General features: G+C 35.3%; 2 protein-coding genes and 1 pseudogene across 2 annotated transcripts; 1 reads left to right on the top strand and 2 right to left on the bottom strand.

Moving 5' to 3' along the window:
- Positions 1–15,459: 15,459 nt before the first annotated feature.
- LOC149234789 (AT-hook motif nuclear-localized protein 16 pseudogene) lies at positions 15,460–16,418 on the bottom strand (annotated as a pseudogene).
- A 9,811-nt stretch (positions 16,419–26,229) lies between these two features.
- Positions 26,230–30,976, bottom strand: LOC149234790 (uncharacterized). Its single transcript, XM_089368382.1, has 6 exons — positions 29,582–30,976; positions 29,112–29,461; positions 28,593–28,709; positions 28,207–28,280; positions 26,579–28,044; positions 26,230–26,259 (listed from the first exon to the last, which is right to left on the bottom strand). Exons 1-6 carry the CDS (start codon positions 30,974–30,976, stop codon positions 26,230–26,232), a joined length of 3,432 nt encoding a protein of 1,143 aa, XP_089224508.1.
- Positions 30,977–31,226: 250 nt separating this feature from the next.
- LOC149234791 (uncharacterized) lies at positions 31,227–51,375 on the top strand. Its single transcript, XM_089368383.1, has 4 exons — positions 31,227–31,397; positions 31,474–31,641; positions 31,756–31,857; positions 51,346–51,375. Exons 1-4 carry the CDS (start codon positions 31,395–31,397, stop codon positions 51,373–51,375), a joined length of 303 nt encoding a protein of 100 aa, XP_089224509.1. The 5' UTR covers positions 31,227–31,394.
- The last annotated feature ends 20,714 nt before the right edge of the window (positions 51,376–72,089 follow it).

Here is a 72,089-nt window from a genome sequence, read left to right on the forward strand (position 1 = left end):
CTTACTAGTCTTATTATCATTTTATAACTCCAATTCTTAAAATGATTTGAAAATAAAAAATTTATTTATTCAAAAATAAATAAAAATGTATATTATTCAACCACCAAAAAAAATCAACGAAATAAACATGGAAAGATATCTCCATACCAATATATTGAAAATTCAATAATTTTTTAACACAATAAATAAACATTAAACCAACATACATTTCATTAATAATGAATGTAGTTCTGAGGGCAATGTGTCATGTCTACAACAAAACACGCAATGCTCAAGCTCGAGGTGTGGGCAGGACGGGCGTACACAGTTCCCCACATGCAAATCGTTTAAAATGAAAGACAAAACTTTAGACTGCAAATAACATACACCGAAATGTATAGCAGGCCCAATGGCCTTTGAGAGAGAAATCCATGGATCGGTGTGGAAATGAAAACATGTATAATTACAGACAAATTGTTTAGCCAGTGAAAGGATTGTCTAACAAGTGGGACGGTTTCCAAGAGAAAGGAGTTTTCAACAAGTGAAGAGACTCTTCAACATTTGATCGAGTTTATATATATTCTGTTTTCCTTTTTTGGTTAATTTTTCAAAATTGTTTTCTTAGTTGACAATACGACAGGACAAAGCCACACACAATAATCATAACATAAGGGCATGAACGAATTTCTAGTTTTCTTAAATTAAGAATATTATCAATAAAAATATTAAGAAATAATATAAAAAAGATAATTGAAAACGGTAATAATATTAAACGTATGTTAAATATTAATAAGAAAGAAAATGATAATAAATATGTATGGAAAACTGTAAAAATATTAAATGTATGTTAAATATTAATAAGAAAGAAAATGATAATAAATATGTATGGATGGAATACTAGAATAATTAGAATTTTGTTAGGATGATAATTATTACATTACATAAATTAATTTAGCTCTATTCAACTATGGATCTATCATGGGCCGAGAGGATTAAATCCATTCATTTGTAAACTTTTACTCAAATTATGCATTTCAAAAATAAGGCTTGCACCTCATCTTTTTAGGACCATGATAGATTGGGAGTTAGATAGATCTAGGTTGGTTTAGATTTCTAATTTTTTATTTTTATGTTGGCCAACATTAGCTAAAATTTAACTTTGAGCACACAAATACTTACACATGGGGTCATACTAGGTTGTAAAATGCCCGTGGGTGCAATTAAATGGTTGGTAAATGTTCATGGCACAAAAACATTTACCTTTGTCATGCATTCTTATTATTAAGATTAAAATATTATTAATTTATTTTATATTAATAATATTGTTAATTATATATTGTTGGTCTTCTCCAACATTTCATTTCCCTATGAGCCAGGTATAGTGAGTTGTAAGCTCACATAAGGATTTGTATTTGCCCAATTTCCATAGTCATCCTTAACCGAGTACTAACAATGTGCCACCCCTTCTTGTTGTTTAATGGAGATTTTATATGCACTTCTACAGAATTGCGTGAGTAATACAATACTCTATATAGCTTTAGTTGTCATATAGAATACTTTATATAGTCATAGTTGTATAGATATCGAGTTGTCATAGTTTTCCATTATACCATGTTAGACTTGGCTTTTCCAATGCTTCCTTTCCCATGGAGCTAGCTATAGTGAATTGTGATCTCACATAGGGATTTGTATATTCCTAATTGTCTTAGTTATCCTAAACCAAAGGTGGGTCTCCATCATTGCTATATAATGGAGATTTTCTATGAACTTTTATTTAATTTTGTTCATAATAGAATACTCTTACATAGTATGAGAGTGGGTGTTTCCTTCCATACTCAATTTGTTTTGGAGTCTACTAATAATTTTCCTCGAGCATTTCCTATCATTGTTAATCTCAATTTTTGTTTTTTCGATCTAAATGAAATTTCTATTTCAAGATGTGGTTTCCACTTGAATGCAGAAAAAATATCAATTCAATAGGTTATGTGGAAAAGTTCCATGTAGCATTATCATCACTAATAGGAGAAATGATAGGAACATCCTCAGTGGATGCACTAAAGGTTCCCTACACATTAGTCATCAGACAAGAAAAATCACCATTTTTTTCCTTTTTCAAGTTTCCAATTTTGGATTTTCCAACGTTAAATTTTTTATTTAAAAAGAAGAGAGAAAGGACATATTTTTTGACATGAATAAGGAATCACAATCAAACCCTAGGACACCCATTTTTCAATAGAATACTATTAGTATTAGGTCCTAATTACTGAGCAAAAATGGATATGCTCGATGAGGACTTGGGAAGACTCGATAGGGTACCATCGTTCCTATTAACCCTATAGTACAAACATCAAGAAAATCTATTAGATATGATCTTGTTGTTGCCTCACCACCTACATGCATCTATATTAAGAGTTGAGAGGTTTCGTTTGTTGTTGTAGGAATTCAAATTAAGGTACTACCGGAAAATTCTCCTACTGAACATGATAAACAAATTGATGACATGGTTTCCAACGTCATTCCAGATGACAGTTTTGTTGCACTCAACTTTAAGTTTGTAGAAGAAAAAACTTAAATATTTTGACCTCCTTCTAGGGATCATAGGGAATCACCTAAACATTAGCATTATTGTTCACGTAGTAGCCCTACATCTAGATTGTTGTAGAAGACACATGAAAAATTGAATCATGGACATGTGTAGACCATCAGGTTTGATTGTGGTTCGAACAATGGATTTTCATGGCATAATTTGAACATATTATTATTGTATTTTTATCATTGTATCTCAACTTCTTTCAAGTCATATAAAGTTTATCTTTTTAGTTATCATTTGTTAGTGTTTCCTTCATTGTGTTTAAAGGGGAGAGTTTACTGATGAAAAAGAGTGTTCATTACCATTCCTTTTTCAATTGTGTTTTAGGCGGGGCAGTTAGATAATGACATATATTTTTGTTTCCTTTTTTAATGTGATATGGTGGTGTTCATATTACTTCATGATTTTTTTGTACCATGTTTGAGTTATGTTATATATACTTACGAGACTCATAATCTATTTTTTGGTTAATGGTGTTGCTTCTATTTGAAGCCTTTTGTACTAGTTATTTACTAGTGCCTATTTCCTCTAAAGTTTTTCTTGGGAAGTTGATAGCATTTTCCACCCTTGTGCCTGTACAACATTTCTAATTCAAATATCAACTGACCTCATTGAGGTTTCATGGCAGTCATTTGTTAGGCCCCTATACTACTAGTGTAACCCCTTATTGTTATTAGTGCAACCCCCTTATTATATTGTTGTACCCATGTAGTCCCCATAGATGCCCATTATTCTTATTATTGTGCCCCATAGAAGCCCATTATTGTTATTATTGTTCCCCATAGAAGCCCAATAGTGTTATTATTGTTCCCTTACATTACTATTGTTATGTCGGCTTTGATTATATTATGACCCCTTAGACTCCTATATATAGAAATGAGGTCTTGTTATTTGTATCATCAAGGAATCATTCATTTGTGTAATGTAAAGTAGGTTGCCCCCTTGAAGAGGCTGAATTCTAAGGCATTGATCTATCTTTTCTCTCTTTTTGTGAGCTAGTTTCATAACATTTGGTATCAAAGCTTTGGATTCTAGGGTTTTGCTGCTCCAAATAGGTCATCATGGAATTTTCACTATAACTCTTTTTTCGTTTCTGAAACATTGAAGAAAAAGAGTTATAGTGAAAATTCTAGGATGACCTATTTGGAGTAGCAAAACCCTAGAAACCAAAGCTCTGATACCAAATGTTATGAAACCAGCTCACAAAAAGATAGAAAAGATAGATCAACGCCTTAGAATTTAGCCTCTTCGAGGGGGCAACCTCCTTTACAAGTTCGCTCTAATACCAAATGTTATGACTAATAACAATAAGGGGTTACACTAGTAGTGTAGGGGCCTAACATCATCTTTAAATTTTTGGTACTTCAAGATTTCATACTCCAAGATTTGAGCAATCCTTTTTTATTACCATTGAGTGGATTGTTATGGAATCCACGATTTTAGGTCCATGATTATTGGATCATTGGCATATTTCTCTCCTTTTTGGTGGGAATTTTTTCCTATATGTTTTTCTCCATTTCTCACTTATGAGAGGCTCTACACGGGTACCTTACTAGGCCTTGTTTTTCAGGACTCATTCTTTGTCTTATTTCTTATTTATTTACTCCCTATGTATTTCTTAAGGGGGGTGTTATAAAAGATACAACCAAATGGTAGAGGTAGTATACCATATTAGGAAACCACATAATAAGCTCTAGAAAATAGAAAAATTTTCTCTACAAAAGTGGATCTAGATCAAGAAAGCAATGCTTTCACCATCCAAGCCAATGAACCAATGACCAAAGGTTTTATTTGTAGATCGATGACCCAACCAATCCATTCATATATCCTCGAACATATCTAAGTTCACATAATGAGAAGTTGATCCATCATGTCTAGCACTAACACAACCTTATTTGAGAAAGTCTGAAACTAAATGATAAACAGTTCTATGTGTTGAATGTATTTATTTTACATGTTTGATTATCCTCATAACATTAGCATTGTGATCGATTTACCTATTTAGACAACTTCATGAGTGTTGTGTTTTCTATAGTTAGAAACCTCATTGTTTGTTGGTTGGTTGATGATGTTGATTATATTTGAAACCTTTTTGCTAGTTCTTTACTAGCGCTTATTTTCTCTAAAGAAACTTTTTGGAAGTTGATAGTGTTTGCTTCCCTTATCCCTCTATAACATTTCTACTTCATAGATTAACTAACCACATTGAGGTTTTAATACTTCAACATTTTGTATTTATTCATTAGAGTAGGCTTGTAATTTTGTGATTTATTGGATCATTATAAGATCTATAGTTTCAACTCCATGTTTATGTGAGCACTCACGTATTTCTCTCTTTTGGAGAGGATTTTTTTCCTACATGATTTTCTCTTTTTTTTCTCCTTATAAGAGTTTTTTCTTGGGCACCTTATCATGCGTTGTTGCTCATATATAATTTTTTCTTTATGCTTACTCAGTATGTTTCACTTAAAGGGTGGTGTTAGAGTTTGTCTTTTCCAATGCTCCATATCCTTATGAGCTAGCTATACTGAGATTTAGGCTCACATAGTAATTTGTATATTCCCTCTAGGTCTCCTCCATTGCTACATAATGGAGGTTTTCCATCTACTTTTACACAATTTTGTGAGTAATAGAGTACTCTACATTAACCATGGAAATGTACCACAATTTATGATGGGTATTCTTAACTTGTAAAATAGAATTTGTTCCAATATAATGGAAAAATATCATAGACGATGAATACCTAAACATCACTCATGTTCATATGAAATTATTTTAGTTAATAAATTTAATTAAAGAGATGGAAAGAGCTTAACTACATTAAAAATAGATTATTATTTTTATTTTTCACTACTCCTAAGAATATCTTAAAACATTATGTAGAGTTGAAATCCTTACAATAATGAAAATTTTATTTTATTTTAAAGTATTAATAGTATTATTATTATATTATTATATGACTTAAACATATATACATTTAAAATATATATATAATTTAGGATAATGAAAAAATATAAAAATTAACTAAATTATAATTTTATTTTAATATGTCATTAATATTATTATTATTTGAATTAAATTTATATATATCTAAAAATATATATATTTAAACTAACATATAACAAGATTCTTAACTATGAAGATTTATCTTTATTTTATTATTGAGATTCTCAACCAATAAATATCTATGCCCATTTTATGTTTTTAAATAAATTAACTTTTATGAACCAATGTTGTATGAAATGAGTTATACGAATCAAGCATCAAAACAATTTTTCCATAATACATCTCACATCGCTAATATTAAAATAATAATTTCTTATTGATCCAATATGCCCAAAAAATCATAACACAACTACACTTATTCATATTACCTTTCTTTTAATTAATCAATATAATTCGAAGGAAATAAATGACAAAGCTAGTTTGGAGACCAATCCAAACCTTTCATTAGTGACTACTATTAATAATATTCTAAAATACTCATTAGCCACTACAACTAATAATATTTTAAAATACTATATTGGGATAAATTCCAACCATCCACCTAATAATTATTAATAATTAAATTAAAATTCCCAAAATTTTATTCTGAAATAAACAAAGGCCTAGGTAATTCTTTTAATAACTAATAATAATAACAATTTAAGATAAAGTTAGAATTTAGTTAATTTTCACATTTTTTTCTATATATTTTTTATTTTCATAATCCAATATGTATTATAAAATAAGTGTTTTTATGCTTATAATAGATTAAGGTCTATTCACATTTATTAACTATTTAATTTAAATAATTATACTAATAATAATTGATAATTAAAAGTAAATTTTAGAAACCTTATTCTAAAATAAACATATATATATATATATATATATATATATATATATATATATATATATATATATATATATATAACATAAATAAAATATTCATAATCGTTTAATTTGATAAAAATTTATCACCATATATATTCATAAAGTTACAAATTACTACTTTAAAGATTATGTGTGCATAATGAGTCATTGATCACCTTCTGGTGGCTTGGGCTTGAGTTTGTGAGGAGGAAGGTGGAGGGGTGTATAGGACCATAGAGGAGCTCTCTTTACCCCTTCTATGAGCTCCATAACTCAAGTATAGTCTACGTCTAGCCATCAAGGACTAGGAAAAGAGTGATGGGTGAAGTAAGGGAGTGTGAAGAACACTATGAAGTATAGTAAATGAAAGATCTAGGTAAACCAAAAGTGTCCGGGGAATGGAACTATAAAAGCATGGATCACAATAATTAGGAATGAAAAGAGTGAAAATTGGGTTGGAGTGATGGAAGAAGATAACCTAAAGAGGGATATCAAACAAGTAGTAAAATATGTATAGATTTATAAAAGGGAGATGACCAATAGAAGTGCAAGAAAAGAATTGTATTTTTGGTATACTTGAAGATTAGCATGAGATTCAAACCCAAAAGAAATAGAACATGAAATTTACAACTAAAAATGAGAAATTCATAGTGAGTTGAATGAAAGCTAAGGTTACCTTGACTCTATAGCTTCCACTTTTGGCCCAGCAAACCTTGACTTAGTAGAGTTGAAACCATGAAACACCACTAAAAACTACATTAGAGGAAATTTCAACCTAAAAGTTGCCTCCTAAGGAAAAATAATAAATAAGAGTTATGGATTTTGGAGGGAAAAGAAGAAAACTACCTTTTTAATTGTATTTTCCTATCCTCTTATATTTTTACTCAAATTTCAAGTGTAGACACTTTTTGGATGTGAAATTAAATTCCACATTCAACGAGTACCCATTATTCATACTTTTGAGAAGACCCACATTGATAAAAATTATAGATACATTAGAAAAGCATGTTCAATTTTTTATCAATGTGGATCTTTTTAAAATTATGCATAATAGATACTTGTTGGATGTAAAATTGAATTTTATATTGAATGAATATCCACACTTGAAAATTGAGTAAACCCATAAGGATATAAGCCAAAAATACAATTAAAAAAAGTAGTTTTATTTTTTCTTTTTCCTCCAAAATATTTACATTTACCTCTTTTTAAATTTAAGGAATATTGATTGGTTTACATATTATGACATAGAAATTACGTGAAAATTTAATGGGAACTTTTAGGCTGAAATTTTCTCTAATGACAAACTCAAATTGTGCTCATTTGGGTGGACATCACTACTAGAGGAAACTCTACTAGACTCTACTACACTTAGATATCCCAAAACTTCCAAATATAGAACCATGCAAATATAAAACAAGATAGATGTAACAAACAACGAGTGAGGTTGCTTACAAGGATTCTCCCATGTCATAGCTTCCACAAGATATGAATTTAATTCAAATAGAGTTGTATCTTCGTAGAAATATTACTCTTCCTCATTCCATAATTCCATTAGTTTCCCATGGATTTCTATGCCATAATGATCAAATAGGTTTGTATGTCATCCCCTATGTAGGTGTACTTCTAGTGCATCTAACCAACATATTATAATCATGAAACATAGTTCACATGTCTTAACATGTCACTTCACCACCAAACTACAAACTACATGTAGTGCACAATCGAAAGTGTATGTAATCACTGTCATTAATGTGATACACTGTCATTCCTATACGCATGATGGTTGGCCGAAGTAAATTATAACTTTTATTTATTTGTGTGTTAAATGCAACATTTAAATCTTAAATACTAATTGATCATTCATTAGTTAACACATTTATAATTTAAACTTTCCATTTAATAATGACAATAATGATATTCTAGGCATATTTAATTTGGACCACACACATGCCTTCTAATAACCCAACCTCTTTCACCCAAATTTCAATATAAAGATGTCTATCATCATAGTAAAATTAAGGAAATGAATAAACATTCTTTTATTTTAACCAAGCAATGCAACTAAGAATTTACAATTCTCAAAATTTTGAATCATAAGACTCATTAAAGGTATTTTAGAATTGATGAATGTAATTATTCAATTGATACAGTATAATGTATAATGCTGACAAGTTAATAAAATGAAGAAGGCAAGAGAGAAGTTATGGCAGAAAAAATACATGTTGATTAGAAAGAAGGTTGGTTGTTGTTATAATATGTATGACTTTGATAAATTTAGTTGACTTTTAGTGTGCATGTATTTTGATGGAAAAATAATAACCCAGGATGATGCATAAATAATGGTAAAGTTTAATAGGAATAAAATGAGTTGAAATTAATAAATTAGAAATGATAAATTATTGTCATGATAGAAAGCACTGAAATGTTTTTAAAAATAAAATATTGGTATATTTCTAAAGTATTGAATTTTTTTTTTGCCAAAATTACTTCAACAAACGAAGATATGTTTTATGGAAAAATAACTAAGATATTTAGAATATAGTAGGAAGAATATGTTGGTTATGACAATCATAGAAGTAACAAGGATGTATTTAAGTTTTTGAGTGGAGAAATTTGAAAAAATGAGATATGATGTAGATGTTTTATGCAAAAATGATAATATATTGAAAATATATTAGAAATAGTTTTGAAATGAAAGTAGTGTGGGATATGACAAACATATAACTCACAACGTCTTCCAATGAAACAATTTATAACACAAATATAATAAAAAACATGTCAAAATATAGATACACGAAACCTGATGAATATATATTTTGTTGTGCCCAGAGAAAAAATATTTTAGAAGATTATTCCATTTAAAGAAAAGATGGTTGGAGTCTACATCCTGCTATACACTATAGAAGATGTAACTTATCCTTTTAAAAATTATGAGTATAAAAATACTAATAAGATTAGTAAAATAGATAGAAGATTTGAAATAGATAGAAGATTTGTTCATGTTTTGGTTGGTAATTCTGAATATTTTGGTTTTGAAGATGTAACTTATCCTTTTAAAAATTATGAGTATAAAAATACTAATAAGATTTCTAAAATAGATAGAAGATTTGTTCATGTTTTGGTTGGTAATTCTGAATATTTTGGTTTTATTGTAATTCATGTGTGTATACATATATGGTTAACATTAATATTTGTATGTGAAGCATAAGAGTTATCAATGAGTACATGATAGTGATTTTTTATGCGAAATACAATTATTGTTTGTGGCGGGTATGATAGAAAGCTCCGGGGATCCGCTAACGGGGCTTACGGAAACAACTATAGTAGTTCTTACACTACTACAGGGGATGGGATCAATTGAGAATATCATGAATATAAGGAACAGACCAGTTGAACCTGATGCAGTCCGTTCAAACCTCAAACACCAGTTAGTTCAGTTCCCAAATGCCCCAAGTTATCTAATCACCCTGTTCGCATCACAACCAGCTGTTCCCTATTCAACTCTGTACTGCTCACGGGTATCTATTCAACCTGTTCTCTCATCACCCAATTAGTGATCATCAACCCCAGATACTCTAATAGGTTATGCAGAAACCCCTTTTCACACTACCTTAACTAAGGTAGAGAAGCCTTCAAAAGGACTCGTCCATTCAAATAAAATAACGGCATAATACCAATTCTCTCGGCGGATGCTTAACATATAAATATATTTAAATTATTTCAAACAATTGACTTTAATAAAATCAACAAAGAGGTGTTTTCAAAATAATGCAGATTCTCCGTGTGTATGATTAATATATAAAAATATTGCAAACGATTGTGTTTTATGAAAGGGACGGTACATCATACGTTTTAAGGGAAGATGATAAATCGGTGTATTGAGCTATAACATTGGAATAAATATGTTAAATACAAGTATTTTAATATGTATTTATTTTAATTTTATTAATTTCAATGTAAATGTAATCATTAAAAAAGAAGGTGAATTTTATATTTAAATGTAAATTTGATAAATATGGTTTTATACAAAATATGATCGGAAACAAAAATTCCTTCATAAAATCATATTTTTTTTTAAATGTATTATTATTATTATTATTTTAGAAATACACGTTCTTTTTTAAACAAAATAAATTGAAATATACTTGATATATAGTTAAAATATAGTGTGGGAGTATGTTAGTTATAATATTTTATTATATGGAAGGTTATTTCAATCTTTCATAATTTTGTGAAATCATTATGATCTTTTGTTCTTTTACTATCACTTTCTAATTTCAATAAAAAATATATAACCAAAGAGAGTTTTGAAATTTCATTAATTTTTGAGGTCTCTATAATATGAGTGTGATCCTGGCTAATTATATACACATTAGTTTGTTAAAGCCCTTGTAAACTACTATGTCAGTGTTGTGAGTACTATTGACATAGTATCAAATTAAATGATGTGCTAATTAGGGTTTCAATTGATTTGGAGGATAAGAAAATTAAGGTTTCAAATGAATTAAATAAGCATGAGAAATTGTGGTTTGGTACGATTTTTGAACATTAAAGAACCTAGTTGAGTTGCTACTAAAAGATGTGTAAAAATAGGAGTTGATATTGTGAAGAGGCTAACTAATTTTGTAGAGGATTAAATGCACAAGTGTCATTTGGATAAGTTTTTGAAATAAAGGGCATGGAGTTGGAAAGAATCACTTTATCTTTAATGAAGAAACATGAAACTAGGGTTTTATTTAAATTTGATAAGTAGGTGGCATACCTAGAATTTGGAATGAGAAATTATTATTTAATATGTATTAAAGTATGAGCGAATTGGGTTTGGTAGTAGTATAGGATCTGTGATTAGTTTAGAGGATGGTGTTCATAGTGGCTATTATAACATTTCTTTTGGGAAAACATGTCTTAAATTTTTATAGACAAATTGATACATTGGGGTATAATTGTAAGAAGGGTTTATAAATTTGTGGTGTTCTAGATGATTTCCTCACTTTATAATTACTACTTTGTGTACAAGAGACTATGTACACTGTGTTTCATCAATATTGTCATGAAGAGTTTTGAAGGTGGTGTTATGGATGGTAACTCCATTCATTATATCATGATCAATATAACAAATGTTGCCATCATGATTTAGGTTTGAGCTAACCACCGCTTCACTAGCATACATTTTTGTCATCCTAATTACTCCTAGATGGTATGTCGTGATGTCATGGATATGTATATGGAGATAATTAAGGAATTATTTATGAAGGAATGAGGAAAATTGTAGCATTAGAGGAGGAAAAATTGAAAGAATAGGTGACACCCAGTTTCAAGAAAATCCAAATCCATCAAATTTTGATGTTTGTAGAGCATGACTGTGGCCCTTTCAAAGCATTCGAGAGCTTAGGATGGAGATTCTCACATGATATGATAATTTTTGTTGTATTATTTATGTTTTTCAATATTATGAATTCATGTCACATATCTATGAGCAATGATTTGGAACGTAAGTATAAACATATGTATTTTAATTGTTTTCTAGAATTCTTCTTATGAGTTGAAGTCATTGCTTAGCTAATTAAAGAGTGACTTTTTGATTTCAAAGGATTATGAAATATTGTTATTGACGTGAATCTTACATTTGTAAATTTGTGTATCACAAATTAAAATTTGGATAAACTATATAGTTGCTGAAAAATAAAATTTCACTATAGAGCTTTACTATATATAACTAGTTGAATTTGTGAAATTCATAGAATAAAATATAGTTATAATATTCATAATGATTTATAATATTTCATTGGATCCAAACTATATTCAATATGTTATTGTTATGAACACTAGTCCTTTATTTCTCAAAATTGTAGTAATTCCTTAATTTGAGTAATAAAGACAACTAAATAGAACATTCCAAGTTTATAATCTTTGATTCCTAAATTGTAATTTCAAAATCAAAAAATTAAACTGCATTTTCATGAATTTCAAATCATTTATAAATTTTTTACAGGTTTATGACATCTTTGAAATAGGTTTAATTAATGAACCTTAAAATATAAAACTATGTTGTCTCTAATATTTTGTGATAGTTAAACTTTATGTTTCTTAATTTGAAGATCGAATAACTTATCATTCACTATATATTTGTAAGGCATTAAATCTTTCTTTACATCTCCATTATAAATTTTACCTTGCATTAGGTACCATTGTAGCTACTACAACAATATTTTATAAACTTTAAGCATGATGTTCAAAACTTATGAAAATTCTACAATATTTCTACAGTATATTTTAAGAAATGGGAATTAGTTGTATTTCTTATGTAACCTTTCTAAATGATTTTGGATATTAATATTTTATTATTAAAATTTGATAATAATTAATGCATAATAGTCATATTAATTTTGAATGCATAATGCTCAACTAATTCCCCAACTTTGATTTTCTGGAAAAAAATTATGAATTTAAAAACATATTTCGTGATAGAAATTATCTCTTTCTAGATATATGAACTATAGTCTATTATTTTATAATTTTATTGACTTTTCATAAATATACAATAATTATTATTATTCATGCAACTTTTTCCTTTTTGGTTTACTAATAAAATTGTAAATAAACAAATTGGTAATAATTAGCCTATCATTACTTTTATAAAATTAGAGAAAATAATTTTCTATGCTTCCTTATACACTTACAAGATTACGAAATGTTGGTCTAATATGAATGTGGGATACACTTTATTTTCCTTATTTATACATCTAGTAAGTTAATCACACTATTAATGAGTAATAAATTATATATTTCAAACATCGTATATCAAACAAAAATGAAATTGAAAATTTATTACATCTATTGCAACCCATGTATATGTCAACCTTGTCTTTTAAACCATCCACTACAATCCACTACAAGACCTTCAAGTTTCATTCAAAGAGTTTCTATTAACTTATTATTGTACAAAGAAGACTAGCAATAATATTTTTCCTATGAAAAATTTAAATTGTGATTAGTGTCATTTTCTTTTGTAGTGATAGGTGTGAAGGTATGGATACCATGACATTATTCAATCTTAAATTTGGGAATATTTTATATGGTTCACTAGTGCTAGTTTGGAGTTTGATTGTTTGAACAGAAAAACCTTGAATCAATAATTTTTATATGAAAATAATTTTACATGTAATAAATTAATTTTTATTGAGTTGAATCTTTTCATACATATACCATTATATTGTAAGTTTAAACTAGGTCACAGTCTAGATCCACCAAAAGACTACAAAAATATTTTCAAATTATTAATAAGGGTTTCTCCATATTGCTATAGTTCGGTTTTATGTAGAGATACAATGGTTTCTATGTGTATTATATACATTTTTAAAAATTGTATAAAACTATATTTCATAAATAAACCTTAGCAATAATATGCTTATGTCATAATCATAGTTACCCAACTATAATATTTTTAAATATTAATTTTACAAAATCATGTCACATAGTATCCCATTATGTGTATTATATACGTTTTTAAAAATTGTATAAAACTATTTTTCATAAATAAATCTGAGCAATAATATGCTTATATCACAATCATAGTTACCCAACTCTAATATTTATAAAAATTAATTTTATAAAAATTATGTCACATAGTATCCCATTAAAGGACGTAGTGACATTGATTATATATTTAAATGATACATTGAGTAAAGGGAAATATTTATTTAGATTACTATACTATTGTATTTCACTATCATTTTTGGATATTTTGTTCCTCCCCTTTTCAAAATTTAAAATATATTACGCTCTTCAAAAGTTTCATTTTTTTAGTTGACATTTTCTTTCTTGTAAAACAATTTTCTTTCTCAATATTTTTTTTGGTAACAAAACATTACTTTTTTTAATTTTCTCCTTGAGCAATAGTATTTGCAACATTAATTTTCCTCCTCAATAATAGTACTCATGTTGTTGAAGTGTTCTTGTTACTCTTGATATTCTAATTTTCTTTTCCATTTCACAAAATCCTTTTTGTTTGTAATTTCATTGGATTATAAAGTGAAATTGAGAACTCAATAATTGCTTGGCAATTTGCCCTTCTTAGTACTTTTTTGGCCTTCTAATAGCATTAACACACTTGAATTTTATTGGTGATTTAAAATTTCTATTAGTAATTTAAGGTGGGCTAATATCTCCTTTATCTTTAAGTATATTACAATACTTATTTCCTTAAAGGTATTTGAGGGTTTGAAGCATATAAGCCCAAATTCTCTTTAGTTATGAAGGGATTTAACTATAGAAGTCAGTACTAACTATTATGGCTTGTAAATTAACCAATTTTTTTTTGTGTATCCCTATTAAATTTTCTAATCTCAAGTATTCATAAATCTTCCTGCCCACAAAAACTCCAACTCCTCAAAAGCATAACAATACTCTTCCTTCACCTAAATTTTTTATTTTATTTTATTAACTCAACATAGAATATTCGTCCACTGCCCTTTCTTGGACAATATGTTGTAAGCCAATTCCAATTAATTTTTGGATCTTAGATTTGATTTCATTAATATAATTAGAAATATTATTATTCAATCACGATCTATTTCATAGTCACTATCACAACCTAAGCTCAATATATACAGAAATACGGATAATTATTTTATATTGCGTCTGAATCTTGGATTACATCTATATAACCAAGTAAGTAAGCGCGATTAAGATACTTACATTTGTCATTGTTTCTTCTATTTCTCTGTTCTCTATAAAAACCTAACACAACCCATTTAAGTACTGCCAACGATTTATCCTTCCGCCATTCTCTCTTTCGAATCTGAATGGAAGGACCACTCCTCCCTGGTTGAAATTTGCAGCTCCTTAATCCGGTAGAGCCATCCACATGTATAAACCCTAACCAAAACCCTACCAGATAATCGCTACAGAAATACCAATATGGGAATTGATCATTTCACTGGTAATAAGATTCAGGGTCAGTGACTTCAAAATAGATTCCTGTCGGCCTAAAATCGTTAGCCACAGCACCTACCTGTTGCCGCGAGCCCGATAGCTCAACAAGGGGTAGGCCGTGCAGAGACCCGTGATGTATAGACGCGATCATCTTGTAGAGGTACACAGTTGGTAACAAAATTTGTAGGCACGTTGTACATGACGGGTGTATCGCTCTGTAGTTGAGCAGAAAGGGTCGGGGACTGAGACTGGGTAGGCGGCGGCTGTTCCTCATCCAGCGGGAGGTGATGATAAGTAGCATCCATGAAGGAAGCCGCAATGACGATGACAGAACCAGAGGCCACTAGGGCACCTAGAACGTTCCCTCCCACGACCTGTCCCTGCCGTCTGGCTAAGTGAATCGTGAGGCCGGACGCCGCGGGAGGAGCAGGCGGCTGAAGAAAACCTCCCGATATTGAAAGAATCTGGAAGCTACCTCGCAGAGACACGAATGTGCCCACCGCCGCAGGTTGGCGGAGGGTAACATTGCTCACGATTCCGCTGCCGCTTAAAACACAGATTCCATGTTCCCTCTTCCGGGCGAAGGTGGCCACGCTCTCTGCCACGTGGCAGCCATCAGAGATCTCCAGGACATGGGCACGGAGGGCGTTAGGGTTTTCCTTGGTCATCATGACAATGGAGGGTTTGGGCTTGTTCTTGGAGTCAGCACGCCTGCCTCTTGGTCTCTTGGGGCCAAAATCATCACCAAACGGACCTCCATGGTTTTTCAGATTTCCTCTGCATCTCGTTTCTCCCCGGCTGCTTTTTCCCCTGCTTGTTGAATATGTAATTTAAACTGCGCATTTATAACTCCAAAACCGCTCAACGAAATCACAAACCACTTTGAGGGATCTCTGACCGCTTTTGAGTAAACGTGGTTTCCGTATTTTTGAGCCCGATAAAATATTGTGCGGACGCGTGGCTCTCCCCATACGTAAGCAAACGTAATTTCTCGGGTGCTATCGTTCAGTGATGTAATGCCTCCCGATATCTCTGTCCGCCGTTCGATTGTCTCCGGCATTCTCGTCTGTTGATTGTGTAAAGTTGCATACAAACCAACATTAAAACATTGCGTGGAGTAAAAGCATTTGGGTTGACTGACGAAAAGAAATTTAATGAATTAATTTTTGTTCGTAGATAGTAGGTGAGATGTCTCAGTTTTAATTGCACGAACGTATGGAGAATTTAAAAGAAAGGTATGGTCACTTTGTAATATCATATACGCAATGTAATATCCAAAGAATTGGAGCTTGTGCGTTATTGTAAAAAATAAATAGTTTTATTTTGTAGTTAGTTTATCATGTATGGTGTAAGAGAGTTAAAAAAAATATGAACGCACAGCAGTGCGAAAAAGAGAACAGGGGAGGGCTGTAAAGTTGTATTGACCATTGTAAAAAGAACGAAGGAGCAGCGTGCAAAAAAAAACATAGGTTTTTCACACAGTAGTGTGAAGGGGAATGCACACCGTGAAATTTTTGTGGAACTCATGCAATAGAAATGCATCGCAGTTTATGTAATGTGAAGAATTGATTTGTAAGTTTTTTTTACAGCAGTATGAGTAAAAGTGTTTTAAGGCAGTAATGTAAAAAGGGTTTTACAGCAGTAAACCCAGCTCAGTAAATTCTCAGGTGAAAACAAAGTTTTGTTGAATGTAATTTTTTTTGGTGAATCCCTGTCAGCAAAGAGGATGAATATGTATCAGGCTTTACGTTTTAATCAATAGAAATGTTTTTATTTGTGGTGGTGAAATACTCTGTTCCTTAGTAAAAAAAATTTAAGCTTCCCTGTGCAAAAAGATCCTGGAGTAAAGGAAACAGAGCACTGTCTCTGTGTGTTGAGTTTTAGTTTTTATGTGTTTTTGGGATTTTCTCAGAAAAATCCCCAATAGTGGTATCGGAGCAGGCTTAGGCTCTTTGAAGGTGACAAAGAAGCTGAAGGGAGGAGTCTTTTGTTGCAGCCGTAGATCTTCTCCAGCAGAGTGAAGGCTCAGTCAAGAAAATACTCAGGTATTTCACAAAGTTTTTTTTGTGTTGCTGAAGAAGCAGTCAGTTGTTTTAAAATATACAGTCAAGAAATTGAAGCATAGTTGAGGCTATAAGAATGGCTGGCACAAGCACCAGTAATAGCATGGGTATGCAACTCCCATTATTTGATGGTAAGAACTATGACTATTGGGAAATAACAATGAAAGCCTTGTTTGCTTCCCAAGACTTATGGAAATAGTTGAGGAAGGTTTTGAACAACCAGCAGATGAAAATGAGTTTAATGCATTAACTCAAGGAGAGAAGGATCTATTAAAGAGCTGCAAGAAGAAGGATTCAAAAGCCCTTTTCTTCTTGTATCAAGCAGTGCATGGAAGTGTGTTTCCAAGGTTAGCAGCAGCTAAGACATCCAATGAAGCATGGCAAACCCTCAAGACAGCCTATCAAGGCATGGAGAGAGTGAAGACAGCAAAACTACAATTGCTGAGGAAGTATTTTGAGAATTTGTGCATGAAGGAGTCAGACAACATTGACTCATTCTTCACACATGTAATTGGTTTGGTCACACAAATAAGGACTCATGGAGAAACCCTTGAAGATAGCAGGATTGTGGAGAAAATATTGAGGGTCTTACCCTCAAAGTTTGATGCGATTGTCACCACCATTGAAGAGACAAAGGATCTCTCAAAATTTTCAGTTGATGAGCTACATGCATCACTGATAACACATGAGCAGAGGTTGAGTAGAAATGAAAACTCATCTCTAGAGCAAGCCTTCAAGACCCAGATGTCCTTTGGAAGAGGAAGAGGTCAAGGCAGAGGAAACAAGAGAGGAATAGGCAGAAGCCAGAACAGAGGTGGAAGGAACAGCCCAGCAAATGCTCAAGGAAGAGGCAACAATCCAAATCAGGACCAAGGCCAAGGCAACAGCCAACAAAGAGGACAACATCATGCTCAAGGACAAAGGTATGAAAAATCCAATGTGCAATGCTATTATTGTAAAAAATATGGGCATTATGCGAGTGAATGTAGGAAGAAGTAGCATGATATGAGTAATAGACAAAATGCAAATGTCACTAGAGAAAACATCAGCCAAAATAATGTGTTGTTAGCCTGTAACATGGCTGAAACAAATAGTGAAGACATATGGTTTTTAGACTCTGGTTGCAGCAACCATATGACAGGAAACATAGCCTTCTTTTCTGCTCTAGATCAGAATGTGAAATCAGAAGTTACACTTGGAACTGATAACAAAATCTCTGTTATGGGAAAAGGGGAGGTAAAAATATTTACAAAGCAAGGAGAAAGGAAAACCATAGCAGATGTCTACTATGTCCCTGGAATGAGATGTAACCTCTTGAGTATTGGACAGCTTGTCCATAAGGGGTACAATGTTTTCTTTAAAAATGATGTATGCACCATCATGGATATAGCACCCAGCAAACGATGCATTGCTGAAGTAAAAATGACAAGGAACAGGATGTTCCCTCTTAGGATCAGGGCAGATTTGAAAAACAAAAATGTAATTGCAGCAGTTACCCAAGAGGCTTTCCAAAGCGTGCCAAAGGATGAAAATTGGTTGTGGCACTTGAGATTTGGTCATCTCAATTTTGGAGGTCTAAACTTGTTGAGCAGAAAAGGAATGGTAAGAGGATTACCATTGATAGAGAAACCGGACAGCTTATGTGAAGGCTGCATATTGGGGAAACAACATAGAGAAAGTTTTCCATCAGGTAAAAGCATAAGGGCAAAGGCACCCTTAGAGATCATCCACTCAGATTTATGTGGACCAATGCAAGCTCCATCATTAGCAGGCAGCCAATATTTCCTAACATTCATTGATGACTTTACAAGAAAAACTTGGATATATTTCCTTAAAAACAAAAGTGAAGTGTTTGAGAAATTCCAAAATTTCAAAGCACTTGTGGAGAACCAAAGCGGGCTGCATATAAAAGTTTTGAGAACTGATAGAGGAGGTGAGTATATCTCCAAGGAATTCCTAAGATTTTGTAGAGAAAATGGTATACATAAACAGTTTACAGCAAGGTACACCCCACAGCAAAATGGAGTTGCTGAAAGGAAGAATAGGACCATCATGGATATGGCGAGGAGCATGCTAAAGGCAAAGCATTTGCCAAATGATTATTGGGCTGAAGCTGTAAATTGTGCAGTGTATATTTTGAACAAGTGTCCTACAAAAGCAGTGTTGAACAAAGTGCCCGAAGAAGCATGGAGTGGGAGAAAGCAAGGAGTCACCCACATGAGATTTTTTTGATGTGTGGCCTATGCACACATACCAGATCAGCTAAGGAGGAAGTTGGACAGCAAAGGGGAGAAATGTCTTTTCATTGGATACAGTGAGGAATCCAAAGCTTACAGGTTGTATATTCCATCCACCAAGAAGTTTTTTGTCAGCAGAGATGTTCAATTCATTGAAGAGGAAGCTTGGGATGGAAGCATAGAGAAAACAGTGAATGTTAAGAACTGTTTGTCTCATGATGAAGATGACGAGGAGGTGGCTGAAATGCATCCCCAAACAGAAACGCCAACACAAGGACAGCAAGGGACACCATTGAGGATAAATGAGAGTGCTTCTCCAAGCACACCACAAGGAGGAAATTCAAGTGCATCTTCAAGCACTTGCACACCAAGTGAAAGAGGTAAGAAATTTAGAAATCTAAGTGACATTTATGATGAAGGAATGAATTCCTTATTTGCCTTGTATTGTCATGTTGATGATCCTATTCATTTCGAGGATGCAATTAAAGATAGGAAATGGATAGAAGCTATGGATGAAGAGATGAATGCCATAGAGAGAAACAAAACATGGGATTTGGTTGAGCTACCAAAAGGCAAAGAAGTTATTGGAGTCAAATGGGTTTACAAGACTAAGAGCAATGCTGAAGGTAAAATAGAAAGGCACAAGGCAAGGCTGGTTGTCAAAGGGTACAAACAGCAGTATGGAAGAGATTATGAGGAGACTTTTGCCCCGGTTGCAAGAATGGAAACCGTGAGAGTAGTGCTGTCCATAGCAGCTCAAAACAAATGGAAAGTCTACCAAATGGACGTGAAGACAACATTCCTAAATGGAGTGTTAAAGGAGGAGGTTTACATTGAACAGCCTCTCGGCTATGAGAAGAAAGGTGAAGAGCACAAAGTGTGCAAATTGAAGAAGGCTCTTTATGGGCTGAAGCAAGAGCCAAGAGCATGGTACAACAGGATAGATTCTTATCTATTGGATAATGAATTCGACAAGTGTGAAGGAGAACCCACCGTCTACATCAAAGAAAAAGATGGTAAAATTTTAATTGTTGTCTTATATGTTGATGATGTTATTTTCACAGGTAATGATGATCAGCTCATTGAGAATTTTAAATCAGTCATGAAGGAAGAATTTGAAATGACTGACATGGGTTTCTTGAGATACTTCTTAGGCATAGAAGTATATCAAAATGAAAAAGGAATTTTTTTCTCACAAGCAAGATATGTAAATCAAGTATTGAGCAGATTTAACATGCAAGAATGCAAGGCAGCGATCACTCCCACAGTAATGGGATTAAAACTCAGCAGAGAGGACAGCAGCAAGGATTTTGATCCTAGTTTGTACAAGAGTATTGTTGGCAGCCTTATGTATTTAACAGCTACTAGGCCTGACATTAAGTATGTTGTTAGTTTAATTTCCAGATTCATGGAGAGGCCAAGGGAGGCACATTGGCAGGCAGCAAAAAGAATTTTGAGGTATGTCAAAGGTACCAAAATGTTTGGCATACTATATAGCATCTCAGAAAGTTCAGATTTAATTGGATACACTGATAGTGATTGGGCTGGAAGTGTAGATGATCGGAAAAGCACTTCCGGTTATGTTTTTCATATGGGTTCAGGAGCCATTTCATGGGCTTCTAAGAAGCAGTCCATTGTAGCATTGTCTACAGCAGAGGCTGAATATGTGGCAGCTACAGCAGCAGCATGTCAAGCAGTGTGGATGAGAAGAATGTTGAGAAGCTTAGGCCAAGAGCAGGCAAAAGCGACAGTGATTTTTTGTGACAATAGATCAACTATTGCATTGTCAAAGAATTCAGTGTTTCATAAGAGAACGAAACACATTGATACAAGGTTTCACTACATCAGAGAATTGGTGAACAATGGAGAAATTGTCTTAGAACATTGCAGGACTCAAGAACAGGTAGCACACATCTTGACAAAGCCTTTGGATCAGAAAAGCTTTGAATTTTTGAGAAAGTGTCTGGGTATGACCGAATGCCCAGCAGTTGAAATTAAAGGGGATTGTTGAATATGTAATTTAAACTGCGCATTTATAACTCCAAAACCGCGCAACGAAACCACAAACCACCTTGAGGGATCTCGGACCGCTTTTGAGTAAAAGTGGTTTCCGTATTTTTGAGCCCGATAAAATATTGTGCAGACGCATGGCTCTCCCCATACATAAGCAAACGTAATTTCTCGGGTGCTATCGTTCAGTCATGTAATGCCTCCCGATATCTCTGTCCGTCGTTCGATTGTCTCCAGCATTCTCGTCCGTTGATTGTGTAAAGCTGCATACAAACCAACATTAAAACATTACGTGGAGTAAAAGCCTTTGGGTTGACCGCCGAAAAGAAATTTAATGAATTAATTTTTGTTCGTAGATAGTTGGTGAGATGTCTCAGTTTTAATTGCACGAACATATGGAGAATTTAAAAGAAAGGTATGGTCACTTTGTAATATCATATACGCAATGTAATATCCAAAGAATTGGAGCTTGTGCATTATTGTTAAAAATAAATAGTTTTATTTTGTAGTTAGTTTATCATGTATGGTGTAAGAGAGTTAAAAAATATATGAACGCACAGCAGTGCGAAAAGGAGAACAGGGGAGGGCTGTAAAGTTGTATTGACCATTGTAAAAAGAACGAAGGAGCAGCGTGCAAAAAAAAAACATAGGTTTTTCACACAGCAGTGTGAAGGGGAATGCACACCGTGAAATTTTTGTGGAACTCATGCAATAGAAATGCATCGCAGTTTATGTAATGTGAAGAATTGATTTGTAAGTTTTTTTTACAGCAGTATGAGTAAAAGTGTTTTACAGCAGTAATGTAAAAAGGGTTTTACAGCAGTAAACCCAGCTCAGTAAATTCTCAGGTGAAAACAGAGTTTTGTTGAATGTAATTTTTTGGTGAATCCCTCTCAGCAAAGAGGATGAATATGTATCAGGCTTTATGTTTTAATCAATAGAAATGTTTTTTTTGTGGTGGTGAAATACTCTGTTCCTCAGTAAAAAAAATTTTTTTTTAAAGCTTCCCTGTGCAAAAAGATCCTGGAGTAAAGGAAACAGAGCACTGTCTCTGTGTGTTGAGTTTTAGTTTTTATGTGTTTTTGGGATTTTCTCAGAAAAATCCCCAACACTGCTGTCCTCCTCATCAGAAGTGTGCAAGGCCAAGTGCTCCGATAGCATGCCTGGCTCCACCATAGCACCACTATATATACACACGCGCTCCACTCCCCCGATTCACATCCAAAACAAAGCAGGAGTTAGGCATACATGTGGGTCAGTTATAGCTGAACTCAAATAGCAGAGGTTTAGATATCGAAGGCGAGCATCGGTCCCGCATCTCCCAGCTGGAGCTCTCAGTGTTGCGTGCAAAATGGCGAAAAAGGAAAATACACAACGATACCAAAACAGAAAACGACGCGAAGGAACCAGAGTGGGGAGCATGTCAAATAGAGAATGAGTGGGAACAGAGTCCGCGTGGCTCAGTGATCCAATGAGACCTGGCGGGGTCGTTATGGACGCTACCTTGTCTCACTTGCAGACAAACTTCAAAATTGGATTCTCTAGCTCAGAACCCTATCACAGTACACGACTCATACATATCATCTGTAATTCTTAAATGCTATCTAGAAGCATTAGAAGCTTGATGAGATGTCATTATCACAGGTATATATATGATATTCATTCATTTGTGTTGGCTCGTATAATTTTCTGGTTTTTTTTATATATGGTTTTTGTTTTTAATGGTTATGTGGGGTATGTTATCTCAATTTAAACTTCCTTTTTTTTCAACGTAGTTAAGGTTAAGAATTAAAGTTGTAATTTAATTTGAATCAATGTATTATGAGCTTTGGACAATAATGGATATGGTATATCGTATTGCAGACAATATAATGATACATTTAAAGATATGACTATAATTAATTATATATTTATTTATTGGTTATTTTTTAATTTTTGATTATTTTTAATTTTAGATTTATCAAATGTTAGCATGATCAAATTTATGTTGGAAAATAGGTTAATATTGAGAAGGTTACTTGTGTATCAATATTAAGGCTAATTTTAACAACTATTCTCAATCTACAATTTCATTTATGTGGAAACCATTTATGTAAGCAGCATCATAAAGAAATATGTGAGTCATACAACAACATCAAAATCAATATACACATTTGAACACATAGATTTTAATGTGGAAACCCTTTCTTGGAGAAAAACAACATTTTTATTTTATTTTATTATGATATAAATAAAATAAAAAACCAATCTTGATTACAACTTTCATGAACACCCACTCATAGGAAGCACCAACAACCTATTTGTTTTGTTGGCACCCACCAGTAGGGAGCACTAACTCTCTAATTTTTTTCGCTAGAAACAACCAACAAGAAGCATCAACTCCGTAATTTGGAAGCACCCACTTGTAGGAGGCATCAATCCCTTATTTGTCTTTCAAGCACCCACCCAAATGAAGCACCAATTCCCTGATTTGCAGGCACTAACCTACTGAACCTTGCTGATCTATTTTTCATTCATTTTGAAACTGAGATCCATAGGTTATCTACTACAATAATTTTGTTGCTCTCTCTGCTTTGGCTCTCACTCAAACTGATATGTTGTAATCTCATTCAGCATCCTCAACCTCTATCTCTCCATTGCAGCTCTCCTCACATTTAGATCTGATCACAACTTTTCTAGATATATTATGAGTTCTTCTTCATCACTGAGACCTCTTCATCATGCTACAAGAACCTTTGGCCCTATAGCAACCTAAGATCTACACCAAGATCCAATTGTCCCTCTTACTCAACCTCCGCTAAACTCAACCAACTTAGTCTTTGAGTATCTAACTATCTTCGCCCATACATAAAATTGACTTCTACAAATATCAAACTTCTCTGATGGCCCAGCCCTTCGGTGACGTGGACACAGTCACGTGGTCTCACCTCAGGCCCCGGTGGTCACTTGTGCGCGGACAAATCTTCCGTGGATTTACCTGGCCCCCAATCCGAGGCTCATTAAGACATGTATCTACCGGTTGATGGGTTTAGCTACTGGCTCGTCCAGTTAAGGGTCTTCCCGCCTATGTTAAACCCTAAAGGGTTATCCTCGGCTCATTTTCCACTCCATCACTCTGCCGTTGCTCTCTCTGCGTTCCTGTGGCGATGCTCACTGTTCTGTCAGTCAAACGAACCCTATACTCTATCGATGGTTACAGTTCCTGTTGAAATGCTATCCCTCTGCCTTCGCTGCTGTCTTCAATGGTTCTGTTCTGAGGTTTATGGTAAGTTGCTTACGTTTTCATGGGTTCTCTGTAAGAATCTTTTCGTTTTCAACTACTGAGCTACAGTTCTGTACAGGTATCTGTGACCCTAAAGCTGCCGCTCTTCCGAACTCTTTCTGCCCTCGAGGGTAAGCTATCGTGCTATGATTTACCTTGCTCTATTATCTGTTATCGACACTTACAGGTTCTGTGCATTTTTAGTTTATGGAACTGGGTTCTGTCTCAGCAGCCCTCCGTCGACCTGTGGGTGAGTTTACAGCTCCTTCACACTCGCACTTTGTTTGCTCTTTCGTTCCCTTATGTTGATGATGATTCTGGTTGAAATCCGAACTAACCTCACGTTGTTTCTATGTGCAGGTTGACCAGAAGGCTTGCTCACGAGGGTTTCGAGTTGTGCAGTCTTCGAATCCTTTCAACCCTGGTACCCTTTGCAAACGGGTAGGGTTTACTCCTGCTCCAGTATGTTTGTACATTGTTCAATATGGCTGTAGCTATAGATTTCAGTTTGTTTAGGTTGTTTAGGGTTCGGCCGTGCCCTTTGTCGGCGTTTGCAGTCTCTGTGCTCTGTTCTTTTGCGTCAGTCTATGGTCTCAATACAACAAGGGTTTGGAACTTGTGCTTTACGGCGATGCCGGGGTTTAACACATGATGCTGTAATGTTTATCGATCTTTCTGTGTGCAATGACTATGAAATACTTTAATTAAGTTAATGAAAACAGAGTGGTTTGGTTTGATACCTCTTTCTTGTAAGCTTGTATATTGATTTTATGTGGCCGCGTTACTCCTCGTGTTTGGCATATGGGTTCTGTGCATTACGGCTGCAATCTGGGTTTCCTTTGATGCCTGTAACGCTCTCTGTTCTTGTAATGTTCTGCAACTTATATGCTGTTAATGTGTGACCGCCTTACTCTGTCTCACTTGCGTACTGGTTCTGGCAATATGGACTGTGGTCTTAACTTAATGCCTGTAACGTTCTTGAATTTCTAGCTACAGTAAAAAAATCTTTCTGTCTCAATTCACTTTTAAATACAGTAAATACACAGTAACACTTATGTGCACGATATGGGAAAATTGTTAGCAATAGATTATCTCAGACAAGATTGCATTAGTTCTGTTACAGAGGGTTTTGTATTGTCTTGCTATCTCTTATTCTTTTCTTTATGAGGGGAAAAAGTCCCTGTTACATTCGTTCTTTTCCTTTTTAAACTACATGAAACATAACTACTTACTGAACTGAATTCTGTAACTGTCACTTGTTTCTTTAAACAAAAAGTTAACTAAACAATTTTTGTTTTCCTAAGCTAACAACCAGTAACTTAAATTGTTCTGAAATAAAAAGAAACAAACATTAATTAACAAAAAACAACAGCCAATTTTGATGACCTGTCCATCCACTCCTGGAGTCTTGTCGTGTTCCTGTTTTACCGTGAGTCAGTCAGCGATCTTCTGTCTCCTTGGAGCTGGATGCTCCTGCATCAGGCTCCCGGGGTGGCAAAAAGTCATGGCTCCGTTCCATGAGGTCGTCAACAGAATAGCCCGCTTTAGTTATCTGCGTTGCGTTGAGCCAAGAACTGTCCTCTATTGGACGGTTCCGCCACTTGACCAAATATCGCAGATACTCCTTCCTGCGTGTGCGTCTAGCTACCTGTGTATCCAGAATCCTTTCGATCTCAAGGGGTGGTGCCTTTGGCAATTGTCTTGTCCAAGAATCTTCTTCATAGCTGTTTTTCTGTGGCACTGTAGTTGCTGCATCATTCTCTGAATCGACGACATAGGGAAACAGATCTGCCACATTAAAAATGGGAGAAATTCCAATCTCAGGTGGCAACTGTATTTCATAAGCGTTTGCAGAAAATTTGCGGATGATTTTGCAGGGGCCGATCTTCTTGAATTTTAGTTTGTTGTACTCCCGCTTCGGGAATCTCTCCTTACGTAAATACGCAAGGACTTCATCCCCAACGTTAAACTGAACTTCCCGACGCTTTGTGTCAGCTCGCTGCTTATACTTCTGACTGCTGTCCTGCAACTTCAGCTTGACCTGTTCGTGCAAATTGCTCATCGCTTGAGCGAATTCTTCCCCATCAGCGCTCCGTTTCTCGAGTTTCCCCAAATCCCGTAATTCATGCACTCCTCGCGGATGCATGCCGTACAAAATCTGGAACGGACTGTAACCGGTGCTGCGGTTAGGTGAATCGTTGTACGCGAACTCTGCTTGAGCAAGTACACGGTCCCATGTCCGGGAATTTCCTCCTGTCAAACTTCGAAGTAAGTTCCCTAGGCTTCTGTTTACTACTTCCGTTTGACCATCAGTCTGCGGATGATAAGCGGAGCTGAACTGCAATTGAGTATTCAACTTTTTCCACAGAGTTCTCCAAAAGTGACCAGTAAACTTTACATCCCGATCAGAGATGATGGATTTCGGGAGTCCATGCAACCGAACGATTTCAGTAAAGAATAGGTGGGCTATATAAGTGGCGTCGCTGGTTTTCCTGCAAGGTACAAAATGTGCCATTTTTGAAAATCGGTCAACTACAACCATGACTGAATCGAAGCCCCGCTGTGTCTTTGGCAAACCCAAAACGAAGTCCATGCTCACTGAATCCCATGGTCGACTCGGGATCGGCAATGGCAAATAAAGACCAGTGTTTTGACTATGACCCTTTGCTAGCTGACAAACTCTGCATCTACTCACGTACCTCTGCACATCTCGCTGCAGTTTCGGCCAAAAATAGAAGTGTTGTACCTGAGCAATCGTCTTGTCGATACCAAAGTGTCCAGCCAGTCCCCCACTGTGTTTCTCCTGTATTATATTTTCCCGCATAGAACAGTTGGGTATACACAGTTGTCCTCCTTTAAACAGCAGTCCTTCTTGTAGATTATAGTCTAGCCACATGCTGTTATTCCTTAACAGAGGGTTTTGGCAAGCTTCATATGCCTCCCCAAATTCGGTATCAGTTTGATACAACTCCTTCAAATGCTCAAAACCCAAGACTTGCATTGTGCTTTCCTGCAGAAGCAACGTTCTTCTGCTCAGTGCATCTGCCACCTTATTCGCTTGGCCACTAATGTGCTTTAGTACGAATGTAAAATTCTGCAGATACTCCACCCAAGCTGCATGTTTGTGGTTCAATTTATGCTATTGCATAATGTACTGCAAGGCAGAATTATCTGTAAATAAAACAAACTCATTTCCCAGTAGATAATGCCGCCAATGCTTCAAAGCTTGTATGATTGCGTAAAATTCTTTGTCATAGGTTGAGTATTTCTGCCTACTCTCGTTTAGCTTTTCACTGAAGAAAGCGACCGGTCTGTCCTCCTGACTAAGGACTGCCCCAATGGCTGTCCCACTGGCATCACAACGAACTTGAAAAAGTTTGTTGAAATCTGGCAGTCTCAATATAGGTCTTTCAGTAATCTTTTTTTTTAAAGTTTGAAAACTACTTTCTGCCGCTTCAGTCCAGCGAAAAGGCTGATTTACCTTCTTGATCGTGTCCAACATAGGTGCGCAAATCTCGCTGAAATTCCTGATAAATTTCCTGTAAAAACTGGCTAGCCCATGGAAACTCCGGACTTCAAATAAACTCTTCGGAGAAGGCCAGCTAACTATAGCTGCCACCTTTTCCGGATCCATTTTTAATTCATTTTCTGCAATGACAAACCCCAAATACACTAGTTCTCGCTGAAAAAAGGTACACTTTTTCAGATTAATCAGCAGCTTGTTTTGCTGCAGCTTCCTCAACACACTCTGCAAATGCCTGAAATGCTCCTCTTTAGTCCTGCTAAAAATCAAAATATCGTCCAGGTAAACTATCACGAACTTCCCATTAAATTCCTTCAATACCTCATTCATCAAGCGCATGAATGTGCTGGGAGCGTTGCTCAACCCAAATGGCATCACCAGCCACTCATATAAGCCTTCGTTTGTCTTGAAAGCTGTCTTCCACTCGTCGCCTTCTCGTATTCGAATCTGGTGATATCCACTCTTCAGGTCAATTTTTGAGAAATAGGCTGCCCCGCTCAAACAATCCATCATATCGTCCATCCTTGGTAAGGGAAACCTGTACCTGACAGTAATCTTGTTTATGGTTCTGGAGTCTGTGCACATTCGCCATTCTCCTCCCTTCTTTGGAGCCAAAACGGTCGGTACTGCACAAGGGCTCATACTTTCTCGAATCAACCCTTTATCAAGTAATTCCTGAACTTGCTTCCTAATTTCCTCATGGTCTTTGGGACTCATACGGTAAGCAGCCTTATTTGGCAAGCTTGCCCTTGGTATAAAGTCAATACAGTGACTAATACCCCTCCTTGGTGGTAATTCATTGGGAAGGTCATCCACCACAATGTCCCCAAATTCTTGCAGCAACTGCTGAACTTCCTCAGGCAAGTCTGATAGCTGTGTGTGTAATACTACTGCCTTTGGTCTTCTTATGAAAGCAAAATTGATTTCGCTGTCCTCAATCTGTTTCACAAACTCCTTTCCGCCCAACAGCAATGCCTTCACTCCACTGGCTTCTGTTGTATTTTCCTCCTTGATGGGTACAAGCGTGTGCTTGATCCCATCTTTAACAAACTTATAGCAATTCATTTTCCCGTCATGAACTGCACTTCTATCAAACTGCCAAGGTCGTCCCAACAGTAGGTGACAGACATCCATTGGCATGACATCACAAAGGATCTTATCCTTGTACTTACCAATCTGAAATTCTACCTCACATTGTTCGTCGACTAACAGCTGATGTCCTTTCTGCAGCCATGACACTTTGTAGGGTGTAGGGTGCTTCAATTTCTTCAATCCCAGCTTTTCTACCATCTCCACAGCCACAAGATTGTCCGTACTCCCACTATCAATGATCAGTTTACAGCACTTGCCCCGCGATTTGCAGACAGTGCGGAACAAAGCTTTTCGTTGATCTGGTTCTGCAACCTCCTTTGCTGGTTTCAACAGCACTTTATTCAACACCAAAGCTTCACCTGTCTCTGGTGCATTTTCTGCTTCCTGAGGTGTTGTCTCAGCATCCTCTGGCTGAACAACATAAGTTCCTCTTCCGCCTGCTGGTTCAGCTTCAGGACATTCATACGACTTGTGTCCCCATTTGTGGCAGCGATAGCACTGGACAGCTCCCCTGCCCCGACCATTTCCTCGCCCCCGCTGAGGTGGTCGTCCTCCTCTAGTGCTATTGTCTTTTTCTGTTGCTCCAGCAGATTTAGAGCTGCTGCTTTCTTCACTTGGACCTGTACCTCGGCCTCTTCCAAACACTTTACCCTTCCCCCTGCCAGTTCCACCTCCTCTCCTGGCATTCTGCTTCCGGTTAATTTTTTCTTCTGCCTTCAGCGCAAACTGATAGGCTTCTTCCAATGTCCGGGGTGAAAGGATACCAATTTCATCCAAGATTTCCCCCCTTAAGCCATTCACAAATCTGGCTGTTTTCTCCGGGGTGTCTTCCACATATCCTGCCCGCAAATTTAACTTGTAGAACTCCTCTGTAAATTCTTTTACAGTCATTCCCCTCTGCTTCAAGTTCTGTACCTGCCTGTACAGCATAATCTGATAATCCTTCGGCAGGAATTTCTCTTTCAGTTTGGCCTCCATTCTAGACCATTTCTTTATAGGCTGTTTGTTAAGCCTCCTCCGTTCCGCCTGAACGCTGTCCCACCACAAGGACGCATGTCCCTTCAGTTTGGTGGCGGCGAACTTCACCTGTTTATCCTCGCTGGTTTCCTCGAATTCGAAATATTTGTTGACTTCACTTAGCCAATCCAACAACACGTCTGCGGACAGACTTCCGTCATAAGTTGACAGCTCATGTTTTGGCTTATGACTTGACAGCAAAACCGACTTCAACAGTCTGAATTCTGGTGTCACCCCCTCTAATTCTTCCTCTGGTTCTGCCTCATCTTCATCACTGTTATCTGCCGGGTTTCTTCTTCCCCCAGCTTCTATTGCTTCTAAACGTTCTCGCAAGACACGGATCTCCTCACGGAGTCCTTCTTCTGCTACCCTCCGGACTCTTCCTCTTCCCCTTCCTCTTCTGCCAACCTCCATTTTCTTTTACTCAAAACCTGCTCTGATACCACTTTTGATGGCCCAGCCCTTCGGTGACGTGGACACAGTCACGTGGACTCACCTCAGGCCCCGGTGGTCACTTGTGCGCGGACAAATCTTCCGTGGATTTACCTGGCCCCCAATCCGAGGCTCATTAAGACATGTATCTACCGGTTGTTGGGTGTAGCTACCGGCTCGTCCAGTTAAGGGGTCTTCCCGCCTATGTTAAACCCTAAAGGGTTATCCTTGGCTCATTTTCCACTCCACCACTCTGCCGTTGCCCTCTCTGCGTTCCTGTGGCGATGCTCACTGTTCTGTCAGTCCAACGAACCCTATACTCTGTCGATGGTTACAGTTCCTGTTGAAATGCTATCCCTCTGCCTTCGCTGCTGTCTTCAGTGGTTCTGTTCTGAGGTTTATGGTAAGTTGCTTACGTTTTCATGGATTCTCTGTAAGAGTCTTTTCGTTTTCAATTACTGAGCTACAGTTCTGTACAGGTATCCGCGACCATAAAGCTGCCGCTCTTCCGAACTCCTTCCGCCCTCGAGGGTAAGCTTTCGTGCTATGATTTACCTTGCTCTATTACCTGTTATCGACACTTACAGGTTCTTGTGCATTTTCAGTTTATGGAACTGGGTTCTGTCTCAGCAGCCCTCCGTCGACCTGTGGGTGAGTTTACAGCTCCTTCACACTCGCACTTTGTTTGCTCTTTCGTTCTCTTATGTTGATGATGATTCTGGTTGAAATCCGGACTAACCTCACGTTGTTTCTATGTGCAGGTTGACCAGAAGGCTTGCTCACAAGGGTTTCGAGTTGTGCAGTCTTCGAATCCTTTCAAACCTGGTACCCTTTGCAAACGGGTAGGGTTTACTCCTGCTCCAGTATGTCTGTAGATTGTTCAATATGGTTGTAGCTATAGATTTCAGTTTGTTTAGGTTGTTTAGGGTTCGGCCGTGCCCTTTGTCGGCGTTTGCAGTCTCTGTGCTCTGTTCTTTTGCGTCAGTCTATGGTCTCAATACAACAAGGGTTTGGAACTTGTGCTTTACGGCGATGCCGGGGTTTAACACATGATGCTGTAATGTTTATCGATCTTTCTGTGTGCAATGACTATGAAATACTTTAATTAAGTTAATGAAAACAGAGTGGTTTGGTTTGATACCTCTTTCTTGTAAGCTTGTATATTGATTTTATGTGGCCGCGTTACTCCTCGTGTTTGGCATACAGGTTCTGTGCATTACGGCTGCAATCTGGGTTTCCTTTGATGCCTGTAACGCTCTCTGTTCTTGTAATGTTCTGCAACTTATATGCTGTTAATGTGTGACCGCCTTACTCTGTCTCGCTTGCGTACTGGTTCTGGCAATATGGACTGTGGTCTTGACTTAATGCCTGTAACGTTCTTGAATTTCTAGTTACAGTCAAAAATTCTTTCTGTCTCAATTCACTTTTAAATACAGTAAATACACAGTAACACTTATGTGCACGATATGGGAAAATTGTTAGCAATAGATTATCTCAGACAAGATTGCATTAGTTCTGTTACAGAGGGTTTTGTATTGTCTTGCTATCTCTTATTCTTTTCTTTATGAGGGGAAAAAGTCCCTGTTACATTCGTTCTTTTCCTTTTTAAACTACATGAAACATAACTGCCTACTGAACTGAATTCTGTAACTGTCACTTGTTTCTTTAAACAAAAAGTTAACTAAACAATTTTTGTTTTCCTAAGCTAACAACCAGTAACTTAAATTGTTCTGAAATAAAAAGAAACAAACATTAATTAACAAAAAACAACAGCCAATTTTGATGACCTGTCCATCCACTCCTGGAGTCTTGTCGTGTTCCTGTTTTACCGTGAGTCAGTCAGCGATCTTCTGTCTCCTTGGAGCTGGATGCTCCTGCATCATTCTCAATACAGTATTCATGCACACATAGCCTTACTCCAACTCGATCTAAACACTCCAATCAGACAGACAAACTCTCACACTTAGCTCATCATGATTTTTTTCAACTCTATTACACCTGGCTCAATGAGGAACTTCATTTACTCTCACGGGCATCTAAGATGAACTTCATTATTTCATATTGCAGCTTGAGGAGAGACATCAGGTATGCTTAAATAACTTTACAAGCTACTTCTAAGAACTCCTACAAGGCTACAAATGAAACCTCTCAACCATTGCGATGATCATTCATTGACTACATTAGATCCTCTAATACAATTCTTCTGTTAATTTCTTACAACTCATTTTTGCACTTCATTTTGGACTTTTGTTCTCAAATTGGATAACCAATCGTTTCCATAAACTGCGTTGTTATTTATAACTACTACACAATAGTCCCATGGGAAATGAGTACATTTTTTACCTTTGGTAAATAACTCTTTTACCATATCAGTGATACCCAATCCATGCAGCCATAAAAAAACCTTAATTTGATTCTTGAGTGAATTTGGAAACCAGAAAATCAAATTTCATTTTTGTCCCACCCTTAAGTTTTCGATCTCTAATCCACGTGACCTTAAGTCAAAAACAATTTTCTATGTATGGATGGGGCTTAATTGTTCCATGGTTCAAATCGACATGCCTTAACCTCTAGTTCTTATGAGTTATACATCTCATAAGTAGAATCATGTATTTCTTCCAAAAGAGAAAATTCTCACAAACCGGCCCGTTGGCATGAATCTCGTGGATATGCCACATCATCTACTGATGTCATCTTTGTCACATGGAAGTCTGTGAGTGTTTCCACATTTCACTCATATTCAACCCACTCAGCGACCCAGTAAGGCCATTTTTTTGTACCACGTGTCACATTATCAAGGTGCCACATCATCATTCTTTCCATGTCATCACCACTTGTCTCCTCGCCATTGGGCCATATCAATGCCATTGTCTACCACATGCAACATTTTTGTTGGTACAAGTTTTCTTTTTGTTGTGTCATCACCAGTTGTTTGCTTCTTCTTCTTAGTATGAAAGGGAAGTCGAGGGACCATGCTTTGGAATAGTTTCCTTCATTAAGAAAAAATGCTTACGGGTGAAAAATTCCTTTATATGTTGTGCTGGAAAGGCTTTTTTCTTCTGAGAATCTGTTCCACACTGATCCCTTCAACATACATTTCAAGTCACACACACAAAGTCATACTTTTGTAGTGTGACGGAAATTATTTCAACTAATGATGAATCACTTGCTATCTCCTAGAGTCCATCAACTATGGCAAGCTCCAAAACTTGATCCTCTATGAACCTTTTACTAGAGATATGAAACACAATGAAGTCTCTTACTATTCCATCAAATTACCACATGTCACTCTATAAGTGGTTCTATTTGCCACATGGAAAAGAACCACCTCGACACATGGAAGTGAAAAATATCCATGTCATGTGTCCATTGTTTTTCATGCCACATCATCATCATTATGACTTCACGTCCATAAAGATGTCACATCATTTTCCATCTCATCCTCGTCATCTAATTAAATACTTCCATTTATCACTTTCCCCATCATACCACATACCATCATGCTAACATACCCACCAATTGGTTGGCGCATCACCACTATCCTTGAATCACATTTCAACACCTATAACTATGCCACTTCATCATTTGTAAAGAGTGGAATCCCAGTGTATGGTGTTTTTCAGCAAATCCATTATTAATTGGAATGGCATAGAGTGTGGATTCATGTTATTTTCAGCGCTCGTAATATTTCCATCTAGTGGACTATGTATCCTCGATGTGCCCCTCATTAGTTCTTCTAGGCTACAAAAACTACTATGGTAGGTGTGAAATTGTTCGTCATGCCAATGGATGATTTTCTGTCTCCCAATATTTCTCTTCCATGCCATTATACCATTTCTAAACCTCTAGCGACTTGATGTCTTTCACTTGATAGGGAATTTCTCGTTTGGTACCTTTTGTTTGTCATCTTGTGAAATTTACTACTACGAAGTTGTCGACTATCAAGAAAATTCCCATCCTACAATTTTTGTCAACTACAACTCATGTTTATCCATGCTAAAACCTTATGCGATGCAAGTCAATTAATTGGAAAAATTGCATCCTCCACCTTCTGTCAAGCTATGGAACCAAGATGCTTTATAACGCTTGCAACTATGAAACTAACATAACTCTTTATCCCTTTGGAGCTTTTCAAGGTGCCATAAATCATTAGAAATATCTTTTTGAGGATTATGCAACCATGGACTTTGCGAGAGCACTTGAGTTGATATTCTACAATGAAAACACATTCAAAGATATAGTCTCCATCCTTAAGCTTAATTAGGTAGCAGCACCAATCAATATTCTTACCAAGGCTCCATAACCAAGCTCCAAGTCCAGTTGAATAAGAAACACACTCAACACTCAACTATTGAATGTATCAACAATTCAAATACTAGCAATAAATTGATCCGATGATTTTCATCACTGAATTTGATACCATTGTCAATGTAACATTAGCAACAATCTCTCGAGGTGAAAACCTCCTTTTTTATTGCAAAACATGAGGAAAGATTTTCACCTCAAGAGATTTTATCCCTCTTAACACTTGATTTATATGGCATTAAGATGGATCTAGGAAGTTTCTTGTCATGCACAGTCACACAACATTTTTTGAGCAACTAATTATTTTAATAATTTCAAACATGCTAAATATGTCTAAGATTAATATGGTCATTTTAATTTTAAATTTTCTCAGTTAACTCTGTTTGTTGTGATGATAGAGACCGTTGATAAATTCAATGATGATAAATGATGAAATATAAATTTCTAATGCAATATGACAATATCAAAATGTTGAATGATAGAAAATGTGAGTAATAAGAATTTATTCAATTATAAATAGTCTTCATTTTCATCAATATCATATTATATTCTTCTACTTCTCCTATCATCACATGTCTTAGGTTTACCATCTCTATATATCAATCATATAAAAAGGGTGATTGAAATCATAAACCATTCAAATATTTAAATTAAGTCATCACAGTAAACATCATACATTGCGTCTCTTTCTCTCCATTATTAATAATAGCTTTCTCCTAAGTAAATCATTATCACTTTGCAATGTTAAACCCCAAATAAATTTCAATGTTAGTTATTTTTTATTACTTCCTTCCAATGTAAATTGACTAAAAATGTTGAATTGAAAAATGGGAATAATAAGTTGTAGTCAATTATGAATAATTTATAGTTTCAAGAAGCAAACATTTCAGGCAAGTGAACATTATATTTAGGATGAAAATTCAAGAATTTTATTTATGGTTGAATTACTGTAACATATAAATCAATGCTTTATGCTTACACTGAAATCAAAGCACACTATTAATATAATTACTTTGAAATTCATATACATCATACATCTTCATACATTAAAATTAGAAATCAACATCTACAGTAAAATAAATTCATGTCGTGTGACCAATCAAATAGGGCTAGAAATCAACATTTACATTGAAATCAATGAATTTAGTGCAAGTAATCAAATAGGATTAAAATTCAACATCTACACATAAATCAATGCATCTAGTGCAAGAAATCAAATAGGATTAGAAATCAACAAGTACAAACAAATTAATGCATCTATTGCAATCAATCAAATAGGATTAGGACTCAACAAACACACTAAAATCAATGCATCTATTTTAGTAAGAAACCAGAATATTCATGCTTTTCTAAATTCAACTTCTTTTACCCTTTGTAAAATCCTTACTTCCACTTCCTCTATGGTTAATAATATTTGATATTATATAATACTATATAATATTTGTATTTGTATTTTTGTGTTTCTTTCTTCTTCCCTCACTCTCCCACCCCCATCTTGGTGTCTATCTCCCTCACTCTCTCTTTCTCTCTCCCACGCTCCCTCCCTTCCTCATCTCTCTTTGTTTCTCTCTCCATATCTATCTATCTATATCTCCCCTCTCTCTATCTCTCTCTCTTCTTCCCTCCTTGTCCCCGACCCCTGCCCCCATTTTGGTCTCTATCACCCTCACTCTCTCTTTCTCTCTCTCACCCTCCCTCTCTTCCTCATATCTCTTTCTTTCTCTCTCCATATCTATCTATCTCTCCCCTCTCTATCTCTCTCTTATTCTCTCTCACCCCCAGTACAGCTATATCTCTATCTCCTTCCATTTCTCCTTCTTTGTCTCTCTATCTCATGAGCCAAACATACACACTCACTCTCTCCATATCTATCTGTCTCACTCTATCTGTCCCTCTTCCTCTCCCCCTCTCTCTCTTTCCCATCTCTCTCTCTCTCTCTTGCCCTTCTCTCTATCTCTGTCCCCTGATCTCTCTCTTCTCTCCTTCACTCCTCTCTTTCTCACTCGCTCTCCATATCTCCCTTTTCTCTTCATATCTCTCTCTCTATCTACACCTTCCTCTCTTTATGTCTTTCTCCTTCCCTCCCTCTCTCTCCTGCTCCAACTCCATCTCTCTATCCAACCCTCTCACCTTCTATATTTCATGTACTCTCTATCCATTTCTCTCCCACCTCCCTTTGTCTCTCCCCCCATGTCTCTCTCTCTCTCTCTCTACCCTCTAACTCTGTCACTATCTCCTCCGTCCATCTTACTTTCTCTCTGCCTCTCCCCCTCTCTCTATCTTTCTCCTTTTCCCTCTCTCCCCCGCTCCATCCATATGACCGTGAATTGTCATTATGTTTAATCAATAATATATATACAAGTTCTAATATAATGATACTTATAACAAAGATTATTATTATTATAATATATAGGAATAATAATAATGAATATTATTGATTATTATACCCATAATAATATTTAAAAAAATAACTTGTTAAAAAAAATATTATATTAACTTTACATTGGTAGCTTTTTGTCTTACATTTTACATTTATATATGTTTTAATTTGAATATTAATTAAAAAATATAAATCGAACCTTATATTAATACATTTTCTATATTTATGTTAAATGTTTACACGCACATACACCACTACAACATAACCCTATATTGAGCTGTAAAATACCTCTTGACACAAAAATGATATATACATTACTTAAAATTTATATTTTAAAATATAAAATAAGATATATAATTGAAAAATTTTAATATAAAATTTATAATATATAACTTAAATTAATGAATTATTAATTAAAAATTAAAAACCAAATTCAAAATAAATTTAGAAAATATAAATTAAACACTTTATAATCCCAACACATTCAAAAGGATCATTGGGCTTGTAGTATGCTCTAAAATCACTTTTATTTGGATAAGAGCTCGTCTTCCTTGGACTTAAGGAATCATGTTAACGACCTAATGTTCACAAGCATCTGGTAAGAGTGAAAGCCTACCTCATTACTGACCATGAGCAAGTTATTCTTATAACATTGATGAGCAAGTTAAGGCGGAATGGTTTTCCTTGAATAACATTAGTCAGTCGACCTACATTCGACCTACATTCACAGATAAAAATAAATTATTCTTATCTTCACTGTTCATTTAACAACTCACTTATGATAAACTTTCTCACTCTATAAAAAAAAATACATTTAAACAAATCATATATTTTTTTCACCGTATCCAAAAACACATTTTGTACCATAAGAATTCTCCCTTACTTTAATATTAAGTAAGAATATGATAGAGCATTTAATAAATTAACTAGATTTGTCTCCATGTGATAATGGAACCTACACAAGGTTCCCATTCATGTCTGTACAAAAATAAGGGATGAAGTCACGTTTGAGAAAGTCAAAGTAGAGATAAATAAGATCTTTACGATCATGTTCATCATTATGTCATCCCTATATTCACACATCTCTTTGGTTACGGGGACGACACATTGTGTCTATATTCTTTGGAAAATATTATAATAATATTATGATGATACTAAAATGGACTAATAATATTACCGTGTATTTACTATTTGCAAAATTTTACACTCGATTTTTAATTATGTTGGATATGGTAACAAATGACGATAAGCTAGGTAAAGTCAGGAATTGATTTATGGTTAATAACGAAAGATGTGAACTTCCAAAAAAATATTCTTTTGATAATGATTACAATAAGTTAATACTGTGCTATGTTGCAAACATAATAAAAAATTCATGAAATAAAGAGAAACATAATAAAAAATCATGAAATAAAGATAAATCTAATAAAGGCTACTATATATATTGTGCTCGTAAAAAGTTTTTTTTTTTTTACTTTTTAGTGTATTTGGAATAATATACTGATATTTTATTACATATAATGAATATAAATATATAGGCTTTAATGGGTAATTTTATAAAATTTAGCTTTTAATGTTTTATTTCTATTTTAGGTAAGATGGCTTATGGTGTCTTACTCTCAAGTAAAGTTTCATTAATTTAATATCGTCAATTTATTCATAATAAGTAGGGATAGAAATAAAATCTAGTGACCAGTTTTAAATGGTTAGGTATACTAGTTTTAAATGGTCAGGTATACTAGTAAGTATTGATTATTTACTATTAGTAAGTGTATAAATTTGTATAATAGTTATTTTTTGTAATGATATATGGTAAGAAAGTTACATGAGTAAGATGGTTGATTAGTCTAAATTGTCTCTTTGTGTAATAAAATAATTTTTTTTATTCCTATTTTTTTATCTTATTTTTTATAATCTTATATTTTTACAACAACAACTATGTGTATATATGTGTATATGTTTTGTTGTTTAAATAATTGAAATGAAATAACAAAAGAAAAATGGATTAGCTACCAAAAATAGGGTTAGAGTTTAATCTATTATCTTTATGTGTAACTATGACCACGAATATATCCTCTTTATTAAAACTCATTTCATGTATTTTTTCATTCAAGGAACAAAAGTTATTGAAGCCTAATAAATGATTTCATGAAAGTAAAAGACAATAAAAGTGGGAGTAACAACTCCTTAATTATTGGGATTGTTGTTTAGAAATAATATCTAGTTGGAAGGGTTGTTTCTTTTGTCCATAGAAACTATTTTTCCACTATATATACGATTTCATCCATTAGCTTGAGTACCTAAGAAATTTAGAGATGTAATCTAAATTTAAAGGAGAGGAGACCATATCTTAATACAATAGGGTGAATCTCGTATGTCAAATGACATTGTAACCTTTGTTATGTCACTCTTATCACAATCCATCTTACATCAAGTGGTATCACTATTAATTGCGACATTGGGAGAGGTAAATTAGACTTGCAAAGAAAATGATAAATATATCTAGGAGATAATGAGACACTAAATACAAAGAAAGTGTTGTTGAACAAGGCGAGGAGTGCATTACAAAAATATAGTAGAGATGAGGACATTTGTAAGTGAATGTGGTGTTTAATAGATGTTTGGATTTTGTGTGAAATGTGAGAGTGTTGAATGCCTCTCTATGAGAATTGAATATGTTGATAGAAAATCAATAAAGGTAACTTGAATAAGGGAAAGAGGGTAAAATGATGCAGGAAAAAAAATCATTGAGGCAATTTGCATGAGAAAACTAAATGTATTGTGAAGAGTGGTCTTCTAGTAGTGGAACTACAAAGAGATGATGTTATTACAAACGTAACAATGGAATATATATAGATGGGAAATGACTAACATAATATTTTAGGTTTTGATGTGTCATTGGTGATGAAAACAACAATTTTCTTAAAGAATTGTAGTGATAATCAAACAAAAGATGCAACAAGGATGTTGCCAAAGTTTAGGAGAAGATGAGGTGGAGATGAAAATTAGTAGTGAAATTTAGAATAATAGTGAATGCTTGAAAATGAAAAAGAACATGATGACACATTCCTAATAGAGAAGGAATTGTAGCAAGAAAATTTGATGTCATAGAATGAGGAAGATGAAGAGGTCTAGTAGCAAGTGGATATGCTAATGAAGAATATGAAAACATGTAGTAGCAAGCATATATTTAGAGTTGATATAGATATGTTATAACCGCAAATTGGTGGTAGAGAGAAGAAAGTGTATATAACTCTAATATGCATGTGATGTAATGTAGAGTTAACGAAATGAGTGGACAATGCCTTCTATTGAATCACCAATTTAGAATCTTTCTCACCATTCAGAACACCAAATTTTTCTGTAATTCATCTTACTCCTTTTCTTTTATGTTACCAGTCTTATTGCATTTATTCATAGATCTACCATGACAATCTTGCAAATGTTAATTTACTTAATTTCCATTACTTTCCTTTGTTTAATAAAATAGAAAGGATTATGCTTGATTTTACTAATGAATATTTTGTCTATCACTCTTCTTGTAACTCTTATGTAGTTCCAGTAGCCAACCTCCAAGTTTGCCATATTTAAGTAGCTCCAGGTGGAACACTGAGACATGTGTTTTGTTTATGCAATTGGTGACATTGTTTCATGTTGTCTAGAATGTACCTAGGTAAATTCCACATTGTATCAAGTGACTAAATTTTGGAGTGATTTACGAGGAAACGAACAATAATATTGGAAAGCCGAGACATGGGGTTTGTCCATAGAATCCACAAAAATGTGGCAGATGAGTGATTTCCCTATAATGTGTGTTATTTTAGAGCTACTTGTGGTTATTTCAAGGGTACCTTTCTAGTTGCAACAATTCCGAAACTACATCTCAAACAAACAAACCAACTAACCAAACAAACCAACTCCAACCTATTCTTAACTAATTGTATGTCAAAAAGCTTAAGTGTCATGAATTTTTATATAAACGAGCTCTTCCAAAAATGACAGAAACATAATATTTTGTAATTTGTCCATAGTTTCATAATCCATATTTGAGGAGATTGGTTTCAATCCAACTATTGCTTCTATATATAAATATATGAACATAAATAGTTTTGACAGTTATGTTAGCTAGGAATTAGATCAAATAGGAGTTCTTGTTGTCAAATAATCTATGTAACCTTGATATATCATCATTAGGAGTTTTTGGCAATTATATAACCTTGATTTAATGTCTAGATTAATGACAAATTACTGAAGTTAGTACCTAAGATTTTTAACAACAAAACTTATTCTTTCTAATGTAGTTTCTTAGGAAGTGTGATGCAGGTTGTGTGGGTCCATCAACTCAACCCATGATACTATGTTTTATTTATTATTGTAGCATAGCCTAGAACATTAGTTTAGAATGTAATCCATTTTTCATTCAATTTTATAGATCAATGAGTGTTTGTTTCTTAGTTTTTCAAATGTTCAAATGATTACAATTGTTTTTTGGTTGTAAGAGTGAGATTGATAATTTAGGGGATATCTTGCATGTTTCAACCCTCCTATTTTCATTACTATTTGGTCCCACTAAGGTGATAGATTTGTAAATTTTCAAACAATATATTTATGTGCAACCCTAGTGATCACCATTTCTTAACTCTTTTCTCTTCCCTTGTTTTAATATACATTGTTGTTTGCTACAGGTTATTTTCTAAAGGGGAAACAATATGCATTATAACTCTTCCTCAACTACATGAACACTCTACTAGATCATTTTGAAATATTGCAACTTCTAGTGAAGGGACCCTGTATTGATGCGCAGATAGGACACATCTCTTAGATTTCCATTGTTTGTTTCCATCTTGTAGTATAGGTTCAAAATCCTATTGATGCTTTGAACTCTACACGTAATATGTAGAATATCTAAATTTATAACTCCTAATAAATAATTTATGTTGGAATTAATATGAAATTAGTTTGACCAACATTTTGATTCCGTTCTTAGGGAGGTGCATAAAGGGTTACACCATCACTAGTCTAGTTTTTCTTGTAAGTGCATGTTCATAATTTCCCCAACTCCTAAGATTTGAATGAGTGATAAGATAAGACTACATGTAAGAACATATGTTATGCCTTTGGTGAGTCTTTATCAACCTTTATCATGTTGGTATAATGTGTTTCTTCTTTGAAAGTATGTTTTCTTATATTTTGATTCATGGAAAGGAAGAATATAACTCATGTCAATAGAAAACTTAATGACAACAAGGTATTTGTACTCTGAGGGTGTCAAAGTACATGATAAATTTTTATTTGAAATTGTTTTCCCTTAGAATATTTATTTATTTCTTGAACAATTTTTTTTCATGCTCTTCTTATGTTTTACGAACCCCCATACACTAATCCTTGTGCTAGACAAGGATCAAGAACTAATAAGAAGAAATTAGAATTGATCAAGATTTTTAAAGAATGTTGCTCCAATATTATTCTCATATTCCAACCATAGCTGAAAAAAATTCTCCCTCTAAGAAGAGTGAATCCTGCTAGCAATGAAGAGCACATCTTCCTCTCTATAAATGATAGAAGAAAACAATACCCATGAGGCACCTCTAAAAGAAGATCAAGAAACCCTCTTTGATCATCCTTTCCAATCTACTAAGGAGACCAAAATATCATTGATAAAATTTAACAAAGCGTATCCTTTGGACCCACGGATCAAAGACTTACTAACATTCCTGTAATCAAATCTAAGATGCACTCAAGAGACCAACGATTTGATGATAAAAGATTTGCATGGCATGATAGAGGAGGACATGAATATGATAAGCCTTAGCTACTTTTCACTTATTGTAATTATTATAACTATTTTTTGTAATCAAATAGAATAAGATTTAGACATATTTATAGAGCTAAATAAGGATATTTCTTGGGATTAGAAGGAAGCTTGAGTTAACTAAATGAAATCCTGTTGGGTGTGGAGCTTGATTATCTTGCTGATTTCTTTTTGTTACAATCGTGTCTGATCTTTGTTCCTAAAGGGGAAATGATGCCACCCATTTAATCATTGTTAGGGGTTCTAAGGGGTGCGATGATGAACTTTATTAGCCCTTGCCCCCGCCCCCTGGATGGGGTTCAAGGGTGGTGCCCCCAAAGCTAAAAATGGATGAAAATTTTCATTGTAAAATATTGTAATTTCGTAGACAATCTGGGATGTACATTAGGCGGATGACTTGACAGTACAACTTATGTTTAATTTAAGGTCTTTTCCCCCAGAAGTCAACCCCTCAATTTATACGATGGTATTGTATTGTGGATGTGTATTATTATCTTGAGGGAGAAATAGAGAGAAGACTGTGTCAGAGCAAAGAGGAAATTACAAAAGATCACATCTCTTCATTTTTTTGGATAATATAAAATGAAGGACTAAGTATTTCTCCATGGATGTAGTTCAACTTGGGTGAACCACATATATCTATGTCTCTATTGTTTTATGCATTTTTGTATATTTATTTTCCATAATATTTTGTGTATTTCATTGCTCTATTACTTAATTTATAACAATTGGTATCAGAGTTGAATGTCTATTTGGCTAATAAAATCACAAGAAAGAAGGGTTCCTGGTTCAAGTGGGAGCAATGGCGGAAGATGGTAGGTTTAGGGTTGAGAAATTTAATGGCCAAAACTACGAGTTCCTAAAGATTTGGATGAAATATTATCTGTATAAGAAATATATGTACCTACCATTGAGCAGAAAATCAAACAAGTCATTGAGTATGATGGACGTAGAATGGGATATTCTAGAAATAAAGGCACTAGGAACAATATGATTGTCTGTGGCAGCATCAGTGTCATTCAATATTTCAAAGGAAATGACAACATAAGGTTTAATGGCATCATTGGACAAACTATACGAAAAACCCTTGGCCTCAGATAAGGTATTTCTTATGAAGCGTTTATTTAATATGAAGATGTCAAAAGGTGTATCTATTGCTGATCATTTAAATAAATTTAACATGGCTACAAGTCAGTTAGGCTTTGTAGGGGAAAATTTTTATGATGAAGTTAGGGCTCTGTTATTTCTGTGCTCATTTCGAGAAACTTTGAATGGCTTATTTATAACTATTGGTAAATTTGTCTCTAGATATAATACTTTAAAGTTTGATGATGTTTTTGGTGCCATCCTTAGCGAGGAATTGCAATGGAAAAGCTCCAGTGAGAGACCATGTAATTCTTTGACCACAAATACTAGGGGAAGAAAAATGGAACAAGGAAGGAGACCAGAAAATTGGAGTAAGTCAAGAAAAGGGAGATACAATTCTAGATTAGTGATAGTGTGTTGGAAAGGTGGGAACAAAATGACACCTAAAGAGAGACTAAAAATATGGAAATGGAAAAGGAGGTGGAAAACAATAGAACAATCATGAAGCGAATGTGACAAGTGATGTGTTGCAAGATGCTTTGATTCATTCATTAGAGAATATAATTGATTCATGGGTTGTAGATTTAGGGGCTTGATTCCATGCCACACCTAAGAGGAAACATTTCCATGACTATGTTCAAGGAGATTTTGGATAGGTTCATTTGGGTGATGATAAACCTTGTAAAATCATTAGAAGGGGTAGGGTTTTTATAAAGAAATAAAATGGAAACCAATGGATTTTGAAGGAGTTAAGGCATGTTCCACATGTGAAGAAAAAACTAATTTGAATAGGGAACTTAGGAGGCAAAGGTTGTGTAACTACATTCACAAACAAAACTACATTCACTAAAGGAGCTCGATAGTAGTAAAAGGATACAAGGTTGGTATATTGTATTTATGCAATAGTATTTATAATTATGTTAATTATTTAACCTCTACAGGAGAAGATACAAGACTCTAGAATCATAGGCTCAGGCACATAAGTGAGAAGGGGATGCAGATTCTTCACCTAAGAAATTTGTGATCAGGTTTGAAGCATGTTGATTTGGATTTCTATGAAAATTATATTTATGGAAAATAGAAGAGAGTTAAGTTTATAAAAGTTGGGAAGGAAAAGACGAACAAAAAAAAAATGTGCATACATATGTATGGGTCCATAGTCATGTATCATCTCTCGGTGGATCTCACTATTATGTTACTTTTATGGATGATGCAACTAGGAAACCCTAGATTTATTCTATTTGAGATAAATTTGATACTTTCAATAAATTGAAAGCTTTGGTTGATAATGAGACAGGAAAGAAGCTTAACTTTCTCAAATCATACAATGAAAGTGAATATTGTAGCAAAGAGTTTGATTACTATTGTTCAGAGTACAGAATTCATAGAGAGAAGATAGTTTCAGGAAAACCACAGGAAAATGACATGTCAGAAAGGATGAACATGATAATCACGGAGTATGCAAGGTACATGAGATTGCATGTAGGATTTCCCTTACAATTTTGGGTAGATGTTGTAGATATTATTTTTATCTAATAAACATAATGCATTCAAGTTCCTTGGATGGTGGTATTCTAGAGAAGGCATGGACAAGTAAAAATATAAACTACTCATTTTTAAAGGCTTTCAGTTGTGAAGACTTTGTCCACATAAATAATGAAACTAGAAGAAATGCTGAGAAAAATTCAGAGAAATATACCTTTATTGGATATGGTGTAAATGATTTTGGTTAACACTTATATGATTACGAAAATCACAAAATAATTAGTAGCAGAGATGTCATATTCAATGAAATGATCTTGTATAAGGATCAAATTTAGGGAAATAAATAGGAAAAAGAAATAAAATATTACACGATGCTTGATGAGATTACAGAAAAAATAAAGGTGCCCAAAAATCATAATTATCAACAACCATAATGACAGCAACAACCACAACCAGAACAGGCATCTCAAACACCTGAAAATGGTGTTGGAAGATAAACTAGGATAAGTAGACCCCCTGAACGATACTCTCATGCATGATATTATAAATCATTGATTGATTCTAGCGAACTAGAAATATATCAACAAGCAATGCAGGTAGAAACCAAGAATAAGTGGGAGAAAGACATGGAAGAAGAGGTGGCCTCATTGATGCATAACTAGACGTGGCATTTATTTAAGTTGCATGTAAGTAAAACATCATTGTAGAATAAATGGGTTTACATGTTGAAGGAAGAAGATGGAAATAAACAAAGGTATAAAGCTAGAGTTGTGGTGGATGGGTTTGCACAAAATTAATCTATAGACTTTGATGAAATTTTTACTCCTCTTGTTAAAATGACTTCAATCAAAACTATTTTAAGTCTAGTGGCAACAAAATATTTGCATCTTGAGAGGTTAGATGCAAAGACAACATTTCTCCATGGTGATTTGGAAGAAGAAATATATATGCATCAACCACAAGGGCATGAGGTCAAAGCTAAGGATAAGTTAGTGTGAAAATTGAACAAGAGCTGGTATAACTTGAAACTGGCTCCAAGGAAATGATATATAAAATTTGAAAGCTTTATATTTGATCAAGGTTATACTAGATGTCATCCTGATCATTGTATTTATCTTAAAAATAGAAATGATGGCATCTATATTAGATTGTTATTGTATGTAAATGACATCCTTATGGTAGGGTCTAACATGAAAGAAATAAATGTACTTAAAGGAAATTTGGCAAGTTCATTTGCAATGAAGGATTTGGGTGTTACAAAACAAATCCTTGGTGTGAGAATAAGTAGAGACAACAAAAATTGAAAATTAACATTATCTCTCAGTGAGTACATAAAAAAGGTGTTGGAAATATTTAATATGCAGAATGAAAAACTAGTGATTAGAACCTTGGCTAGACATTTCAAACTAATTAAGGAGATGTGTCCCAAGACTCCGGAAGAGATGGATTATATGTGTAAAGTTCCATACGCATTAACAATTGGAACCTTAATGTATGCAACGGTCTGCATAAGGCGTGATATTGCACATGTAGTGGGAGTTGTAAGAAGGTATATGAAAAATCCAGGAAAATAGCATTTGATGGAAGAAAAGTGGATTCTCAAGTATTTGAGAGATACCACAAATCAAGCATTATGATATGGCAGGTGATAGAGATAACATGAGGAGAACCATAGGGAATGTGTTTACTATTGTTGGAAGAGCTTCTAGTTGGGTTTAAAAATTGCAAAACATTGTTCCACTTTCAACAACAAAAGCAGAGTATGTTGTTTCTACAGAGGCTAGTAAAGAAATGATTTGGTTACAAAGGTTTATGGATGAATTGGGAAAGAAGCAAGATATGGGAAGGTTATACAATGAAAACTAGAGTGACATTCATCTTGCAATGAACTCAACATTTCATTCCAAGAATAAAAATATATAAGTCAAGTACCAATTAATAAGTTCAATTTTGGAATATTGAGAATTGAAGTTGCAAAAAATACACACTAGCCAACATCCCACAGATATGTTAACAAAAGTTGTAACCAGTGAGAAAATAAGATTCTGATGCAGGAGCATTCAGCCAAAGGAAATCATTGTAAATAATAGACATAGGGGGGTCATGCATTTTAGGAATTAGTTTCCTAAGTAGTAATTAAATGTGATTTAATTAGATAAGAACATGAATAGTCCCATGATTCTAGGAGTAAGGGAGAGCTTTTAGGCATAAATAAAATAGATGTGGATAAGGAGGCTTTTTCTTTTAAAACAGAGAAAAGATGGAATAAAGCCTCAAGATGCTTTTTACCATATATGTATGCATGTAGAAGCTTTAAGCTTCAAGGATCCGATTCAGTGTTTCTATATATATGTATGTAAGCCTACGGGCAAAAGGAGGCCACTAGAGTTGATAATCGGGCCTGTGAGAGAGTGAGGATTTTATATCAGACTTATGTGTCTGTGCATGTGTGTGAGCGACACTGAGGAGTCTTGGATGTAACCTGCTTTTACATTAATATATATGCAGAGTTGATTCCTGTTGTGTCGATTATGTTGGAAATTATTTCATGATGTATGAATTATTGTGAGTTCGTAGGAATTCTGCAGGAACCAGAGGATGTAATTCCTTAAGAGGAATCACAGAGAGTTCTTTGAGACAAGTTGCAGCAATTCAGAAGAATCGAATGGGAGCCTTGAATCCATTAAAGAAGTGAAGTACTACAGTGATGCATGATTTATGCGTTTAGGGTAGTTTACCCTTCACTACTGCTTTCGTAGGCTCTCTAAGTCCTTTCATAAACCTCAGTGGATATCTCTGTTTACATAGAGGATTAATGATATTCCCTTAAGCTGGACAGTGTGGCAGACGTGAAATCTTATTAAGATTGGTCCAGACCCATATCGGGTCTGAAATCCTATTATCGCATCAGAGGAGAGGCTTTAAGACTGCCGAAGTGTAAGCTTCGACAACCTAGAGCGAAAACCATTATAAAAGCCGGGTATAAGGGCCATCGGGTCCGTAGAAACCTTCTGTTGCATCGGAGGTAGCGATTAATGAAATCGCCGAAATATTTCGGACCCAAAATCATTATAGAGCGGTTTTTTAAAGGGCGTCGGGTCCGCAGACCCATTACGTTATAACTTGCTGATAACAACCACCGATATATATCGGACCCAAAATCCATATAAAAGGGAGCATAAGATGTGTCGGGTCCGCACCGCGTCAGAGATTGGGGGTTAAGGGATTTAGTGTGACCGCCGATAACCGGACCCGTCGATAATTATAACGGCGGGGACATAAATTTTGAAATCCGTGAATGTTCATTAGAGTGGGATTTATATGGTTCTCCATGTTTTGTATTATATATGGCCGTGGGGGTTTTGAAACTTAACACTCATATTGTAATGTTTGCAATGTTTGAGGTTGCGGGACTTTAAGGCTTAGTCCGATAGTTATACATGGTTAATAAATGGGTGGTGGCTTCCGATAGATGCAAAGGCGCCGATAGTTATAAAGGAAGGTTTTAATTGTAATTCCATGGTTATACAAGGCTTAACGCCTAGAGTGCTTCCGATAAGGCCTGTGGATATAAACCACAGGTCAAGGGCTGAGATTTATTTAAAGAAAGGGATTTTGGGCTTATACCCAGATCTCTTTTCATCAAGTGGTATCAGAGCAGGAGAAGTTTCCTACGGGGAGAAGATTTCAGAAAGGAAAAGTGGTATCAGAGAAGGATTGAGGTAAAAGCAGCATTACTGTCAGAATAGAAATAAAGCATGGAAGATTTCTTTGAAGAGGAACATGCACACGGGAAAAGGGTAATGAGCAGAATGATAAAAGACTACAGTGGGAGATTGTAGCAGTTCTAGCAGAAGCTTGGAGCGAACAGGAATAGAGAATTCCTTAAGGGAAAGAGAAAGCAAGATTGCTTAATGCGAGGAAAAAAGACTTGAGAACCCAACCAAAGGACAAGCCATTCAAGGTGCAGAAGAATGGGTGAAACAATATCATGCTGAGATCTTGAAAGAGAGGTAATATGTTATGTTCTATTTTAAATTAAGAATGTGTGTTTATGCTAATGCACATATGACAACAAGAGAAGTTGTGCGAGAAGAACCAGATGTGTTCTTAAAGACAGAGTAAGGAGAACACTCTTATAGAGAAGTGGCAGTGAACCTGAAGAATCTAATAAGAAATTGGATAGAGAGGACAACTGAAGTGTTCTCAGAAAAGAGTGGGAGATTGCAGAAGCCTAGAAGGATTAAAGGTGTTGCTCAGGAAGAGGTTCCAGATAGAGGACCCGTGCTTACCAAAAGACTAAGTGAGGAGAGCTTAGTGAGGTAATATTGCAGCCAGGAGGACTAGTTGTTGCAGAGGCTTGTTGCAAAGGAGCTCATGAAGAAAGAAGAGAAGAAGATGACTATTGATAGTCATAGCAGAGTTTCAGGAAAAAGCCACAGTAGAGGACATAAGAAAGAGGTTGCCAAGGCAAATGGAAAGAAGATGAGTCAAGAGGAAATTGACAAAGAGGTTGCTGAACTAAAAGAACAACTCATTGCATTAAGGAGAATCCTTGAGGAAAGCTAGAGACTAGGATGGGTCTTAAGCAAGAAGCCAGTAAAGTGGCATAAGTTGCAGAGAATGTTGCAACAAAAGCAAGTGAAGTGGCTGAAGGGAAAACTCAAGGAAGTTGAAATGGAAGAATTCATTTGTGAACCAGAACAAGGAGAATTTCTGGGAGATAGTGAAGATGAAGACTTGAAGACTGAAACTTCAAGGAAGACCAAAGGGTCACATGGTTTTAAATCTGACAATTTGTGTATGTTTGCAGGTGAAAGACAATTGGCTGATATTGTCATGAAGAAGGGAAAAGACCAGCAGAATCAAAATTTTGTTCTGGAAGAGCATGAGATAGATAGATCTCATATACAGCTAGAAAAGATGATCATGGAGGATCAGAGGAATGCCATAGAGAAGAGATGACTGCAGAAGTTCGAGAAAGAGAGATTGTTGTAATGAAGGTACAATTGCAGGTACTGGATATATGGATGCAAGAGCAGGAAAATCAAAATAGAAAATGGATCTTTCCACTGAAAGGAAAGAGAGCGATTTGGAGACAATTGCAGAGGAGGTTGAGGCAAATTGTGATTGCCTTTTTAACAAAGGAACTTAGAGTTCTTGAGCCAGAGATGGAATTTGAAGATTCCAAATGCACATTTGTTCAGAAGGAAGTAATGGAGGAAGCAATCAAGACTAAAAAGTCTTGTGATTTAAAAACTAATGAGTTGTGCATGTTTGCAGGTACAGTACAGGGAGATGAACAAGCTTTAGAGTTTGTTCAAGAAGAGTTGAATCTGAAGGCTGTTCAGATCGATGATGAGTTAGCAAGATCTCAGAAGGAGATGAAGAAAAAGGAGTCTAATCAGGATGTTGATGCAGAAAGAGAAGGACCAGCTGATGATTGGTCAAGCACTAGGGAAGGTATGGAAAATCATGTGAAGTTTCCAAGCTCTACTCCTAATGAAGTTGTCGATTTGTATAGGAAACTAGATCTCTAGAGAAGAGAGTTGGAGAGACAGAGGACTTATGTGCAGGTTAATTTGTTGAAGAAGCAAGGGAAGAGAGTTTTTATGAATGACAGTCATGAAGCAGAAGATGGTAAGAAGGAGAGACTTGCTAACACTCTCATGATGAATGCAAATCAGCATACTGATGTACTGATAGAGGAGTCGGAAAAGAACTCAGAGCAGCATACTAAAGTGTTGCCAGAGAAAGCTGAGGAGAGAGCCAGTGAAGATTTTCTAAGTCCTGAAAAAGGCTTGGAGCTGCAGAGAGAAAACTTGGTGACTGAGTCGACAAGTGAGACTAGTGGGTCTTGTGATTTTGATGTTGACAACTTAATTGTGTTTACAGGTAAGAAAGAGGACAGTCCATCATTTGGAATTGTCCTGGAAGGAGGAGAACAGTTGCAGAAATAAGATGAGACAGTCATGTCTCATAAGCAGAGGTTTGTTACCATGGGTGACAAAACAGAGTTGGCTTTTCTATATAGCCAAAAGAAGATGGGGGGACAAAATTTTGAAGCTGCTACAGTAGTACAGGATGAAGCTACAGTGGTTGAAGAACTTGATTTGATTGCCAGAATCAATCAAGATGATGATGGACAATTTCTGAAGATTGTCAAAGAGGAAGATTGACGTTATGCTGGAACAAATTTATAGCATATTGATGAAATGCTTGAAAAGAAAAAATGGCTGAAATGTTTGCTGGAGACATTTGAACCTGAGAAAGAATTTGTAGATAAGAGAATAAATTTGCCTGAAGTTGAAAAAGGAGCAGATACTAGTTTGTTAAAATTGATTTTGCTTACTAGTATACAAATAGAGATAAATGGATATGTTATTGCAGGAAGAGAATCAAATGATAATTTATTTTCTGAAGATAAAGTTACAGGTGATGAACCAAAGAATGTTGCAGAGGGACAGGAAGTTTGTGAGGCAACAACATCTATGGTGGCAGCTGAAGCAACATGTGCAGCAACATCTATGAAGGTAGCTGAAGCAAGATTAATGTTAGCAACATCTATGAAAACAGCTACAACAGCTGAAATAACGGAATTTGGAGACAACAGTAGCAGGCAAAGAAATTTCCATATAGAGGAAAGGCTGGACATAGAGATTGAAAGCATCAGAAGACTGATGATAAAGGCATCTTAGAGGCAGCAGACATCAGCAAAGAAGAGAAGCAGCAGCAACAAAATAAAGACAAGGATAGATTGTGAAAGTGCACCCAGTGGAGCAAACCAGTATAGGATATGGAGACCTGGAGAAATGAAAGAGACAGCAGACGATGACTTGCAAAATAAAGTATGGGATCCAGGAAGATCCAGACCTAAAGACACATGATCAGGAGATCATGATTTTTTTTCTACCTTGGGAGTCTGATGCAGGAGCATTCAGCCAAAGGAAATCATTGTAAATAATAGACATATGGGGGTCATGCATTTTAGGAATTAGTTTCCTAAGTAATAATTAAATGTGATTTAATTAGATAAGAACATGAATAGTCCCATGATTCTAGGAGTAAGGGAGAGATTTTAGGCATAAATAAAGTAGACGTGGATAAGGAGGCTTTTTGTTTTAAAATAGAGAAAAGATGGAATAAAGCCTCAAGAGGCTTTTTACCATATATGTATGCATGTAGAAGATTTAAGCTTCAAGGATCCAATTCAGTGTTTCTATATATATGTATGTAAGCCTACAGGCAAAAGGAGGCCACTAGAGTTGATAATCGAGCCTGTGAGGGAGTGAGGATTTTATATCAGACTTATGTGTCTGTGCATGTGAGTGAGCGAGACTGAGGAGTCTCGGATGTAACCTGCTTTTACATTAATATATATGCGGAGTTGATTCCTGTTGTGTCGATTATGTTGGAAATTATTTCATGATGTATGAATTATTGTGAGTTCGTAGGAATTCTGCAGGAACCAGAGGACGTAATTCCTTCAGAGGAATCACAGAGAGTTCTTTGAGACAAGTTGCAGTGATTCCGAAGAATCGAATGGGAGCCTTGAATCCATTAAAGAATTGAAGTACCACAGTGATGCGTGATTTATGCGTTTAGGGTAGTTTACCCTTCACTACTTCTTCCATAGGCTCTCTAAGTCCTTTCATAAACCTTAGTGGATATCTCTGTTTACATAGAGGATTAATGATATTCCCTTAAGCGGGACAATGTTGCGGACGTGAAATCTTATTAAGATTGGTCCAGACCCATATCGGGTCCGAAACCCAATTATCGCATCAAAGGAGAGGCTTTAAGACTGTCGAAGTGTAAGCTCCGACAGCCCGAAGCCGAAACCATTATAAAGTCGGGTATAAGGGCCATCGGGTCCGTAGAAACCTTGTGTCACATCAGAGGTAGCGATTAACGAAATCACCGAAATCTTTCGGACCCGAAATCATTATAGAGTGGGTTGTTAAAGAGCGTCGGGTCCGCAGACCCATTACGTTATAACTCGCCGATAGCAACCGCCAATATATATCGGACCCGAAATCCATATAAAAGGGAGCATAAGGTGTGTCGGGCCCGCACCGCGTCAGAGATTGGGGGTTAAGGGATTTAGTGTGACCACCGATAACCGGACCCGCCGATAATTATAACGGCGGGGACATAAATTTTGAAATCCGTGAATGTTCATTAGAGTGGGATTTATATGGTTCTCCATGTATTGTATTATATATGGACATGGGGGTTTTGAAACTTAACACTCATATTGTAATGTTTGCAACGGATGAGGCCGCGGGACTTTAAGGCTTAGTCCGATAGTTATACATGGTCAATACATGGGTGGTGGCTTCCGATAGATGCAAAGGCGCAGATAGTTATAAAGGAAGGTTTTAATTGTAAATCCATGGTTATACAAGGCTTAACGCCTAGAGTGCTTCCGATAAGGCCAGTGGATATAAACCACATGTCAAGGGCTGGGATTTATTTAAAGAAAGGGATTTTGGGCTTATACCCAGATCTCTTTTCATCAGATTCTTCTCAGTTTCAATTGGTATTCAAGTATGATGATGAAGAAGAGAAACATCTAGGTCTAAGTGGAGTCATTTTCCAACAAGTGAAGAAATAATGGAGTTTATATAATTAGTATCCAAGTGGGAGATTGTTCGGTGTTGAAACTATGTTCCTAACGGCGTGGAAACACTTCCTATTTAATGACCATCAGGGGGGTCTAGGAGTGTGATGACGAATTTTTGAGCCCCCATAGTAGGGGTTCAAGGGCAACGACTTTGAAGCTAAAAATAGATGAAAATTACCTTGTAAAATATTGTAATTTCATAGTTAATTTGGGTCGTTCATTAGGAGGATGATATAACAGTAGAATTTATCTTTAATTCAATTTTTTTTTCCCTAGAAGGCAACCCCTCAGTTTATATGAGGGAATTGTATTGTGGGTGCGTATTATTGTTCTCAGCGGGAGAGAGATAGGAGACAGTGTGAGAGTGAAGAGGAAATTACAACGAAACTATTGTATGTTGTATCTCTTCATTTTTCTAGATAATATAAAAGGAAGGATTGGTCGTTTCTCTATGGACGTAACTCAAATTGGGTGAACCACGTATATCTGAGTCTCTCTTATTTTATGCATTTTTGTATTTGTGTTTCCGCAATATTTTTGTATTTCATTACTCCCGTAATTAATTTTTGACACATCCATGGGAGGATGGAGGTCTTCCTAAAAGGACAAATTATATAAATTAACTCAGTAGAGAATAAGGAAAAGCAATATGCCTTTTGCAACAATATACAAGCATGGAGGGATAAATTTTTTAAGAGGAGACAGACATGTTGTTCAAAAGTCAATTCATGGATGAGATCATGTAGGGGAGAGTTGGACATCTGTTGGAACAAGAAAATAACAGGAAATAAAAAGAAGGAAGGCCATGGGGAGGTAAGAGGCATGTGGTATTGCTTCAGTGACTTGGAAAATCATGAATAAATGGGTAAAACAAATCGTAGAGGCACAAAAGTAAATGAGGTGAGAAATCATAGAGAGGCACAGAGAAGAAAGTTGGAGATTGATCATCATGTACCATTGAAGAGAAGAGAAGTCCAATCATAGATGGAGGGAAAATACAATACGAAGCTCGACTTTGCTACAGAAAGAAAAAGAGTGATATTTTGGTTGAGCATTGAAAGCTAGAAGAGCATATCATAGGTGAGGGCTACTTCCCTCTAGAATCCCTTATTGACTAGAGGGTGGCGATGGATAATTTCTAGATTTCATTAATAGTGGGGATTTATACTTTCCTATTTTCTTGATGGTAAAGAGTTTCTTGGAGATTTCTTTCCCATTTCTTCAGTTTCATTACATTGTATTCGAGATTTCTAATCTTAGGTGGATCCACTGTGAACATTACCTTAAGGCTAGAGGTGAAGAATATTTATATTCCCTTGTTTAGTTGGTGGGTGGAAGCTAAGACGCCTATGGATTCCCTATTTCAACCTATTGATCAAGTAGATGGTAGGTGGAGGTGTTTGTTCCTCTCAATTCCATTTTTTTAGCTAGTTCCAATTATTTAGTTCGTGGGTGGAGGTGTTGCAACCTCTGGAGTCCTTGTTTCAACTAGCAACATTGGTTTATCTTTTCACCATTCCTCCTCAAGCTTTGGAATTTGGCTTAGGGGTGATTGGTTGCAAGAAAGGCCATAGTGCAGACCAATCTAAGGTTGGGTTGAAAGTCATAGTCCAAATATCAGTTACCAGATAATATAAGTGTTTCTTATGCCTTATGTAGAAATGAATGTTCTACAATTATTTACGGTACACTATAATTGTCTTCTAAATATTATGAATATATTTAAGGCATTGGCTGACTGCCTATGTTAATGGTGAGGAATGCTAATTCCAATGTTAATGGGAAATGTTAAATTCTATGATAATGATGAAGAATGATTAATAATTGTATGTTCTACCCATTAAATATGATTTATGCTTCTATATATTGAGTATTACATCCTGGACATGATATTGATCATTTTCTCATATTAACATTAATGGTTGATACTTTTTGATGATGGGGAGGTGTTGATTTCGGATAATGGTTTATATGGATTTGGTTATTCATGTGTCTATCGTGAGACTATAATAAGTCTAAATGGTTTGAATATGAAAGAGATAGACAAATCTCTGGTAAATAACTAAATGTCTCTATTAAAATGATGTGGCTATTAGGACTTGTTTTATAAATTCACAAGTTCAAGAAAGTTAGCGTTGGTATCTATATATGTATATATTCATACATGGCCAAGATTTTGTTAAGCTCATAAGGGATAATGTCCCACTTCACGTATGAAATATATGTTTATAGGTTGGGTTACATTGAGGCTTAATTAAGCTCAAGAGAGACTGCGCACACACACATATACAGAGAGTAAGGGATTGGCCCCTTGTTAATCTCATAACGGGAGTTCTAGAGGATTTGGTGAATGCCTAGTTATATCTACATATATATATTAGCGCGAGGGTTGAGGATTCTAAATTTTTGAAGGAAAATGGCCCTCAAGCCTTATCAATTCATATGGCCAAGTACTGGAACTAGGAGTGAGGGGCCCTTGGAACTTATGCAAACCAATGACAGAGGTTGACCATTTATTGGAAAATGATGATTGAATAGCGGACCCTACTTCCAAGGTGAGCAAGGGGATGGGGTTTTCATGTTTAAAATCGTGGTTTTTTATCAAGGGTAGTGGAACTTCACATGTGAACCATGATAGTGGACCCCTCGGCACCCATTCCCATATCTTTAAGAAGGGGACTTTCTACATTTAAATATGAGCCATTTGTTAATTGGACCTTTGAAGCCATAGGATGACGGTTAAGGTTGAAAATCCCAGAACAATTAATTCCTTAGCAAAGTTCCATGAAAACCCAAATTCATTATAACATAAAGTTAATAAGTTACATTGGGTTGTGACCTTTGTGGGAGCCATATCCGTGTGTTGAATGATGTGTTCTAAAGGTGATATTGTGACACATGTCATGCAAATTCATTTGTTTGGCTTGGAAAACTAGGATGAAAATGAGGGACATGTGGCACTCTTAGAGGAGGCCATACGGAAGGCATGAATTTAGCATGATATGGGTTTGACCTCACCCTAGTAGCTTCAAAGGGTGCTTGATGCATTTCTTCTAGGATTTATGTCATGCGACAAGAATTGAAATTCCTTCAATTAATGCATGGGGACGTCCATCCCTCTCTCTCGTACACCGAAGGTTCTAATTAGAAGCATGTGAAATAACTCCAAATGTTTTATTCACACGGTGATTTGTAGGTGGGTAGGTGCTCCATCGACCATGAGTCGTGTGTTATGTGTATATCGAAAAAGGGTGGTTCTCGTAAGTATGAGATGGAATGGTTGATTCAGAAGTTGGCACGATGATGATGACCCTAGAATGTGACGTAGTGATGACTTGGGTAGCCAATTGAGTACCACATGGAGGCCATGTAGGTTTCATTTGACATGTTAGTTTACATGGAAAGGTTTAATAGATCGATCTTTAAATGGCCATAACTTACAATTAGATAATTTGATTGAGGTAAATTTGATATCATTGGAAATGACTCAATGAGACAAACACAATAACATTTCCCAATTTAAGTTTTAAAAAGTTTGAAAAAAGTGAAAAAAATTATACCCCATTTCCATAATTGAAATTAGAGGTTGGGTTAGCATAGTAATAACCTCCTTGTGTCCCTAGCTTGGTCTATGAGTGGCAAGGGGTTGTGTTACAAAGTGGTATTAGGGGAAAGTTTAATTTTGGACCTATGGAGATCAAATGAGGTGTTAGAGATGTGTGATGAATGTTAAAACTTGTTTCTTGTGTGGGTTGATTTTATGTGTTGATTGATTTATTTTCATTGTGATATGTGCATATAGTGTAGTATTGATGATTTCATATGATTCTATTGATATTGAGGTACTAACTTGAAGGGTATTGTTTTAGCTAGCCTTACACCAACATTCTCTCAATAATAAAAGATGGTGATGGCTAAGTTATGCATATGAATTTGTTTAATCTAACAACTCTGCATGTGTGTTACAACACATAAGGAGAGATGGGGACCAAGATCATGGAATATATAGCAGACAGGTCAAAATAGGGTTATGAGTAGGAAGAATCACTAGGAAATAAAGGAGATGTAGGTTCTCCTACCTAGAGGGATACATTAACAAAAACTAAGTGTTTAAATAAGGTGTTTAGAGGCAGATAATGAAAGGATTGTCGGGGCGCAGGAGAGGTAGGTAGAGGTGAATGCAGTTATACCACAAAGCCTCTTAGAGTTATGGAGGCAAAAGAAACATCAGTTGGGAGTTATCCATAAAGGCTCATCAAGATACATAGAATAAGAAGACAAAACTATTTTAGTATGTGAGAAAATCCAAGAAAAGGCTCAAGTTGTCATGTGAGGATAGTGTAAAAGGAGGTACTCTATTAGATACCCCGAAAAATAGGACAAGGTAGCATAGGCAATGATCCAATAAAATTAATATACATCAACGTCGCCATCATCATGAAAAAGGAAATTAGAACGAATATGTAATAGAGGAATTCACGAAGTCCAAACCTCCTACAATTGATGGTGAGGTGAAGAAATCAAAGGGTACAAAGGCATGACTCCTAGGGAGGAATATGTTCTTCAGAATTAAGAACGATTCAAATAATATGAAGGAAATGATAGCTACCTTCATCTTGAAAGGAATGTCAAACATATGATGCAAGTATTTAAAGAATATAAAATGAATAAGAGAAGAGGAAATATATTGGAGTGAATTTGAAGGACATTTGAGGAGAAAATACCTATCAAAAAGGTATTTTCATAGAATATCAAAGGATTTCTATGAACTCAGAATGCAAAGAATGTCAGATAAGGAGTATACCAACAAGTTTTTAGAAGTTTTGTATGTGACCCACATGTAGGAGGAAAAATCAAAGAATCAGAGATGTGTTAGTGGGTTTCCACAATCCTTCAAGGATAGAATTGAGTTCAATAAGCCCACAACAATAGAGGGTGAAATTCAGAAATTGAAGCACATTTATGAATAGTCAAATCATAGGATAGAATTTAAGAAGGATCAAAAGGTCAAATATAGCCTAAAGTATAAATAAAAGGGGCATAAGGGAGTTTGAAGGTTGTAGATCATAACAAAGAGGGGAAAAATGACCTCAACTAATTAAGGCCAACAATAGTAGGGAGGTAATACAATAGAGAAGTGCCAAGTTAAGTAACCTATGGGAGAATAGAGCGGGATGATGTGAGAGATTGATTAAAATGATAGACATGTGGGGAAACCATCAAAGGAGGGACTTTATACAGTGGAGGAATGACAATACACTATTGTATAATGCATAAGAATACTAGACCAGTGGGGTATTGTTGTGACCACCAAAAAACCCCCATTTTATTAGTGTTAGAAGTAACATTAATAAATGGGGACCCTTCTAAAAAAGTCAAAACTTACCACTTAAGATTGCCTTTTTGTGTTCAATAAAACATAATATCAAAGAAAAATTTCCAACAATGTCAATTCCTGCCTTTTCATGCTTTATGCACTTAAAAACATTACAAGTATTAAGCCTCCTTATGAAAAGTGCAATACAACCACAAAGCTAAGAAAACCCTTGTAAGCGGAAAGTCTTGAGTACTAAGCAAAACCTTAATAAACCTAATATTTAAGGATAAGCATTGCATCACAAAAGGGTAACGATGGGCATCCTTTACTAAGAAACTCTTCGAAATGCAAAAAAATGAGAATGCGAGAATGCGAGATCGCAAGCCTTACAAACTTATTGCATATCGCAAATTCCATTGACTACAATGCAACTTAATAAAAAATGCTCAGATATTGTTATATGTGATAAAGCTCTCGCAAATCACATCTCACAGCCACATGATGAAACAAATGATTGTTCAAGATAATAGCTTTTGCAATATCACGATCTGCGATATTAGGAAGCAAATCGCAAAATCACTTTATCCCAAATCTAAGGGCTTAGAGTTCAATGATACTACTTTCGGTCATTCTATGCAAGAGCTATGAGAATTAATGTTAACTTAATAGTCCATTGATGGTATTTATTAAAAATAAATCAGATCCCGTCTAAAGGATTATTTCATGTAAGGTGATATCTTTGATATGATTTTAAAAAAATTAAAAGCTTTCCCGTCAGCTTATTGTTGTTCATTATTCACCATCACCCTTATTCTATCTGTTTTCTCTGCTTACTATTTTCAGGAGCAGTACATAGAGCGGAATGCAAAATGTAATGGGAAAGAAAGGCAAAGATCCTGCATCTGAAAAATCAGAGATGACTCTGCTACTTTCAGACACCACTTGTACCGAAGAAGCAGGGATATCTACTTGGCAAGGCATGTACGAACTGTTAGAAGAAGAAATCCTGAGAGTTATGGAGGATATAGTTACAATAGATGGTCATGGGTCATCTGAAGCATCACTAACAGAGCTTGCATGCTTGTTTCTGCACCATATTATAGCGAGGCCGAAGATACTCTCTTACACGAATATGGTAAAATGGATTATAGACCACCCTGATATATCTGACAGGGGATTCAAGACACAGAACCAAGAGGTTATGGGGTCAATTACCCCAGGTAATTTGAGGCATATGTATCACCTACCAGAACCTCAAGCCAGTTATAACAAACAGTTTGTGGAAAAATTCGCCAAAGAGAACGAAGATTTGGCAGACTGCGCAAAGAGCCGATCCACGAAGGAAGAACCATTAAAGAAGGACAAAAATGGTATGTACGCCACTAGCTCCCTAGCTTCTCCCTTTTGTTTTATTGCTACAATGTTATGTAGACTATTTGGGAAGCCATATATAAATAAGTTTTCATTAGAATGGTTGCCTTTATTAGATGCGGCCACCAATGCCACCATAATGGATTGGGCCCAAATTTTATCGGATAATTTAGCATTTGTTATTTTAAATTATTGAACTAAAAGAACTTTTGCTCAGAGGTTTTACCCTCCATTATTTTTAGCTACCTATGTTATGGATGCCATTTGTTTCATTTCTAATTTTCCCATCATGGGATGGAAATGGACAGTACAGAACCCTCTACCTATTTAGGTTTATCATAAAGAACTGTCGGAATCCAATCTCATCCCACATTTCTACAAGATTTGTCATGGAGTGATGCTTCCTATCCATAAAATGCTATATGGAAAAGATGCCCCAAGATTCTCCCCAGAAGCTGAAATTGACATTCTCCCTGTGGGAAGATGGTTCGGGGAAGCGTTTTTCACATACATTATGGTATTTGGGAGTATTGGTTCACCTCGCGTACTTACTTTATATGTTCTCGACAAACTTATGGCCCAAGAGATAGCTTATGAGACCTGCGGTGTTGGGGGAATGAGCAGAGAGCTCAAGGATAAGAAGAAGGCCATCTGGCCTCAATTCCCTATGGTCTGCAGGGCCTTCACATTATTTGATTTGGGACATGATTTTAAAGAGGTTGATAATATGCTAAGTCTAAAGCTACCAAAGTTCGGAGGGAGGCAGTATGATCCCTTGGATACTATCAAGAATTTTACAACGATGGTCAAAATAAAAGTGTTTACTAAAGAAGCTGATATCTTCGACGATGTATTTCGGTAGAAGAGCTCTCTGAAAGAGATTCTACATATGGCACAAATTCAGCTTGACAAAGCAAAGCTTCAAGAGTTTAACCATTATAGAGAACAGAGATTGGCAAATGTCCCATTGGACAAATTGTTCATTGAACCAATAAGGGAATCCACTCCAGGTATTAGCATAAGTGGAAGTTCAGGAGAAGAGAAGTCTAAATCGAAGTCTGAGAGGGAATCAGCTAAAAAATCTGATAAGCAGTTAAAAAGTGAACATAGCAGAAGTGAGGACTCATTCAAAGATACAGCTTAGTCTATAGAAAAGCCTGACCAACAGGTTCTGTCCCCAAAACATGTTGAGATTCCCACTCCCCTCTTAAAGCCAACAAGTCCAATTATAGTAGATCTAGAAAAGGAATGGGAAAATTTTAATGAATTAATCAACACTGAAGAACAGAGTGCAAAGCCACTGACAAACCTAGCAGAGATGGTAGTAAGGCTGATAATAAAAGAGGTTATTAATACTCTGGACACATAGCACATTCCTGTTTCTCCGTCATCTGAAATTGTACTAAGGATAGAGGAGATTCCTCCTTTAGACGTATTTTATAGCCCGCAACATAAGGTTGTTTTCAATAGACAAAGGAAGAAAATCAAAATAGATTTCAATCTCTCTCTGGAGGTTGAACCTCTAGATGTTCGGTGGAAGGACTCAATAAACGATCCATGGAAAAACCTAACTAGGCTCTCTCAGGTCGCAGGGGCATATGCTTCTGCAACCATTGATAAAATGTCAGAAGTTCAAATGCTATTAAAAGAAAAGGATGATAAGATCCTACTTTTGGAATAGCAACTATAGTAGGCCAACATCAATCGAGAATTAGAAATACAATTGGAAAAGCTATAATAGGATTTCCAGCAAATGAAGTTGGGTTATCAAAATAATCTGGCCGATAAAGAACAACAGTTATAGGCCACCTTAGAACTACATAAGGACGACCCTAAAATTGAAGAATTCATCACAGAAGCATTTGGCTTCAGTGACTAGCTCTTACAACAGGAAGAAATGCTTTGCCAAAGGATCTCACAATGGAATTCCCATTCTGAAAAAAGTGACTACATTACAAATCAAGTCGTAGACTTATGACTCGATTATGATTTAGTTTTTAAGAAAGTTTTTGACTTTGTGAATTGGCAGAAATCAGGGGAGGGAAAAAGAGCAGAATTGCCCAGAATCGATGAATCCCATAAAGAAATGATATTTTCAAAATGGGATGCATAGCTCAATGAAGCAGGGCAAGTGATGGAGGAGGCGGCAACAACAACAAGCAATGTCATTGACTGCATCAACGAAAATTTTCATAAAGCAAAGTTAATATTAGAAACCACTCCAGGATTTCTCCCAAAGGCACAACAATTGCAAACAAGGTGGAAGCAAATGGCAGAGGAAAAGGCAGAGTCAATTAAATAGATAAGCAAGTTAAATTGGGATACTTACTGGCAGTTCCTGGTAAAACCATATAGCCAGTGGATGACTCTAAAATGCCTCATAAAGTCTGCTGAGAAGATAGCACTAGCACTTGCCGATTCCGTATTCACAGGTCAATTGAATGCTGAAGTCGGCCAACTAACACTCCTAAAGCCCATGCTAGACATTTGCAACTTAAAAGAACAGATACATGATTTAGCATAGATACAGTTTTAGTTTAATTTTAGTTCATTTTTGCTTTAAATGAGGATGGTCATCTTGAACCTCCTCATCTATTTTTGTAATAACTATTTTTATATTTTAGTTAGTAGTATTTAAACCCCTCTCATGCATTTAGAGAGGGGTCAAGAAATTTGTCAAAAACAATTCTTCAGAACGTGCACTTTTGCCCCCCATTGAGGAGGTTTTGATAAATGAATGGAACAAGATTTATTTATATCTAATTTTAATGTCTGCTACTGAAATGCACTTTTGTACTCTTAGTGGATATTGAATTATTTGATGATAAATCTATATTGCTAAAGCTCATGAGTAGGACCTATTATCAATGGTACTGTTATCTCTTAATTTTTTTTGCTTATGTGCCAAGTGATATGTTATTTTCAGTTATTGATATATGAAAGCCCGAATGTTCAATTGTCATTATTGCACTTTTGTATTGTGATAACTATTCTTTTATGCTGATTATATGACAAACTTATTATGCAATGTGTTTATCATAATTGTTTTGGCTAAATTTTTATAAGAAACAATCATCTTTAATGTACTCTTTTCTTGTAGTGATTGAATGATTTTTATTACCAATCATTGTTAGAAATTATTTTAGATCGCATAAACAAAGAGTTACTCCTAGGATAGTTTAAAATTAGATGGTTTCCTTCCTTAGAATAAAATTGCATATGTTAGATTAGATTTAGAATAAAGCATTCTCCCCATAAAACTTTAAGAAAGAAAAACATCATCCCCTTAGTGTACCATCATAAACAAATTGGCAAACTGGTCCCATCAGCCCCAGTCAGAGCTACTATTCCAAATGGAAAGGAGCTACTTTCAAGGTCCAGACCGGGTGGTTATCCCCCTTGTTGTAGACCCAATTTTCGGGCCTTCAACATATTTGGCGCTAGAAGGAGGGCATGACTGTGAATGGCAAGTAAATCTAAATCTTCATGCCATTCTAAGAGTAAAACTCCCTCACCCACACCCTCAACTTCTCATTCGTGTTATAAATCTTCCATCACTAAACCAGAAGTTGAAAATAAAAATACAAAGCACATTACTGAAATCCCAAGCAAGCCAGATCATTCTTCTTCAGATCCTCCTGAGTTACAAACTTTAATTCATAAGTTACAGGGAATTTCTTTGTCTCAAGAAGAATCTGAGTTTTCCCAAGGTAGTGTCATTTCTCATTTGACCGTAACGCAATGAATGACTAGAGCATAAAGCAAAAAATTAGGAATCCCACCTGTTGAGTTTCCTTTACAAAGTCATAAGAAAGCTAGAAAAACCCTAACAGAATGTCACAATGAGGTTTTATCATCATCCTCATCTACCATCCCATCCATATCATCGTAAGTTCATTCATCCACCTCGCAACTTCATATCGTGGTTCACACCAGTATAGGAGCAATATCCTCCTCTACCCAACCACCTTCAATTACTACAACTCCTCCTCCTACTCATACTCCAACAATGGCAAGAAACCCACCACCAAGGCCATGGGCTAATTGAGGAGCTCTGAACATGCCCACACCTTTATCACAGTTGTCAGCTCATCTGGAGAAATGGCTTCCCAAGTCCAATCCTGACGATGGTCAAACAGCCGAAGAGCACATAAATAATTTCATGCTATCCATTAATTTAAATGGAGTAATGGAAGAGGATGCAGTTGTACGATTATTCCCTTATACCTTAAAAGGAGCAATAGGATCATGGTATTTTTCATTAACATCGCGCTCCATTAATAATTGGGATGCATTTCAAAATTAGTTTTTAACGAAACTTGGAGATGACCGATCTCCAACAACTTTAATTAATGACCTCTCTAGTTTGAAAGCCGAACCAAGAGAACCAATTAAGGATTTCAATTCTCGCTTCAATAAATTATTAAACAAAATACTAGCTGTGTCAAAGCCTAGTAATGAGGTCCAAAATGAATGGTATATTTTTTCCTTACCTTCAAATTCAGCCATCTTTGTAGATAGAGTTGCCAAGCCAACATTAGCTGAAAGCATGAAAGAGGCGATAGCTATAGAGAAAAGTAGCCTAGTTGTAGAAAAGAAAAACATTGTAGATGAAAGAAAATCTAAGAAAGTGTCTTTTAGAGATGACCCTAAGAAGAAGCAATCAAAAGACCCATTCGATCTAGAAGGATTACAGAAAGTCTTGAAAACTATGTCTAATGAAATGGTGGATATAATAAATAAGTAACAAAAACCTTTTCCAAAAAACATTATCAACCTTTTAAAGTGAACCCTTCAAATGATCCAAAACCTCCAAATGCTATAAAAAATGTAGAATCAGAAGGAGAAGAAGAAGAAGTGTCAAATGAAGAACAAACTGATGATGAAGAGGTTGAAGAACTACAAGGAATGCAGGACTTCATTCCTCGAGAATAAGAAGACCAAGATGCCTTACTAGTTTCTACCAGAAGTAGAAATCAACTCGATCCTCCACAATCTAGTTCTAAGCAGAAAAAACCAACCCTGGCATCCAAAGATAAAATCATAGGTAAGAAATCATCACCAAAGGAAACTCAGAGAAACCCAGTCCAATCTGATTCATCAACTCCATCTAAAACACTTATTATCTGCGATGAAATGGAGTACAATATCATGGAAGACATGAAGAAGACTAGGGCTAATATTACTTTTCATGAGTTGAGTAAATTAAAACATCAACAAAAACTACTCTTGAAAGAGTTGCATGCAGTACCTATTGCACCCCTACCTGCTGATGTAATCTCACAAGCTACTCATGAAATGGGAAGACCTCTGACTGGTATGCCAAATAATGTCAATCCAAATGACATTGCCTTAATTGGAGGAAGGTTAAAATATCATACTCCACCATTCCTCCTTATCTTTTAAGTTTTCAATAAAAATTTGCATAACTTTTTGGTAGATTCAGGTGTTTCATCTAATATTTTGCCTAAGACAGTTTTTGCGAAGTTAAATGTCCAACCTTAGAAGTCTGCAGTACACATAGTACAACTGGATCGGTCTTAAGTCGAAGTTATCAGAGAGCTAAATCAAGTGACCATAAGGTTTTCATCAAATCCAAAGTTATTCAAGTCATTGATATACTTGTTGCAGATATTCCTGAGTTTTATGGATTAATTCTTAGTAGGGATTGGTGAGAAAAGATTCATGGTTACTTTTCAACTAACTGGTCTCATATGTGGCTCCCTTACAATGGTAGACCAAATTAGATAAAGGTTGAGCGAGAAAGACACCAAAAGTACATAGTAATGGAGTTAGAAGGAGAAAATGAACCTATAGCATACAACAATAATATAATTGGAAACTATTTTGTTGACTTGTTCTTAGGGAATTTTGAATGCTCATACTTCACCTGTTTTAGAAAATTCAATTTTATCTCAGGTAGAAATTTTTTCTCAAACAGATACTTCTAAGTGCATTAATTTTGTAGATAGTCATGTAAATAAATCTTTGTTTTGGAAATTACTTTTCGATGGCTCTATGTCTAATGATGGAGCAGGAGCAGGTTGTATATTAATTAGTCCAGAAGGAGAGAAAACCATGCTAACCTATAGACTCGAGTTCGATTGCACAAATAATACTACAGAATATGAAGCTCTAGTGCAAGGGTTATACAAGGCAATCAGACTTGACATCAAGTATCTACAAGTTTTTGGTGATTATGAGATTGTTATCAAGCAGGTACGAAATACTATACATTGTCTATTAGGTCACTTAAAGCATTACCAATTGTTGGTATAAGACTGGATTGCACACTTTATAGCATTTAATATTTCATCTATTCCCAGACTCCAAAATGCTAGTGCTGACCTCTTGGCTAATGTAGCTTCCAAGCCCATTCCCTCAAAAGACTACAGTCTAGATAGATTCTCAATCGAATTGATCTTTAGACCCTCCATCCCGAATAATGTTACGAACTCGAGAGTTTCTAACGATGACCCTGATACTGTAAGTTTTCTAACTTCAAAAAGCTCTTACAATAATCAGATAATTGGTGAAGACCAACATGACAAGCAGTTATAGCAAGGAAGAACCAATAATGCTATACCAAAATCTGTAGTCAAATTGGAAGACCTATATGATCTAAAAGACATATTCAAAATGTCCACCAATTTAAAACTTCAGAGTTCAACTTTGAGATATGTATTAGTGAATATAGGAACTGATATAAAGTTGCAGAATATCAACTTAGGTCTTGGTCTAACTCCAGAGGAAAAATCATCCTTCATTCGACTTTTGAAGCAGTATAAAAATTTCTTTGCCTGGAATTATGATGATCTCAAAACTTATGACACTTCAATCATACATCATACAATTCTGATGATCGTTCATTTGAAAACAATCCAGAAGAAGTTGAGGAAAATCCATCCTAATTTGGAAAATCGAATTAAGTCTGAACTGAACAAATTATTGAAAGCTAAAATTATTTTACCTGTTCAACATTCGAGATGGATTTCCAACATTGTACCAGTCAAAAAAAATGGAGACATCCGGATTTGTATTGAATTTTGAAATCTCAATAAAGCCTGCCAAAAGTACAATTTTCCATAACCCCCTATGGAATAGATATTACAATCAGTTGCAGGGTCTCGATTGATGTCCTTTTCAGATGGCTTCTTAGGATATAACCAAATTTTAGTCCATCCAGATGATCAATTGAAGACAACTTTCAGAACCAAATGGGGTATGTATGCGTATCAAAATATGCCATTTGGACTGATTAATGTTGGCGCCACATTTCAAAGGGCCATGGATATTGCATTTAAAGGATTAGTGAATAAGTCAATGGTGATTTACTTAAATGAAATAATAGTGTATTCTAAAAAACATAGTAATCACCTCAGAGATTTAAAACATACCATTTAATGTTGTCAAAAGTATGGGATCTCACTTCATCCAAAAAGTCTTTTTTTTGCATTAAGTGAAGGAAGGCTTCTTGGATTCATAGTGTCTAAATATGGAATCCATATTGATCCAGATAGGATTAAGGAGATTTCTGATATATCCTTACCCCATAACAGAAAAGCAATGCAATCCTTCCTTGGTCAAATCAATTCGTTAAAGGATTCATCGCCGACTTCTCAAGAATTGTGTCACCTCTCCAAGCAATCATCAAGAAAAACTCTCTCTTCAAATGGGGTCTGACAGAACATGAAGCATTCAGCCTAATTAAACAAGCAATTATAAATGTCCCATATCTAGTGACTCCAAACTTTTCTAATCCCTTCATTTTGTATACATTTTCCTCTAAGAAATCGTATGCTCCAATACTCACACAAGCTAATCAAGATAAAGCAGAAGCCCCAATAGCTTTTTTTCATTTCAGACATGCAAGGAGCCAAATTTAATTACTTCGACGTTGAGAAATAGGCCTATGCTATTTTCAAAGCGATCAAACACTTTAGACCCTTTCTTCTCAAGACCAATACAAAAATAATAGTACCATTTCCAGTGGTAAGAAATCTTTTGGTACAGAAAGACGTGGGTGAAAAGAGAGAAAATTGGGTCACAACCTTGCAAGAATATGATGCTAAAATTAAGCCAACAATTATTGTGAAAGGTCAAGGTTTGTGCAGGATATTGGCTGGAGCATCTCACATATCAGAAATATAGTCCCTGGACAATGAGGTACAAATGTATGAAGTAACTGAATCAAGATATGTCGATCTCATGTTTTATTTAAATAATGGATATGCTCATTCACATTTGAATCATACAAAGAAAAGAGCCCTGAGATTAAAAGCTAAGCAATATCAAATTGTAAATGATGTGCTCTTTAGGATGAATTATGATTCTGTTCTTCTTAGATGGCTGGAGAAATCTGAAGCTGAAAAAGTATTGTAGTAACTTCATGATGGACTAGCAAGTGGACATTACGTAGGAGATGCGACAACACACAAAATCTTGCGCGCAAGGTATTACTCCCCAACATTATTTAAGGATGCACATAGCTGTGTAAGAAGACGTTAGATTTGTTGAACTGCTTCTAGAAGACAGGGGAAGCCATCATTGCCATTACAGTCGGTCAACATCAATCAACCGTTTAAACAATGGGGATTGGATATAATAGGTGAGATCGTTCCTCACTCTTCCAAACAGCATAAGCATATCCTCACAGCTACAGATTACTTTACTAAATGGGTAGAAGAAGTTCCTCTCAAGACATCCAACTCTGAGAATATCATTGATTTTATAGATCAATTCATAATTACCAAGTTTGGCTTACCTTCCACTCTAATGTTTGATAATACATCATATTTTTTTGGTAATGCTATGACTAAATTTGCGCTCAAAAGAGGCTTTAAACTTAAGTATTCTACCAATTATTACCCGTAAGGGAATGGGTTGGCCGAATCAAGAAATAAAAACCTGATCAGAATCATTAAATGGACTATTGATCAAAGTCAAAGAAATTAGCACAAGTCTTTGACGTAGACTCTTTGGGTAGATCGAATAACTCAAAAAACCTCTATTGGCACTTCTCCCTTTAATTTAGTTTCTGGGAAAGAAATAGTTATCCCAACACATCTAGCTATTCCTTTTTTAGCCTTAGTTTAGTTCATCGAAGAAAATCCTTCCTCATCCTTACAACTAAGACAATTGTAGATTCTTAAGGTAGAAGAGGAATGAGAACAGGCCATAATTACCCATGCACATCATCAAGCGTTAGTAAAGGCTTCTTTTGATTCAAACTTGGTATCTCGAAAAGATTTTCAGCTTGGAGATTTAGTATTGGAATGGGGTAAATCTCACGAAGAGAAAGGAAAGCATAATAAATTCCAATGGATGTGGCTTGGACCATTCCAAATTGTTGAAATCATAGGTATATCAAATTTCATGTTACAAGACTTAGAAGGGAAAAGAGAGTCTTTACATGTTAATGGGCAGATCCTAAAAAAATACTTTCCATAGAAGATAACCTCTTCTAGTTATTTTGTAAATTATTATTTTAGCTTATTTTTTCTTTTTGATAATAAAACAGGTTGAAAATGTTTACCTTTGGTTTCCATGAAAAATGGTAGTGTCTCTTGTCAATTTTGTTTTTCTCTTGTATAAATGGAAGTAGTTAGGAAAGTTAATCTTTATTTTTGAAAAATATGGTCAAGTGCCATAATTCTGAAGATTTTACTTGTTATTTTGTTTCAACTTTACAAGTTTTGATTAAAAGCAACCTTTAGTAGGAGTTTGCTTCATATCAGTCATGAAAAGTATCAATAACAAGACAAAGATTCTCTATAGAAAAGCTATTTTTAAACTCTACAATTTTCATGCAGAGAAACCTTAAGGAACCAATGACTTCCTCCCCACTTTAGAAAATTGCAAGTTTCAAAGAATAATCCAGTTATGCACTATAAACTTAAAGAATAAGAGGTCTCATCAAGAGCCGGCTTATCATGATCATAAAGATTATAACTAATTGACATTGCCAAAATGTATACCAAAACAGGGTAATGACTTGAGATTGTTTCAATCAAAAGACAAAGGGTCTCATCACGAGCCAGCTTGTTCAGTTATGTTATAAATCAAGTGAATGGCACTGTCAACTTTGGCCACCAAACGAAGACATTTTTCATTAGGAATTAAAAGAAAAGAAAAAGAAATAAGTGTAAATGAGGATTTATCTTTGAAAATTGCATGCTTCTTAAGTAGGATACAGGATCATTGCTGGGTAATAGGTAACCCTATCAAGGATATGAATGCCTGCTCGCAATAGAGGCTCTACCTACGAAAAATGAGTACACCTAAAACAGATCTACAAAGATATCTTTGTTTTTATCTTTATAAGCCAAGTAATGACTAATGGAAGTACAATGACTAACTTTGGGAAGGACATAATCATAATTAAGATAGATGGAACAAGATGTTGTTACTAACAGATAGCATTGTATACCTTATATTTCTACAATAAAGTTTGATTTTCCAAAACCATTTCTATTCTGGAAGTTTTAGAAAATTCAAAAAACTATCAGAGATAACTGGTTCTTTCAAATGAATCGCCAATTGTTGTGACCATCGACAAACCCCCGTTTTATTATTGTTAGTAGTAACATTAATAAATGGGGACCCTTCTAAAAAAAATCAAAACTTAGCACATAAGATTGCCTTTTTGTTTTCAATAAAACATAATATCAAAGAAAAATTTCCAACAATTTGAATTCTGACCTTTTCATGCTT

Source organism: Pinus tabuliformis, chromosome 8 (genome assembly GCF_031772625.1).
Source record: "Pinus tabuliformis cultivar Carrire ecotype Pingquan chromosome 8, CPIR1, whole genome shotgun sequence".
NCBI lineage: Eukaryota > Viridiplantae > Streptophyta > Pinopsida > Pinales > Pinaceae > Pinus > Pinus tabuliformis.

Coding starts and splice junctions, on each gene's coding strand:
- LOC149234790 (XM_089368382.1), bottom strand. CDS start 30,976: ATGGAGGTTGGCAGAAGAGGAAGGGGAAGAGGAAGAGTCCGGAGGGTA. Junction 28,045..28,206: donor CAGTGAAAAGCTAAACGAGA/GTAGGCAGAAAT, acceptor ACAAACATGCAG/CTTGGGTGGAGTATCTGCAG. Junction 26,260..26,578: donor AAAGGATTCTGGATACACAG/GTAGCTAGACGC, acceptor TTTTTATTTCAG/AACAATTTAAGTTACTGGTT.
- LOC149234791 (XM_089368383.1), top strand. Junction 31,642..31,755: donor CAGCAGCCCTCCGTCGACCT/GTGGGTGAGTTT, acceptor TTCTATGTGCAG/GTTGACCAGAAGGCTTGCTC. Junction 31,858..51,345: donor TAGGGTTTACTCCTGCTCCA/GTATGTCTGTAG, acceptor GCATGTTTGCAG/GTACAGTACAGGGAGATGAA.